The sequence below is a fragment of the Nicotiana tabacum genome, chromosome 13 (genome assembly GCF_000715075.1).
Source record: "Nicotiana tabacum cultivar K326 chromosome 13, ASM71507v2, whole genome shotgun sequence".
Classification (NCBI taxonomy): domain Eukaryota; kingdom Viridiplantae; phylum Streptophyta; class Magnoliopsida; order Solanales; family Solanaceae; genus Nicotiana; species Nicotiana tabacum.
In genome coordinates, this window is record NC_134092.1 from 113,661,408 (window position 1) to 113,733,496 (window position 72,089).

General features: G+C 37.9%; 2 protein-coding genes, 1 long non-coding RNA gene and 1 pseudogene across 12 annotated transcripts; all 4 read right to left on the reverse strand.

Annotated features, from left to right (window-relative positions):
- Positions 1-23,060: 23,060 nt before the first annotated feature.
- LOC107795894 (uncharacterized) lies at positions 23,061-37,732 on the reverse strand. Of its 10 annotated transcripts, none has more exons than XR_012698141.1 (7): positions 37,272-37,732; positions 37,103-37,196; positions 36,862-36,948; positions 35,132-35,253; positions 34,404-35,036; positions 31,005-31,274; positions 23,061-30,873 (listed from the first exon to the last, which is right to left on the reverse strand). It is a non-coding gene; the product is annotated as an uncharacterized LOC107795894 (long non-coding RNA). The 10 variants fall into 10 exon arrangements; XR_012698144.1 differs by having other exon boundaries at positions 23,061-23,312; positions 31,214-31,274; positions 37,272-37,731; XR_012698149.1 differs by having other exon boundaries at positions 23,061-23,312; positions 31,214-31,274; positions 34,906-35,036; positions 37,272-37,730.
- Positions 37,733-38,520: 788 nt separating this feature from the next.
- LOC107795896 (F-box/LRR-repeat protein At3g03360-like) lies at positions 38,521-41,514 on the reverse strand. The gene is made up of 2 exons (XM_016618602.2): positions 38,797-41,514; positions 38,521-38,713 (listed from the first exon to the last, which is right to left on the reverse strand). Exon 1 carries the CDS (start codon positions 40,406-40,408, stop codon positions 39,092-39,094), a length of 1,317 nt encoding a protein of 438 aa, XP_016474088.1. The 5' UTR covers positions 40,409-41,514; the 3' UTR covers positions 38,521-38,713; positions 38,797-39,091.
- Positions 41,515-41,665: 151 nt separating this feature from the next.
- LOC107795895 (small ribosomal subunit protein uS13z/uS13y/uS13x) lies at positions 41,666-44,411 on the reverse strand. The gene is made up of 4 exons (XM_016618601.2): positions 44,268-44,411; positions 43,991-44,151; positions 42,124-42,312; positions 41,666-42,016 (listed from the first exon to the last, which is right to left on the reverse strand). The coding sequence occupies exons 1-4, from the start codon at positions 44,382-44,384 to the stop codon at positions 41,911-41,913; spliced, it is 573 nt and encodes a 190-aa protein (XP_016474087.1). The 5' UTR covers positions 44,385-44,411; the 3' UTR covers positions 41,666-41,910.
- Positions 44,412-58,877: 14,466 nt separating this feature from the next.
- On the reverse strand, positions 58,878-59,019 carry LOC142168503 (U1 spliceosomal RNA; annotated as a pseudogene).
- Between the last annotated feature and the right edge of the window lie 13,070 nt (positions 59,020-72,089).

Below are 72,089 nucleotides of genomic sequence, written 5' to 3' on the forward strand. Positions count from 1 at the left end.
TTGTTGAGCGAATTGTATGTTGTGTGTTGAGTGTCTTTCTTCAACATCTGCTGCACATATATATAGCAGCAAAATGTTGAAGAAGACCAAACGTCCACCCTCCATGGTGGAGCAAGCATTACATGTTTGTGGAGCAAGCACTTCATATGGTCAATACACGAATTGGAAAATATCCGTTACAAATGCGGATAATCTTACGTTAATATTTTCTATTAACAAATAAATTTGGTCCAAATCCAAATCCAAATCCAAATCCGGAGCCGGAGCCGGAGCCGAGCGAGCGACGACGACGACGGCGCGAGGCTTGCTTTCTTCTTAACTCTTTAAGAGCTACAAGAAGAGCAATTATATATATACCCACCAAAAATGTCTTCCTCTTCAAATATGGGACAATGTCTTATTGTCAAGAGGGGGAAACTTAAAATTTTACTCAAAATTTCATTTTCCCTCCATTTCCCATTCACCCTCATTTTAAGAATATTTTATCTTAAAAATAAAACCTCAACAGCGTAAGCTCAATTCCTTGATGAAGGGCAGTTTTTGTATGAGCTGGAAAAGATCGGTATCATCAATTGTGGCCATCACAAATTCTACTCTTCGGAGATTTTGGCAAGTGCCAATGTTCAAAGAATACAGAAATACGTCAACACTATAAAAAGAAGGCCCTTCACATATTCGAAAGAAAGCAATTTTGGTGCATTAACAATATGAACTTCCTCAATTGGGCAGCATAAGATATTAAGAGACAAAAGGTTAGGAGGATTTGAAACACGAATGCAACTGAAGTACTGAACCCGGTACAGTATTGAAATGATATCATCTTGATATGAGGGCCACAACATGAAATTAGGCTATCAAGTGTTGATTCAGAAAGAGTAACATAATGCAAGCTTAGACTTTTTGTAATTATGGCCAATATTTTGGCTAATGGAGTCCATCACACATAAGCATAAGTATCTTTGCAAACTGTAGACTTTGTTGGCAATATTCTTTGAGACCCAAAAATATTGCATTGTGTGGTGGACATCATTTGCACAAGTTGTATCTCTTCTTTTATACCTAAGAGGCCAAGACTTTTTTGCCTATAAAAGGGAAGGCCATTAGTTCATTTTAGACACACCAACAAGACTTGAGTCTTCATTTCTTGTTTCTCCTTTATTAAGAGTATTTTGTATGAGAGTTAGTGTTGGGTTGAGAATAACTTGTGTGAACCAGAGTGTTTTGTATGAGAGTTAGTGTTAGGTTGAGAATAACTTGTGTGAACCCTTTCTTTGGAGTGATCTTGTGAGGTTATACTCTTAGGGTATTTGGGATTAATTAGAGTGTTTACTCTAATTTTGTACTACCTTTTGTACTCTTATTGTTATAATAAAATTGCTACTCTCCGCTTGTGGACGTCGCTTGTGGACGTAGGTCACACTGACCGAACCACGTTAAATTGGTGTCTTCTTTATCTGCTTTAATTGCCATTGTTATCAACTTCCATTGTCTTTGTTATTATCACTATACCGTTATTCGGTGAAATTTCGCACTATCCAGTTTCCGATCATAACACTTTTTAGGTTACGACACTTAATTTTACTATCTTCAAATATTATTGGTTTTAGTTTCTTAATTTGCAATGATTTAGCTCCAACTTCTGCAATGATTCCATAGCAAAAATGGTATAAGCTGACAAAGTATATCTTTCTGAAACTAATTGTGATCTGCTTTTCGCCAAAAGTGCAACCTGTGAAACCCCTTTCTCTGCAACTATGTCTAACCATTATTCTCAAGAACTTACGTTCAAAGTTTTGAAAGTAAGAATCATCAAAACTAAGATGGGGGTTCGTAGAACATGCTTTAAGCCATGGCTTTGACAACACACTGGTTCGAGCCGCAGTTTTTGTGGAGAGGCGAGAGAGTATATTGTGGAGAATTTGTGTTGGTAATTCTAAAGTTCTATCCATGGTACTAGGGTTTGTTTCCTCTATTTCATGTTGGAGATTCCACGTTAGTATTTAAAGAAGAGAATACATGAACCATTGGGAGTCTAGCCCATAATTATAGGTTCTCTTTAGTGCCCAATGACATGAGTTTTTGGAGTTTTGAGGAACTCTATTTATACCACAATTTGATCGAACAGATGAGTAGGCCTCTTGAATTAAAGCTTTTTATTTGCAAAAAATAAGACGAAAATTGAAGAATAGAAAGGATATTTACTGTCTAGCTTTTATCTTGTCTTTTTTCCCTTCCTTCTATTGCTATATTTTTTTTTAAATTAATTTCCCACTTAAACTGGGGATGTTTAATCTTGAAACGATGAAGGAGGATGGTCCTTACCTCCAAAGATTACAACACAAGGATAAGAATATCCTTCAATCTGAAGTTCTATCAATGATAATACTAGAGTTTGTTCGTTTTTTTTTTTTTTCTTGGTTAAAGCTATCCAGCTTCTTCATGAGCCTGGACAAACATATATAGATAAATATATAAATACATTGGAGGGGGACTTCACCTTACCTCTGTTACTATGTAGGTTGAGTATCCTCAAACCTTTACAAAATGATGGATACGTATATCCGTTATAGCTCACAAAATAGTGAATTGAGAGGGCTACTAATCCCTCTTCTATATTGCATAATTACAACCATATCAAAGAAGATTAAATTGATATCTTCTGCCCGGGCTCCTGTCTAGAGAAATGGTATTATTGGATTGTTTCATTCTAAATGAAGGGAATTGTAATATGTCCATTTTGTATTCTCCTCTAGCCTCCTTTGGTGGTTGTTGCAAATTGTGAAACCATGTCATATGTCTAACTTTCAAGCCATAATTGGATAGGATATCAGCAACTTTGTTTCCTTCTCTATAGCAATGTGTTATTATCCTATCTTCCATAAGTTCAAGTTTGTTTCTCAAATCCAGAATTATATCAGTTAACTTCCATGGAATTTTAGCTTTTCCAAACAGCCAGTTAACCAACAACAAAGAGTCAATCTCCACAATGATCTTCTTGTATCCTTTCTCCACACACCAATCTAATCCAGCCTTTAGAGCCAATGATTCTGCCATATTATTTGTGATAATACCAAAAGGGATTACATAAGCAGCTAATAGTTCACCATTATGATTTCGAATAATCCCTCCCCCCAGAGGCGCATCCAGGATTTTAAGAACATGGGTGCACCATTTATCGGCTTGGTGAGAAATCTATCCATTTTAATCTTATGGATCGTTCCTACAAAATTAAATATTCACACTTCTATTTAATATATCTTAATTCAAATAAATTGTTAAATTCAAATCAATCATATTAAAGCATGTCAGTCAACAGATGAAGAAGTTATAGCACAAAAATTAGGCATTTGTAGTCCTGTACATGTATGTTTGACACTTTAATTGTGTTTGAATTTGAGCAAGTTATTCAATAAAGCTGCAGTGAGAGAATTAAAATACAGAGCAAGGAGAGAATAGTTAGATACCTGAGGCTGAGAATTTTACAGGAACGTGGACGTGGAGAAGAAATGTCGCTTCTTGAAGAATCCATTCACAGAGGCTAGAGCCGATAGAGAGAGAGTTGAGAGGGAGACAGACTGTGAAGTTTGCTTTTAGGAATTAGGGATTTGATATATTAGTATATACCCAAATTCCTCCTAAAAATATGGGCCATGTTTTTAGCCAAAAGAAACTTTTAAAAAAAAAAAACTTAATACAAAAAAGGAGAGGGATACAGACTAGACTGTGAAGTTTGCTTTTAGGAATAGGGATTTGATATATTAGTATATACCCAAATTCTTCCTAAAAACGTAGGCCATGTTTTTAGCCAAAAAAAACTTTTAAAGGAAAAAAACTTAATATAGAAAAGGTGAAGGGATAGAGGATCGAACCCTTGACCTCGGGGTACACATGGGCACCAACTTACCAATGCACCAAGGTAGTCAATTGAGCTTGGGTGGTCACAAATATATCTATTTAGATAATTGTAAAATTAGTACTGTTTATACATAGCCTAGGGAGGAGAGCATGGGTACATATACCCCACTTCCCTCCACGTAAATCTGCCTCTACCTGGTCTTTCAGATGGCAGAAACTTGATGAAGAAGACGATGGCACTTGGCAGAAACTTGAAGCTTTCAACAGAATAATCCCTCCTCCTGTACTAAGGCCTGAGTTGCCTTTAGAGCAGCCAACAGAATTGATCTTGACAAATCCTAGGTTTGGGGGATTCCATTTAATATAGATAGAGGAGATAGAGAACTTAGCATTACTCACAATATCACAAAAGTTCGCCCAATTCAGATTATAAGAACTCACTTTAGGAAATCGTTTATAATGAACAAGCATACCAATTTGTTGTTGTATCTTCCAAATAATTATTCCAGTGGAAAGTCTCTCATTCTCAAATCTTCATTTGCATCTAGCTTTCCAAATCTACCATATAATGATTTCAGGAAAAGACTGGTGGATCAATTTCAGTAATGGTTTTGATGTTTTCATAAACCACCATTTAAGGACATGTTGTCTAATAGTAGTTGTGGTTTGACTCATCTGGACCACAAAAGTTTGATTAAAATGATGCCAAATAGGTCTGCACATATCACTCCCCGTAAAAATATGCTCTTCATCTTCGATACTTGAGTTGATACTACATGAACATTTGGATGGGAATTGGAGTCCAAATCTCTTCATATTATCATCCACATGGATCTTGTGTTTGAATAATTTCCATAGGAAAAAAGAAATTTTGAAGGGATCTTGTTATGCCACATCAAACCAAAGTAGTATTCATTCTGCTTCTTAGATGATTCCAAGCAGAGCTACAATTGAATTTTCCATCTTCTGATAAAGTCTATATTGGATAATCATGTAGCACTAGAGAATTAATTTTAACTCCCTGGATATGTTGTACAATCCCAGCAGGTAGTATTTGAGCTAGTTTGGCCATATTCCATTCTCTGTTGATCATGAATGAAGAGTCATGAATTTTATTTGATGTAGACACCTCTCCAAACTGTGCAAGTTGTCCCAAGCCTGTCCAGTTATCCCACCAGAAACTTGTATTTCCTTTATTTATTTGCCACAAAATCAAATGATCTACCCTCTTCTTTATCTCCATTAATCTTCTCCAGGTGTGTGAATGTAGGTAAGACTATTTCCTAGATATATGGTGTATCCTTATGGAGTATTTGGCTTTCATGAATTCAGCCCATAGTGAATCTCGCGATCTGAATTGCCACCAAAGCTTAGCAGCAAAAGTATCAACAATGTCTTGTAAAGACCTGAATCCAACTCCTCCTTCACTTGTTGGATAGCATAATGTACTCCAGGATGACCAATGGTATTTTTGCTTTCCTTCACTGCTTCCCCAGAAAAAATTGGCAAACACTCTTTCGATATGTTTTATTATTGTCTTTGGAGGCTGGCAGATTGACAAAAGATGCGCTAGCATAGCTGATAACACATGTTTAATCAGGATCATCTTCCCTCCAGCGGATAGTAAGTGACTATGCCAAGTTCCCACCTTTCGAACAATTTTAGTGGCGATATCAGTAAAATATGGACCCTTTTCCTTCCCGCATAAATTGGACATCCCAAATAAGTAATAGGAAACTCTTTACGTTGAATGTTCAAGCAGTTTTCTACTATGGATATCCTTCTATAAGATATGTTGTCTCCTACCATAAAACAACTTTTGTTCTTATTGATTAGTTGACCAGATGCCTTTTCGTATTCTTCCAGAGTCTCCATCACCAGATTCAAAGATGCAGTCTTTCCTGAAGAGAAAATAATAATATCATCAGCATAAGATAAATGATTAATTCTAGGTCCATTAGTATTCATAATGAAACCTTTGGACCTTGGATTATCAAATAAAGAATTTAAATTTCTAGAAAGTACTTCTGCAGCTAATATAAATAAAGAAAGGGATATAGGGTCTCTCTGTTTTACTCCTCTCTGAGATTTGAAGAAACCATATCTCTTCCCATTTATAATAATTGTATACCACCTGTTACATAAGAGATTCCAAATTATATGTATCCATTGTTCCCCAAATCCCATTTTCCCAGTTTTTTCAAATGCTTTCCTGATTTTAGACCACAAGAAGAAAACTCGATGGGCCGAAGGAGACTCCAAATTTGCTTCTGCTTCTGCTACTTAAACCTAAAAATACAAATTTGCTTCTACTGCTTAAACTATTTTTGGTATTTAAGTATCCACCTAAAAAGAATAATTGTGGTTGCTCCTGTTGTATTCCTCTGGTTCTCTATTCAAGTTAGTTTGCTTTTACATCAAAAAAAATTATTTTACTACATCAAAATGTGGAGGCTCATTTATGTTCAAACAACACCTTCAATTTTCAGAAGTAAATTGAAAGATCTTTGGAAGATGATTTCAAAGTTGTTCTTGGCATTACTCCCAATGATTTATAGGAGTAATTTAGACTGATCTAATTCGAGATAATGAAGGAAACATTACTTATAACGAGGTTAATTAAATAAACATATTTAAATTTATCGTTCTACCCATTTCATAAAGTTATCTTAAAAATCTAAAGGTTAATTAAATAACCTATTTTAATTTGAGCGTAAACTGCACTGCATATATATTTTCATATGGAGATACTGGACTCCCGAATTTGGTTTTGAAATAACGATTTTAAACATAATTCTAAAAAAGATTTATGTATTTAGTTCTCGTAAATTAATTTCGGATTAAATAATTCATTGGTTTTCAGTTTCTATTATAAATAAATTTCTAAAACCTCAGTTTTGGGAATAAAACAAATGAATTTGAATTAGAGAACTAGAAAAAGAGCTTCTAATCTCAAATTTGGTGGGAATACAACAGGAGCAAACTCAGTTATTAATTACCTCGCGGATATTTTTTAGATTAAAATAATACTTATTTAATAACTTGAAAATTGACCAAAAGATTTGTGTGTCTTGTTACTTCGATCCTTTTAACAAGTATTACTTAGTTATAAATTTAAAATTTGTTATTCTAATGTAGACCCATTCTTATTTGGTAGATTAAATGGATATAAGGGACATGGGATATATGAGTTTTATGATTAAAAAATATTTTTTTAATATGACATGGCATGCCAAATAAGTGTTCTTTACTTTATGAGTTGAAAAGCAATAGTTGAATGATTTTATTGTCCTAAATCAAATAAAAGTAACTTTAATAGGATATTTTCTTAAGTTGGGTGACCATCAAGGAAATTGACTCTTAGGCTAACTCATATTTTACCCATGAATACTCATATTTTTACGGGTTAAATATGGGTTGAAGCCCAAATTTTATCGAACCTTAAATTTCACTTATTCAACCCACTAAATTATGGGCAAATTGGGCGGGTTGACAAATTATGGGCTCATTTTGAATCTAATCCATTATTTGTGTATGACCCCTCAATTTGAAGTCTGTTTTGCATATTTTACCTCCTCTGTCCTTTGGCACTCCTTTTTATGGAAATGTCATTTGGAGAGTATATAGTATCATTTAAAGACGGCCTTTGTCAAGACTTACTAGTGTCCTTGAGTAATTTTTTAGTCGAAGTTGTATAAAATGGAATTTGAAGTTAATTTGAAGGAAAGAGTTTGTAAAATTAAACCTTGATTTTTATAATTTTTCTCTCATTACATTGACTACTAGTTCGCATTCTTAATGAAGTTTATGCAACTATCCATTGAGACCAGACATGGACTTACATACTCATAGGGTAGGGGGTCACCGACCCCCGGTAATTTCGAAAAACAAATATATGTATATATGTGTATATATCTTAATAACATGTACATATTTTGATTGACACCCTAAGATGGGGGGATTTTAATTTTTAAGATACTTCAAAACTTATATCAATTTTTAAGACAAAAGTGTTAAGAATTGGGTAGAAGAGACACTTTTGTGATTAGTGTTAATGACATAATTTTTAAAAACTCCAAAGTTTTCTTATTTACAAAAAAGTTTCCCTCCTCCTCCACCCCTATTCCTCCTCCCACTCCTCCCCTCCTCCTCCTCCTCCTCCTTCTCATCCTCTTCCCACTCCTCCCCTCCTCCTCCTCCTCCTCCTCCTCCCGCCACTCCTCATCTTCCCCTTGTTCCTCCATCTCGCAACGCTTCTCTCTATCCTCCCCTTGCTCCTCCATCTCGCAACGCTCCTCTCTATCCCCGCCACTCCTAATCCTCAAACATTTAGGAAGATTTTTCAAATATCTAGAGAAATATTTCAAGCATCTACTGAGATGTTTCAAAATATTTGCACAAATGTTTCAAATATCTGTGAAGATGTTTGAAATATCTGATGAAAAAAGATTAAACATCAAAAAGAAAAAAGCAGAAGAAATATCCTGAGGGATGTTTTAAATAATACTCATTTATGGGAATGTCTCAAAATATCTCGAGGGTATTTTGCAGAATACTCACTTTATAAAATTTCATATTTTTCTCTTTCTCTCGTATATTTTAAACCACTAGAAGAAAAGAAAAAAAAAAAAAAGAAGAATATGAAAATGAGATGAAGAGAGAAAGAAGAAAAAGACAAGGAAGAAAATGAAGAAGAAGAAGATGACATAGACGAACCACCAGCAGTAGCAGCAACGAAAGTTGAAGAGAAAGAAGAAAGTAAGGAAGAAGAATGAGAGAATTAGGAAGATAAAGAAGAAAGAAGGAGAAAAAGAAGTAAAGAGGAGAAAGAAGAGGAAAATAAAAATTTGAAATAATTTGAATGGGTATAGTTGAATATTTTAATATTTACCCACAACTTTTGTTATTTTTAATCTGACCTCGAACCCTTTTTAATTACACATTTTTTTGTTAACCAAAAAATGTGTCCTAAATTGTTACACAAGAATTCAAAAGTCTTTTTTTACCTCATTCTTCTCTCTAACTTCCCATCTTCTTTTACCAACTGTTGCCGTCGCCGAAGACCACAAGAAAAAAGCCATAACTACCTCGTGATCTTCAAGAAAAATCACTTTTGCATTTCTGCATGACAAACCATAGACAAAGAATGGAAGATATGAAAACTGAAATTGAAACTTCTATGTTCTCTACCTTCCTCCTCTATTTACATATTTCAGACCAAAATCAAACAAAGCAAATAAAAGCTAGTCCAACTTCATGAATTAAAAAACTTCACTGTCAATACAATAATATCTTCCATTGTATACATCTATAGAATACAAAATGGGTTTGTAATAAGACTCTCTTGGTGAAACCCATCAACATCTCTAGGTGATACACATTGTGTATTACTAATGGAGCTTGAAGATAAAATAAATAGAATTGGGGGATTGTATAATTTCAGTCATTTTCAAGATGTAGAAGAAAAAAACCGATTTATGTAAATGGATTTTAATGGTAGAAAAAAAAAGCAAAAATTTTTGGTATACACTCTTAGAGAAAATTTACAGCAAGTTGTGTAAATTTCATATGATGGATTTGGTAAATTAGTTTATTAGATGATAAGAAGATAAAAGGGAGGAGGGGCTTGGAAAAAACCAGAAAGGAAAATTGGGGATGGGAACGAGGAAGAAGAAGAGAAGAAAGGGGGGGGGGGGTTCTTAGGACTATTTACTTAAAGAATACAAAATTTTGACATTCGGTACTTAACAAAGGATTGGGAAAAAAAATTTAAATAGTTCACGCTCTTATCTTTTTGGCTACACACGTGCCTGCCACGTAGCAAAAGAGGTGTGTCTTAAGCACACTTTGGAAAAGTTAGGTGTGTAATAAATTACCCGTGCTCAGAAAGTGTGTCTGTCATGACCCAATTTGGGATCATGACCGGCGCTTAGGAGCAAGTGCTCCCAAGTAAGCCTCATCGGTAATTTACAGAAAATCGGACAGAGTTTTTCCTGTTTTACGACTATCTAAAAATAAACATGTCTCAGAAATCAACAACACAACCAACCTATATCGACCAAACACGTTATATCCCCATTCGTGAAATATTTCCAACACAATAATACTAACTTCATCTCCAAGTATATGAAACAATAGTCTAATACGAATCACAAGTCTATATCAATAAAAGGATATTTATGACTCATAAAAATGACTATGGGGCGACTCTAAGAGTTTTAAGAAAGAGACTATAACAAATAAATAATAATCTTTGCCCACGCGAATGAATGCGAGGCTCACCAGGAATTGCCAACTCGTGTACTCTAACTAACGAAATTCTCGCATGCGTCTACTGTTGTCTCTGTAAAAATAATAGCGGGGAGTGAGTCGCTAGCTCAATGAGTAATAATACTTAATCACAACTGTTTTTGATAGGGACAAGTCAGAAAAGATGTTTGTATAATAATCATAAAATATCATGAAATAAATGCCCTTTTCAGAATCGGTAACAACAATCTGTCTTGTTTGTATTCATGTAAGCATGAATCAATTAACAATTCAATAATAAAATCTGTAAATATTGTCATATCAAATCTTATGTTTGGGAGGTTTCCAAGAAAGGATCATGTAATCTGTATCACTGTGTGGACCCCTTCATAAAAGGAGTCAAATATAACTGTAGGTCCATACTCGAGGGAAAACTGTAATTGTATGCTAGTTCTACCTTCCCACTAGCATTCGGGATCATGACCGGCGCTTAGGAGCAAGTGCTCCCAAGTAAGCCTCATCGGTAATTTACAGAAAATCGGACAGAGTTTTTCCTGTTTTACGACTATCTAAAAATAAACATGTCTCAGAAATCAACAACACAACCAACCTATATCGACCAAACACGTTATATCCCCATTCGTGAAATATTTCCAACACAATAATACTAACTTCATCTCCAAGTATATGAAATAATAGTCTAATACGAATCACAAGTCTATATCAATAAAAGGATATTTATGACTCATAAAAATGACTATGGGGCGACTCTAAGAGTTTTAAGAAAGAGACTATAACAAATAAATAATAATCTTTGCCCACGCGAATGAATGCGAGGCTCACCAGGAATTGCCAACTCGTGTACTCTAACTAACGAAATTCTTGCCTGCGTCTACTGTTGTCTCTGTAAAAATAATAGCGGGGAGTGAGTCGCTAGCTCAATGAGTAATAATACTTAATCACAACTGTTTTTGATAGGGACAAGTCAGAAAAGATGTTTGTATAATTATCATAAAATATCATAAAATAAATGCCCTTTTCAGAATCGGTAACAACAATCTGTCTTGTTTGTATTCATGTAAGCATGAATCAATTAACAATTCAATAATAAAATCTGTAAATATTGTCATATCAAATCTTATGTTTGGGAGGTTTTCAAGAAAGGATCATGTAATCTGTATCACTGTGTGGACCCCTTCATAAAAGGAGTCAAATATAACTGTAGGTCCATACTCGAGGGAAAACTGTAATTGTATGCTAGTTCTACCTTCCCACTAGCGAGTGCTATAACTGTAATTGGTAATCTGTAAATACAAGGTGCACCAAATCTAACGAACCCGCCGTTAGCTACGGGATCCTTCAAAGTCTCCTCCCAGTTATACTTTTCTTTGTAAACAATAAATATTCACATAAAAGCATTTTCAAAATAGTACAGGGCATTTTAATTCTTATCAAATCATGTATTCCAATTTCGGTAACGGTAATCATATCTCAAGTAACAGTAAAATATGTCTAGTAACAGCAAGAACATTTTAAATAATTGTAAACCTCTCAAGTTAACAATTCAGTACCATATCAAATAAAGGACTTGTCCCATATGCAATTTCAAACATTCGGTATCACATTTTATTTTTAAAATAATATATAAACTATGCAGGTTATGAAAACACAAATTGCGGTAAGATTACTACTCACAGTACTCGTGCAGAAATATCGAACTTGTCACTGCGAGCACTTCGTTCGACTTCTTCAACTACCTATATTGTTACAAAATCAATCTATGTATTAACTCCACGAGCCCCAGTATAGGCGGTTAAATTTTGTTGAACTTAATTCTTTCCTTGTTTTCATTCCACGGGACATGAGTTATTTTCTACGGATCAACTAGTATACCCAACTCTCACGATATCTCGTTATTCTCAAATAACCAAAACTAGTCCAATATCTTCTTAAAAAATGTTCATATAGTTTATTTGCTATAATATTAAAGAAGAAGAAAAATTCTTTTCCTGGACATAGGAATCAGACGTAACTTAAAATATCATTACTGCCCATAATATTTCTTATTGATTATTAATTTTCTATATCTTGTGGAATCCTTCAAAAGGAAATGAAATTTAAAAAAATTACCAGAAGAAAAGAACTCATATAAGAAGTGGGAATATTACTCATAGAACCAGTACGTATTTAAAATTTTGAAAGTTTGGTTCGAGCCTCTTTCTTCTTCTTCTCCTCCTTTGTTCCTTTCTGCGTCCCCTTTTTCCCCACTTGTATAGCTTCTGTTTTAGACGCGGCAAGGTTACGTTCCCTTTTCCACAAAATCTTTCTTTTTTATTGTACTAAAATCCTATAAGTAAAAGGACTCAAAACTTCTTTCTAGTTTCGAGTTACGCTACTCCTCTTTTGGTGGGCTTTGACCCACCTAGTTTTTATTATTTAATTACCTGTTTATTTATCTTATTTTCCTCTTTTGTCTTTTTCAATTAAGTTCTAGCTAAAGGATAATTATGCCCTTATTTTATATACTGGGTATTACATTCTCTACACCTTATGAAATTCGGTCCCCGAATTTAGCTCAGGTACATACCTATAGTCTGAAATAAATGTGGATACTTGACTCGCATAGTATCTTTCATTTACCTTGTAGCTTTTTCAACTATATGGTTTCTCCATAAGACTTTCACGAACCCAATTTCTTTCGATTGTAGTTTTCTTACTTGTCTATCAACAATAGCCATCAGCTCTTCGTCACAAGTTAATTTCTCATCAAGTTGCGTAATTGGTGCTTCAAGCATATAAGATGAGTCCAATATACTTCTTTTTTTTGGAAGAGAAATATGGAAAACTAGAAAGAAAAGAAAGAAAAAAAAATAACCCCACCCCTTCGAGTATCTCTTATAATCTTACAAACCTTGGATTTATCTTTCCTGTTTTTCTAAATTGTATCACACCTTTCACAAGGGAGACTCGTATGGTCACTCGGTCTCTAGTTGTAAATTCTAAGTCTGATTTTTTTCTCTTATCTGCACAAGACTTTTATCTGCTTTGTGATATAAGTAATATCTGATTAACTGGGCCTTATCAATAGCTTCTTATACTACTAAGTCTGAACCCAATACATTAGCCTCATTGTTTTTAATCATCTAATAAGGGAGCGAATTCGTCACAATGTTTCATACGATGCCATGCTACCTAAAGCTATCATTATAGGTAAGTTCAACTAAAGGTTGGGAATCATCCCAACTATCTTCAAGAGCAAATATTCAAGCTCTCAACATGTCCTCCAAGATTTGTGTAGTACGCTTAGACTGCCCGTTTGACTACAGATGAAATGTAATACTAAGATCTAATCGTGTACGCGATACTTCTTGAAAAGATTTTCAAAAGTGTAAGGTGAATTGTAATCCTTGCTAGTGATGATGGACACGGGAATCTCATGTGAAGTTAGAAATTTCTTTCATGTATATTTACGCATATCTCGCCCCACTGTATGTAGTTTTGATCGATAAAAAGTATGCTAGTTTAGTAAGCCGATCTACAATTACCCACACAATTTCATGACCTATAAGCATTCAAGGTAGCCCCGTCACAAAATACACCCGTTTCTACTTTGGGATCTCTAGTTATTGTAGAAAGCCAGAGAGACATGGATGTTCAACCTTGTCTGCTGACAAGTTAAATAACAAAAAATAGAGTTAGTAATTTTTTTCCTTCCCACCAATATAATTGCTTCAGGTTATGGTGCATATTCGTATATCAAAAGTCTTGGGCTTCATCAAGAGTCTATAACCCATCTCAACCCGTCTACATATGCTACACATGATCTATTACCTAATCGAAAAGAAAAAAAAAAAGAACACCCTCATTGGCAGGAGTCATATCCTTGAGTTTACCCGCTAGGACGTCATCTTAGTATTTGCAGAATCGCTCACTCTCGTATTGACTAACCTTTATGCACACTATATCAGGCTTGACCAATATCCAATAATGCTTTTGAATTTTTTTTCCACATTGAATCTTATACGTGTACCTTTTAGTCATGCATATCTTTGTCCAGAACTATCTTTACAGGAGCTATATGTGCCAAATTACCCTTTTTTTTCAATGCATAAGCCAAAATATTTATCTTTCTCGAAAAATATCAAATAGTTTATTTATATCTTCAGTAGTTCCCTCCGTCGATATTGCTAAATATTTATCTCTCTGCTGGTTTTAAATATAATTCAAGCTCTTATGCTATGTATAAATCTTATAGGTTTCTTCGTATAAATAATGCTCTACCAGTGTGACCATCTCCGGATCATGAGTGGCATAATTTGACTTGAGCTTCTTTAATTTTCTTGAAGCATAAGTTATCATACAATCATTCTGCATGAAAAAATATCCTAATCCTACCCTCGAAGCATCATAGAACATTGTGATTCCTCTAGAACCTATTGAAATGAGGCTAACATTGGTGTGGTTGTCAAACATGCCTAGGCTTCTGGAATCTCATCGTTTATTCCTCCATCCACTGAAATTTAGCGATTTTCTATGTTAACTTGGTGAGTAGTGGTGCTATTCTAGAAAAATCCTACACAAATACCTGTAGTAGCCTGTGAAGCCAAAAAATTCAATCTCTGTAGGAGAAATGGGTCTCGGCCATATATGAACTAATTCTATCTTCTCAGAATCTACCATATTTTCATTCTTAGATACCATGTGTCCTAAAAATACCACCAGATCTAGCCAAGATTCACAATTGAAGAACTTATCATTAAGTCGATATTCATGCAGTGTTTGCAACATATTCCTCAGGTGAACCTCATGCACTTTCCAGCGACAAGAATATACCAGAACATCATCAATAAGCACAATAACAAATATAGGGATAATCGCCTTTAACAGCCTATTTATTAAGTCTATGAATGCAGCTGAATCATTAGTCAATCCAAAAGGTATTACAAGAAACTCATAGTGCTCGTACTAAATTTTGAAAGTCGTCTAAGGAATATTTTCGTCTCTAATTCTAACTGGTGATAACAAGACCGAGGATCAATTTTTGGGAAGTGGCAACTTCCTATGACTGATGAAATAGGCCATCTATATGAGAAAGATATTTTTTTTTTTGCGGATTGCCACCTTATTTAATTGCATGTAGTCGATGCACATTCTTAAAGATCTGCCTATCTTTTTTACAAATATATCAGTGCACCCCAAAGTGATATGTTCGGTCTGATAAAATCCTTGTCAATAGGTCATGTAACTTTTTATTTAATTCTCTTTGCATCACTAGTTCAATACAATATGAGGGTATTGATATAAGTTGTGTCTAGTGCCAAGTTAATAAAAATTTTATTTCTCATACTCGGGTTAATACTAGTAAATCCTTAGAAATACATCAAAGAATTCTCTCACTATTAATACTTTTATTTTTCAAAGTAAGTTTCCCATCTCTTGGATCCCTTTACGGAAGTTACGAGACCATAACCACTCTTATTCAATAATTATAGAGCCTTCTTAAATGATATAACATCGACTATCACTAAGATATAATTACTTCTGTTTATTTTTAAAAATAATTACAATTAGGTTTACTAGATATGTCAATCTAATTACCTTTGCATAGTAATAAAATATAATGTGGTAAGATGATAACCAATCATACATATAAGTACGTCAAAATCCACAAGGTCAAGTACAATTTGGCTAGATAGGATATCATCTCTCTCAACTTGAATCTGATAAGCTTAATACAAAGTTTCAACTATACGAGATTCTTCCATAAAAGTAGAAACTATTAAAGGATCTGATAATATCTCAAGATGTAATTTATCTAACTCTCCGTCCTGCATAAGGGAAAAAAATTCATATTGCGAGATTTCCTAATCTCTACCTTCTTAAATAAATTTTTAGTTGCATGTCAATCACATCCAGTTCTTTATTTATTTATTTATTTTGCGAGTTCAACTTTCACATAATAGGTCAGTCTTCATATGTGAGATTATTGCCTCGTTTAAACGGTTAACCAACCATTCGAAAATCTTCTAAACTCGCGTACCTAGCCAGCTGATAAAGTCTGGTGTCACATGTTAGTACATACATCGTCTTAATTAATTTCTTAAGTACATATCCGGTTTTCTCTATCGACTATCAGGAAGGCAGCGATTTACGAAAAAATTGTGAACTTATTACTAAGTTAGTTGTGTCGCTCGTATCCACATCCCTAACAGTATGGTTCGATTCCACATATCGTCATGTACTCTAATCTAAAAATTTCTAGCTCCACAGGCCTCTCACAAGAATATTATAGAGCTCATAATACTTTATGTATTTTTCCAAAAACCTCTAAGGATGATTTTTAACTGTCAGAAACAGTAAACTTTGTAGTTTCAATTTTAAGAACTCTAATTAAAAATACATCACTACTCCTAATGATCTTAGTAAGACCAGATGCCCAAAGCTTTTATATCTCTAATATATTACCCTTTTTTGTCCTATCTACCAATTATATCTATCAAGTTCTCAATTATTCTCTACATGGAGGTATGCACCTCAATGATATTAATCTCTTAGTTATGACGGTGGTCTAATGCTTAATTCAAGAGTGAACTTTATTACATATCTTAGCGGTAAGAAAGCCCCTTTATTGTGGCACAACGACCTTTTCATTGGCCTTGTTTACTACTTCTGTTGCTTTTTTTTTGCAGGGAGACAGTTGATGTTTAGTGGAAGCATCTTAATATCCTTGAACCTCTAGCTACACTTTATTATTGAATGACTCGTCTGTGCCATATAATGACAAGATAAAAGGTGACATCCAGTTATTTGGACCTAATCCCCATGCATGTATGGAGGAATAAGAAAGAAAGACAAGGAATATCCTATCACACCCTCGCAGAATCACGATTATGGAAATGGCCGGCTACATAATCATAATTGAGATTCTACTACCGACGTGTGCTCCATTAGTCCCAAGAATAACCTAGGCTCTGATACCAACTTTGTCACGACCCAATTTGGGATCATGACCGGCGCTTAGGAGCAAGTGCTCCCAAGCGAGCCTCATCGGTAATTTTGTCACGACCCAATTTTCCCTCCGTTGGGTATCGTGATGGCACCTAGTCTTAGGGACTAGGTAAGCCTAACAATAATTAAAACAACAACATTATTTAAATAGAATCTCTTAACATTTCCCAAAACCGGTAGAACAAGTCATAAGCTCTACAGAGTATTTACTCGAAAACTTCTAAATACAACTGTCCAGAAATAAGAATAAACAGTGCAAAACGAAAACTGGAAGGTGACTCCGAAGCCTGCGAACACAGCAGCAGGTTTACCTTGAGTCTCCACAGCAACAGTCCACACAGCTAGCTAACGAACAAGTACCTGGATCTGCACAAAAATGTGCAGAAGAGTAGCATGAGCACACCACAGCAGTGCCCAGTAAGTATCAAGACTAACCTCGGTAGAGTAGTGACGAGGAACAGTCAAGACACCCACTGGTCTAATAAACTGAACAAATATAAGTACATGAATAACAGAAGTATGATGTCTACATAAAGACTATGCAATATGGCTCACAATATAGTAATGGCATTAAAGCAAGAAAACAACAAGTATCAGCGGAATATCATAAAAATAACGTAGACAAAGTGAATGGAACACAACCTAAATTCGGAATCACGAACACAGCAAGGACAAGTAATAACTCAGTAATTATAACCTCTTTTACACCAAGTTTTATTCAACAACTCTACGAGGTACCGAACCTCAGACAAATCACAACTCACGGGTCTCAATACCTGAACTCTAACACTTAGCATCTTGTGCCCTCATAACATCTCATAACCGCACTGACGACTCACGTGCCAATAGAGTCATTCTCACATAGAAGGCAAGTAAACAAGGGTGAGCATCTATGCTCAACAATATCAAGAACACCTCTTATCCGATAAGAGTGCTTAACTACGTGTATGTTTGTGCAAGTGTCCTACCATAATCCATATCAACAAATAAGCATAAGGAAAAAGAATGGACAACACATAGAATATTTTCTCACAGCTTTCACAAGATAAAGCTCACATAGGTATGTATACCACTTCACAAATATCAACAACAAAAATGCCCCCAGGCCACAAATTATCACAAATCAATACCTGACACAGCCCACCTTGTCTCGCCACGTGTGCAATAGTAACATAAATGCCCGCCTTGTCTCGCCACACTTGCATAATAATGTTCACACCTTGTCTCACCATATGTGCAACCCACACATATATATATCCCACCTTATCATGCCGCATGTGCAAATATCAATAGTAATAATAGCATGGCAGAAACCTCGTGCATCACCACAACAAATACAACAACAAAGGCAATAATACAAAGTACGACAAGTAAATCAACTCAAGAACTTTTAAATCACAGGAAAATGTGGGAACAAATCACAAGGAATAACCACGGTCTGAAATGCTAGGCGTAAAGCGAATAACTCAACAAAGGGAAAACTAAGGTGTAGCAATGAATCCCACAATATACACTTCAACAACATGGAAGCTAACACGAATCCAATAATGCCAAATAAAACAAGTCGACTAAGATATAGGATATCTAAACTTCTTTTTAAGGTTGAGAAAATTACGAAGGATATTCAACAATTCAATTAAGGATAACAACGGAAAAATAATCATAACCTCAATTAAGACTAAACAAATTATAAGATGATATAATAATAATTTTAAATAAAGATAGGCAGTTATTAAAAGATAGCATGACAATAGAGGAGGTAAAACAAATCTTCAGTTAAGTCAAATAAGAGTCCAATAGGCAATAAAAGTGAATCCTGAAAGCAATTAATTCTAATTAAAGCATATAGAGGTAAAACTAGTAAATAGGAACTTAATCATATCAAGAACAACTTCATACTCAATGAATATAAGCACCTAAGAATCCTAAAAGGCCAACTTTTCACAAATAAGTTCGAGCACGCACTCGTCACCTCGCGTGCATGGTACTACAAATCAACATAGAAGACTCAAATCTTAAGGAAAAAATCCCCCACACAAGGTTAGGCCAGATACTTACCTCGAACCAAGCTCAAACAGTCCGTAAGAATGTCCTTTCCTCAATTATCCGACTCTGAATGGCCCAAATCTAGCCAAACACAATTGCATAACATGAATACAACAATAATAAACTTATCTAATCAATGAAATCAATATTTAATAAAAATTCCGAAATTCGCCCTAAAAGTCGACCTGGGCCCACGTCTCGGAATCGGGTAAAAGTCACAAAATACGAACACCCATTCACTCGCGAGTTCACTCGTACCAAAATTATCCAAATTCGATGTCTAAATCCAAATCAAATCTCAAAACTCTTAGTTGAAGAACTTCTTTCCATATTTCCTAAATTTTCAATCCAAACCCGAAACTAAATGGAGAAAATAACTATGGATTAATGAAAAATAACCAAAAACGAGTTAGGAATCATTACCCCAAATTTCCTCTGAAAAATCCTCGAAAAATCACCAAATTCCGAGCTCTCAAGTCCAAAAACGAAGAATGAAACCAAACCCTCGGATTTCTCTTTTCTGCCTAGGCGTGACCGCACCTGCGCATAAATAGCCGCATCTGCACGACCGCAAGTGCGCGTGTCCAACCGCACCTGCACTTCCTCTCGCTTCTACGCGCCAAAAATCCGCATCTGCGGAGCCGCTGATGGCACAATTTCTCCGCACCTGCGGAGACTGTCAAGTCCAGCTCTTCTCCCACCTGCGCCTCAATATTCGCATTTGCGGGCATCGCATATGCGGAATTTTCCTCGCACCTGCGGTCTCTTCTTCGCATGTGCGAAAATACCAGAAGCCTGAAGACTTAGCAGTAATACAAATCAAACTTTTAATCCGTTAAGCACCTGAAACTCACCCGAGGCCTCCGGGACCTCAACCAAACATACCAACCAATCCTAATACACCATACGAACTTAGTCGAGCCTTAAAGTCACATCAAACAACGTCGAAACCATGAATCGCACCATGAATCGAACTTATAAATTTCAAATCTTTCAACTTCTAAAACTCGTGCCGAAACCTATCAAATCAACCCGGAATGACGTCAAATTTTGCAGGCAAGTTTCAAATAACATAACGGAGCTGTTCCAACTCTCGGAATCGCATTCCGACCCCGATATCAAAAATTTCACTTCCGGTCCAAGTCTCCAAAAATTCGACTTTCGCCATTTCAAACCTAAATCGGCTACAGACCTCAGATTTACAGTCCGGACACGCTTCTAAGTCCAAAATCACCCAACGGAGCTAATGGAACTGACGGAACTTCATTCCGGAGTCATTTTCACATAGTTCCGACTACGGTCAAAATCCTAAGACTTAAGCTTCCGTTTTAGGGACTAAGTGTCCCAAATCACTCTGAATCATCCGGTAACTGAATTCAACCACACACGCAAGTCAATACACATAATATGAAGTTGCTCAGGGTCTTACGCCGCCGAACGAGACTTAAGTTCTCAAAACGACCGACCGGGTCGTTACAAATTTATAGAAAATCAGACAGAGTTTTCCCTGTTTTATGACTATCCAAAAATAAACATGTCTCGGAAATCAAAAACACAACCAACCTATATCAACCAAATAAGTTATATCCTCATTCGCGAAGTATTTCCAATAAAATAATACTAACTTCATCTCCAAGTATACGAAACAATAGTCTAATACGAATCACAAGTCTATATCAATAAAAGGATATTTATGAATCATAAAAATGACTATGGAGCGACTCTAAGAGTTTTAAGAAAGAGACTATAACAAATAAATAATAATCTTTGCCCACGCGAATGAATGCGGGGCTCACCAGAAATTGCCAACTCGTGTACTCTAACTAACGAAATTCTCGCATGCATCTACTGGTGTCTCTATAAAATTAATAGCGTGGAGTGAGTCGCTAGCTCAGTGAGTAATAATACTTAACCACAACCGTTTTTTATAGGGACAAGTCAGAAAATATACTTGTATAATAATCATAAAATATCATAAAATAAATGCCCTTCTCAGAATCGGTAATAACAATCCGTCTTGTTTGTATTCATATAAGCATGAATCAATTAACAATTCAGTAATAAACTCTGTAAATATTGTCATATCAAATCTTATGTTTGGGAGGTTTCCAAGAAAGGATCATGTATTCTGTATCACTGTGTCGACCCCTTCGTAAAAGGAGTCAAATATAACTGTAGGTCCCTACTCGAGGGAAAACTGTAACTGTATGCTAGTTCTACCTTCCCACTAGCGAGGGCTATAACTGTAATTGGTAATCTGTAAATACAAGGTGCACCAGATCTAACGAACCCGTTGTTAGCTACGGGATCCTTCAAAGTCTCCTCCCAGTTATACTTTTCTTTGTAAACAATAAATATTCACATAAAAGCATTTCCAAAATAGTACAGGGCATTTTAATTCTTATCAAATCATGTATTCCAATTTCGCTAACGATAATCATATCTCAAGTAACAGTAAAGCATGTCTAGTAACAGCAAGAACATTTTAAATAATTGTAAACCTCTCAAGTTAACTATTTAGCGCCATATCAAATAAAGGACTTGTCCCATATGCAATTTCAAACATTCGGTAACACATTTTATTTTTAAAATAATATATAAACCATGCAGGTCATGAAAACACAAATTGCGGTAAGATTACTACTCACAGTACTCGTGCAGAAATATCGAACTTGTCGCTGCGAGCACTTCGTTCGACTTCTTCAACTACATATATTGTTACAAAACCAATCTATGTATTAACTCCACGAGCACCACTATAGACGGTTAAATTTTGTTGAACTTAATTCTTTCCTTGTTTTCATTCCACAGGACATGAGTTATTTTCTACGGATCAACTAGCATACCCAACTCTCAGGATATCTCGTTATTCTCAAATAACCAAAACTAGTCTAGTATCTTCTTAAAAAATGTTCATATAGTTTATTTGCTATAATGTTAAAGAAGAAGAAAATTTATTTTCCTGGACATAGGAATCAGACGTAACTTAAAATATCATTGCTGCCCATAATATTTCTTATTGATTATTAATTTTCTATATCTTGTGGAATCCTTCAAAAGGAAATCAGATTTTAAAAAATTACCAGAAGAAAAGAACTCATATGAGAAGTGCGAGTATTACCCGTAAGAACCAGTACGTATTTAAAATTTTCAAAGTTTTGGTTCCAGCCTCTTTCTTCTTTTTCTTCTCCTTTGTTCCTCTTCTGCGTCCCCTTTTCCTCCACTTGTATAGCTTCTGTTTTAGACGCAGCAAGGTTGAATTCCTTTTTCCCCCAAATCTTTCTTTTTTATTGTACCAAAACTTCTTTCTAGTTTCCAGTTACGCTACTCCTCTTTTGGTGGGCTTTGACCCACCTAGTTTTTATTATTTAATTACTTGTTTATTTATCTTATTTTCCTCTTTTGTCTTTTTCAATTAAGTTCTAGCTAAAGGATAATTATACTCTTATTTTACATACCGGGTATTACAGTGTCATAGGGATTTGGTCCTAAGTTCCGAGGTAATATATGTAATTTGCCGCTTAAGATATAAGGGTTAAGCCTAACCCAAACTAGCATCCATGCTATACTACTAAATATTCATCGGTATTCCCATCAGTTATATTTTTGCTTTATCATCAGCATTCCTTTGTATTTTTGCATTGTCAATTAGTTAATCATCTACATTCAATTCAACTTCCTTTTTAGTTCAACCTGATTAGTTTTCTTTATTTGTTAAATAAGTTTGATCACTTATCATAAAATAAAAATATTAGTCATTCTTTGTCACGACCCGAAATTTCCCACCGACGGGACCGTGATAACGCCTAACATTTCACTTGCCGCGCAAGCCAACGTTAGAGAATCACTAAACCAATTCTTTATTTTCATTCAGTAAATAACAATATTTAACTAAAATGAAATATAATAAGTGCGGAATATCATAAAACTGTATTAATTACGACCACCCGGATGTGGAATCACAATTCACGAGCATTCTAAAATTTACTACAAGTAATAGTGTGAAAGAAATAAACTGTCTAAATGAAAGAAAACAGTAGGACATAAAAAGATAAACGGGGACTTCAAGGTCTGTGAACGCCGACAGATCTACCTTGAGTCTCCGGACAGCGGACCAATAGCAAATCTCGATCAACCTGAGCCGGTATAAAAATCTGCACAGAAAGTGCAGAGTGCAGCATCAGTACAACCGACCTCATGTACTGGTAAGTGTCGAGCTTAACCTCGACGAAGTAATGACGAGGCTAAGGAAAGGCACCTACAATCAACCTGTACAATTTAACAGCGTATACGCAAATGACAAGAATGAAGAACTAAACAGAAAATGTCGGGAAGGGAGACATACTAAGGAGAATACAGATAAAGAACTACAACAGAATGATCACCGGAGCAATCAATATACCATGAATCAACAGAAATAATGAATACAGTAAAGAAAAATGCATGGCATCAACCTTCGTGCTTTTACTCTCAATCTCACCATAAAATTAATAGAAACGGCACGGCATCACCCTTCGTGCATTAACACTCACAATATAGCACGGCATCACCCTTTGTGCATTAACACTCACAATATGGCATGGCATCACCCTTCGTGCATTAACACTCACAATATGGCACGGCATCACCCTTCGTGCATTAACACTCTCCCTTACCATAATGCAATGCATGAATAACAACAGGGAGATAGAATAACAAGTACAAACCTTACCTCAACATTTGGTTCCATAATATAAATCTCAACTTTGAAATAAAACTCAATTATTACCAGAAAATTCCGTAAACATGATAAGAACGATAATTTGAACAGCACCAGTATAACACGTAGCAATTTGGCATATGAATAAGACAATATAAGAAAAACAGAGAAACATGAAAAACAAGTAAATTGGCGGCGCATAAGTACTCGTCACCTCACATATAGGCCGCTTACATGAATTTCACTTAGCAAATAATCTAAGGTTCCTATTTTCATCAAGTTAGGGTTAGACACAACACTTACCTCGCTCCGAAGGCCACTTAATTCTCAATCACAACTTTTCCTTTGAAATTCACCTCCAAACCACTCGTATCTATTCAAAACTGACTCAATAATATCAAATATTGCTAAAGAAATCAATTATATTTCATAAATTAAATTTTTGAAATTTTTCTTCCAAAAAGTCGAAAAATTGACCCCGGACCCGCTTGGTAAAAACCCAAGGTTCGGACCAAAATTTTTTTACCCATTCACCCCCAAGCCCAATATGTAATTAGTTTTGGAATCCGACCTCAAATTGAGGTCTAAATCCCCAAATTCCCGAAATCCCTATTTTCTACCCTAACCCCTAATTCTACCATTAAACTCTAAATTTTAGGTTGAAAATTTAAGAAATGTAATGGATAACAGAAATAAAATAGTTTAGAATCACTTAACAACAATTTGAGAAAGGAATGACTCTTGAAAAATCTCCCCTCACCGTTTGATTATTGAGAAAAATGAGTTTTTTGGCAAAAATCCCGTTTTGGATTCTGTTAAGTGCTGGCAACAATGTTCATCGCGTTCGCGAGAGCACTGTCGCGTTCGCGAAGTGTATCTTCTGCCAAACCTTCGCATTCGCGAGGTAGTGCTCACATTCGTGTAGGCTACCCATCCCTAGTCTTCGCATTCGCGAGACATTGCTCGCGTTCGCGATGAAGAAAAAGGCTGACTCCTCCTCCCCAGTGCCTAACGCTACGCGTTCGCGATGGGCTTGTCGCATTCACGAAGGGTAACGCCCCCATCGCTTCGCGTTCGCGACTAAGCCTTCACGTTCGCGAAGAAGAAATCCTCAGCTGCCCAGTTTACTCTTCGCGTTCGCGAGAGTGCCTTCGCGAACGCGAAGAAGGACATGCCAGAACACACATTCTGCAGAAAAACCAGATTTTCAAAGTCCAAAACATCCCGTGGCCTATCCGAAACTCACCCGAGCCCTCAAAGCTCCAAAACAAAAATGCACACAAGTCTAAAAACATCATACGGACCTTCTCGCGCGATCAAATCGCCAAAATAACACCTAGAATTCTAAATTTTGCACCAATTCAAATGAAATTCTCAAGAACACTTTAAAATTTCTATTTTCTCAACTGGACGTCCGAATCACGTCAAATCAACTCCGTTTCTCACCAAATTTCACAGACATGTCTTAAATATCATAATGAGCCTCTACCAGGCTCCGGAACCAAAATACGGACCCGATACTAACAATGCCAAATATCAATCAATTCTTAAAAACAAATAATTTCCAAACTTTTAATTTTCATCAAAGATTCATAACTCAAGTTAGGGACCTCCAAATTCGATTCCGGGCATACGCCCAGATCCCATAATTTGATACAGACCTACCGGGACCGTCAAAGCACAGATCCGGGCCCTTTTACCAAAAATGTTGACCGAAGTCAACCAAAATCAACTTTTAAGGCAAAAATTCTAATTTTTATTAGTTTTCAACATAAAAGCTTTTCCGGAAACCTGCCCGGACTGCGCACGCAAATTGAGGAGGGTAAAAATGAGATTTTTAAGGCTTAAGAGTGCAGATTCGAGTTCTAAAAGATAAGATGACCTTTGGGTCATCACAATCTCCACCTCTAAAACAACCATTCGTCCTCAAACGGACATAGAAAAATACATGAGCTGGTGAAAAGGTGGGGATATCTTCTCCGCATATCGGACTCGGACTCCCAAGTAGTTGCCTCAATAGGCTGACCTCTCCACTGCACTCGATAGACGGTCTAGAATGGCCACCGGCTCAATAGCCTCAATAGCCGGTCTAGAATGGCCACCGGCTCCTCCTCGTAAGTCAAATATTTGTCCAACTGGACAGAGCTAAAATCTAACACATGGGATGGGTCACCATGATATTTTCGGAGCATAGACACATGAAATACCGGATGAACTGAGGATAACCCTGGAGGCAACGCAAGTCTATAAGCTACCTCCCCCACTCTCTCGAGGATCTCAAATGGCCCGGTATACCTAGGGCTCAACTTTCCGTTCTTCCCAAATCTCATAACGCCCTTCTTCGGCGATACCTAAAGCAATATTCTTTCTCCAACCATGAATGCAATATCACGAACTTTACGGTCAGCATAACTCTTTTGCCTGGACTGAGCTGTACGAAGTCGATCCTATATAATCTTGACCTTGTCCAAGGCCTCCTGAACTAAATTTGTACCCAATAACCGAGCCTCCCCCGGCTCGAACCACCCAACTGGCGACCTACACCGTCTACCATATAATGCCTCATAGGGAGCCATCTAAATGCTCAACTGGTAGCTGTTATTGTAGGCAAACTCCGCTAACGGCAAAAACTGATCCCAAGAACCTCCAAAGTCAATAACACAGGCGCGGAGCATATCCTCCAAGATCTGAATAGTATGCTCGAACTGCCCGTCCGTCTGAGGATAAAATGTTGTGCCCAACTCAATCCGCGTACCCAACTCACGTTTGAACTGCCCTCCAAAAGTGGGAGGTAAACTGCGTACCTCGATCAGAAATGATAGACACGGTCACACCGTGAAGACGGACGATCTCACGAATATAAATCTCTGCCAACCGCTCCGAGGAATAGGTAACTGCCACAGGAATGAAATGCGCTGACTTAGTCAGCCTGTCCACAATGACCCAAACTACATCGAACTTCCTCTGAGTCCGTGGGAGTCCAACAACAAAGTCCATAGTGATACGCTCCCACTTCCACTCAGGAATATCTAACCTCTGAAGTAAACCACCAGGTCTCTGATGCTCACACTTTACCTGCTGGCAATTTAGGCACCGAGCTACATAGGCAACTATGTCCTTCTTCATTGGCCTCCACCAATAATGCTACCTCAAGTCCTGATACATCTTGGCGGCGCCCGGATGAATAGAATATCGGGAACTGTGGGACTCCTCAAGGATCAACTCACGAAGTCCATTCACATTAGGCACACAGATACGACCCTGCATCCTCAAAATCCGTCATCTCCAACAGTAACCAGCTTGGCACCACCCTGCCGCACTGTGTCTCTAAGGATAAGTAAATGTGGATCGTCATCCTGCCGATCTCTGATGCGCTCAAACAAGGAAGACCGAGCGACTGTACAAGCTAAAACACGGCTGGGCTCAAAAATATCTAACCTCATGAACAGGTTGGCCAAGGCCTGAACAACCAATGCAAGCGGTCTCTCACCAACTGGAATATATGCAAGTCTACCCATACTGACTGACTTTCTACTCAAAGCATCGGCCACCACATTAGCCTTCCCGGGATGATACAATATGGTGATATCATAGTCTTTCAATAGCTCCAGCCACCTCCTCTGCCTCAAATTGAGTTCCTTCTACTTGAACAAATACTGCAAGCTCCGATGATCAGTGAATACCTCACAAGGCACGCCGTAAAGATAGTGCCTCAAATCTTCAGCGCGTGAACAATGGCTACCAGCTCTAGATCATGAACAGGGTAATTCTTCTCGTGAACCTTCAGCTTCCGTGAAGCATATGCAATAACCTTGACACCCTGCATCAATACCGCACCCAGACCAATACGAGATGCGTCACAATATACTGTATAAGATCCTGGACCTGTGGGTAACACCAATACCGGTGTCGTAGTCAAAGCTGTCTTGAGCTTCTGAAAGCTCGCTTCACACTCGTCTGACCACCTGAACGGGGCACCCTTCTGGGCTAATCTGGTCAACGGGGCTGCTATGGATGAAAACCCCTCCACAAATCGACGGTAATAGCCCGCCAAACCCAGGAAACTACGAATCTCTGTAGCTGATGTGGGTCTAGGCCAATTCTGGACTGCCTCAATCTTCTTAGGATCTACCTGAATACCCTCTGCTGATACAACGTGACCCAAGAAAGCAACTGAACTCAACCAAAACTCGCATTTTGAGAACTTAGCATATAATTGGCTGTCTTTCAGAGTCTGAAGAACGATCCGAAGGTGCTGCTCATGCTCCTCTCGACTGTGGGAGTAGATCAAGATATCATCAATAAACACAATCACAAAGGAATCCAGGTAGGGTTTGAACACCCGGTTCATCAAAATCATGAATGTTGCTGGGGCATTTGTCAGCCCAAATGACATCACTAGAAACTCATAATGCCCATACCGAGTCCGAAAAGTTGTCTTAGGAACATCGGATGCCCTAATCCTCAACTGATGGTAGCCAGATCTCAAATCAATCTTTGAAAATACCTTGGAACCCTGAAGCTGATCAAATAAATCATCAATCCTCGGTAATAGATATTTGTTCTTGATAGTGACTATGTTCAACTGCCGATAATCTATACACATCCTCATCAATCCATCTTTCTTCTTCACAAACAACACAGGTGCACCCCAGGGCGAAACACTAGGTCTAATGAAGCCATTATCCAACAAATCTTGCAACTGCTCCTTCAATTATTTCAACTCTGGCGGGGTCATGCGATATGGAGGAATGGAAATAGGCTGAGTGCCCGGAGCCAAATCAATGCAGAAATCAATATCCCTGTCGGGTGGCATCCCCGGCAGGTCTGCAGGAAATACCTCTAAAAACTCACAAACAACCGGCACAGAATCTATGGAAGGAACCTCTGCACTAAAATCGCAGACATAAGCCAAATAAGCTAGACACCCCTTCTCGACCATATGCCGAGCCTTCACATAAGAGATAACCATATTGGCAGAATGGCCAAGATTCCCCCTCCACTCTAATTGAGGAAACCCCTGCAAGGCTAAGGTCACCGTCTTGGCGTGACAATCTAATATAGCATGATAAGGTGACAGCCAATCCTACCCAGTATGACATCAAAATCAACCATGTCGAGAAACAGAAGATCTATACGAGTCTCAAGACTCCCAATGGTGACCACACACGAACGATAAATACGATCTACAACAATAGCATCTCCCACTGGTATGGACACATACACAGGAGCACTCAAAGAATCACGGGGCACAACAAAATAGGAAGCAAAATAGGATGACACATAGGAGTAAGTAGATCCCGGATCAAATAGAACTGAAGCATCTCTACTGCAAACTGAAACAGTACATGTGATAACAGCGTCAGATGACTCGGCCTCGGGCCTGGCTGGGAAAGTATAACACCGAGGCTGGGGCCCACCACCCTGAACTACATCCCTGGGATGGCCTCTAGCTAGCTAGTCTCCGCCTCTAACGGCCTAACCTCCACCTCTAACTGTCTGGGCCCTACCTCTAGTTGCCTGACCCCTGCCTCTAGCTGGCTGAGCAGGTGGTGCAGCAACTGGTGCCAGAACCATGACACGAGAACTCTGATGTTGTGAGTTGCCCGTTGCCCGAGGGCAAAATCTAGCAATGTGCCTCGGATCACCACAAGTATAACATAACCTCGACTGTTGTGACTGTTGACCTTGAAACTGACCATGTCGACCTGAATAACCACCCTGATAACTTTGGAGTGGAGGTGCACTAATAGGAGTTGGTGGTGCACTGTAGGCTAGCTGGTCGGAATAATGCATCTAAGGGCCACGACCACCTGAGGCACCGTGGGATGCCTGGAGCGCTGAATGAAATGGCTTGGGAGGATGGCCTCTACCAAAAGTACTCCTGCCTCTAGATGAGGCACTGCTGAACTCACCTGAATGACGAGGCCTCTTGTCAGACCCCTGACCTCCCTGAGTAAGAACCATCTCGACTCGTCTAGCGACATTAGCAGCTGCCTGAAAAGAAATCTCACTCCCAATCTCCTTAGCCATTTGCAATCTGATAGGCTGACCAAGTCCATCAATAAACCTCCCCCCCCCCCCCCCCCCCCCCCCCCTCTCTCTCTCTCTCTCTCTCTCTCTCTCTCTCTCTCTCTCTCTCTCTCGGTGAGAAGCAGAAGAATAGCATGACGAGCCAAATCCACAAAACGGGTCTCATTCTGAGTAACTGTCATACCGCCCTGCTGGAGATGCTCAAACTGACGGCGATGCTCTTCTCTCAATGTGATAGGCAGAAACTTCTCTATGAAGAGCTGAGAGAACTGGTCCCAAGTAAGAGCAGGCGACCCAACTGGCCTGGTCAACAAGTAATCTCTCCACCATTTCTTGGCGGAACCAGTCATCTGAAATGCAGTAAAATCGATCCCATTGGTCTCCACTATACCCATGTTCCGTAAAACCTCGTGACAACTGTCAAGATACTCCTGGAGGTCCTCTGAAGGACCACCACTAAAGTGAATAGGAAAGAGCTTGGTAAACCTGTCCAATCTCCATAAAGCCTCAGAAGACATAGCTGGCCCATCTCTGACTTATGCCGCAATAACCGACTGAACTAACCCGATTGGCTGAGCTGCTGGAGCCTGATACTAGGGAGCTATCTGCTCCGGAGCATAAGTGGTAGGAGTCTAGGCTCCTCCTCCAGACTGAGAGACTGCTGGTGCCATGGGAAATGCGCTAGCTTGGGCCACACTTTCCATAATGCCCACCAAACGGACCAAAGCATCCTAAAGTACTGGGGTAGCAATGAACCCCTCCGGAACCTGAGCTGGTCCGACAGGAACAGTCTGGGCTGGAACCTCCTCGTCAATCTCTATCTGAGGCTCCACTGCTGGGGCTGCTGCTCGGGCCCTAGGTTGAGCCCTGCCCCTGCCTCGGCCTCTGGAACGGCCTCGGCCTCGACCTCTGCCCCGCATAGGAGCTATCACTGGAGGTTCTGACTGCTGCTCCGCTGAGGAAGCGGTACGTGTTCTCACCATCTGCGAGAGAATAAGAGTAGAAGAGTTCAATCAGTATTGAGAAAGCAAAATCGCACGACAAGGAAGAATAGAAGTGAAACTTGTTCCTAAACTTCATAGCCTCTCGAAGATAAGCACAGACGTATCCGTACCGATCCTCCAGACTCTGCTAAGCTTGCTCGTGAATCGTGAGACCTATGTAACCTAGTACTTTGATACCAACTGTCACAAACCGAAATTTTTCACTGACGGGACCGTGATGGCACCTAACATTCCACTCGCCAGGCAAGCCAACGTTAGAGAATTATTAAACCAATAGCAGAACGGGGACTTCAAGGTCTGTGAACGCCAACAGATCTACCTTGAGTCTCCGGACAGCGGATCAATAGCAAATCTCGATCAACCTGAGCCGGTATCAAAATCTGCACAGAAAGTGTAGAGTGCAGCATCAGTACAACCAACCCCATGTACTGGTAAGTGTCGAGCCTAACCTCGATGAAGTAGTGACGAGGCTAAGGCAAGGCACCTACAATCAACCTGTACAATTTAACAGTGTATACGCAAATGACAAGAATGAAGAACTAAACAGGAAATGTCGGGAGGGAAGACATACTAAGGGGAATACAGATAAAGAACTACAACAGAATGATCACCGGAGTAGTCAATATACCATGAATCAACAGAAATAATGAATACAGTAAAGAAAAATGCACGGCATCACCCTTCGTGCTTTTACTCTCAATCTCACCATAAAATTAATAGAAACGGCACGGCATCACCCTTCGTGCTTTTACTCTCATATCATGGCACGGCATCACCCTTCGTGCATTAACACTCACAATATAGCACGGCATCACCCTTTGTGCATTAACACTCACAATATGGCACGGCATCACCCTTCGTGCATTAACACTCTCCCTTACCATAATGCAATGCATGAATAACAACAGAGAGATAAAATAACAAGTACAAACCTTACTTCAACATTTGGTTTCATAATATCAATCTCAACTTTGAAATAAAAACTAAATTATCACCATAAAATTCCGTAAACATGATAAGAACGATAATTTGAACAACACCAGTATAACACATAGCAATTTGGCATAGGAATAAGACAATATAAGAAAAATAGAGAAATATGGAAAACAAGTAAATTGGCGGCGCATAACTACTCGTCACCTCACATATACGCCGCTCACATGAATTTCACTTGGCAAATAATCTAAGGTTCCTAATTCCCTCAAGTCAGGATTAGACACAACACTTAACTCGCTCCGAAGGCCACTTAATTCTCAATCACAGCTTTTCCTTGGGAATTCACCTCCAAACCACTCGTATCTATTCAAAAATGACTCAATAATATCAAATATTGCTAACGGAATCAATTATATTTCATAAATTAAATTTTTCAATTTTTCCTCCAAAAAGTCGAAAAATTGACCTCGGGCCCGCTTGGTCAAAACCCGAGGTTCGGACCAAAATCTTTTTACCCATTCACCCCCGAGCCCGAATATGTAATTAGTTTTGGAATCCAACCTCAAATTGAGGTCTAAATCCCCAAATTCCCGAAATCTCTATTTTCTACCCTAACCCTTAATTCTTCCATGAAAACTCTAGATTTTAGGTTGAAAATTCAAGTAATGTAATGGGTAACTCAAAGAAAATGGTTTAGAATCACTTACCAATAATTTGGGGAAGGAATGACTCTTGAAAAATCGCCCCTCACCGTTTGGTTATTGAAAAAAATGAGTTTTTTGGCAAAAATCCCGTTTTGGATTCTGTTAAGTGATGGGCGACAGTGTTCATCGCGTTCGCAAGAGCACTGTCGCGTTCGCGAAGTGTATGGCCTGCCAAGCCTTCGCGTTCGCGAGGTAGTGCTCGCATTCGCGTAGGCTACCCTTCCCTGGTCTTCGCGTTCACGAGACATTGCTCGCGTTCGCGATGAAGAAAAGGCTAACTCCCCCTCCCCAATGCCTAATGCTACGCGTTCGCGATGGGCTTGTCGCGTTCGCGAAAGGTAACTCCCCCATCGCTTCGCAACGCGAAGGGTAACTCCCCCATCGCTTCGCGTTCGCGAAGAAGAAATCCTCAGCTACCCAGTTTACTCTTTGCATTCGCGAGAGTGCCTTCGCGAACGCGAAGAAGGACATGCCAGAACACAGATTCTACAGAAAAACCAGATTTCCAAAGTCCAAAACATCCCGTGGCCTATCCGAAACTCACCCAAGCCGTCGGGGCTCCAAACCAAACATGCACACAAGTCTAAAAACATCATACGGACCTGCTCGCGCGATCAAATCAAAAAAATAACACCTAGAACTCTAAATTTAGTACCAATTCAAATGAAATTCTCAAGAACACTTTAAAATTTCTATTTTCTCAACTGGATGTCCGAGTCACGTCAAATCAACTCCGTTTCTCACCAAATTTCACAGACATGTCTTAAATATCATAATGAACCTGTACCGGGCTCTGGAACCAAAATACGGATCCAATACTAACAATGCCAAATATCAATCAATTCTTAAAAACAAATAATTTTCAAACTTTTAATTTTCATCAAAGATTCATAACTCAAGCTAGGGACCTCCAAATTCGATTTCGGTCATACGCCCATGTCCCATAATTCGATACGGACCTACCGGGACCGTCAAAGCACGGATCCGGGCCCGTTTACCAAAAATGTTGACCGAAGTCAACCAAAATCAACTTTTAAGGCAAAAATTCTTACTTTCATTAGTTATCAACATAAAAACTTTTTCGGAAACCTGCCCGGACTGCGCACGCAAATCGAGGAGGATAAAAATGAGATTTTTAAGGCTTAAGAGCGCAGATTCGAGTTCTAAAATATAAGATAACCTTTTGGGTCATCATATTATTACATTACTAGTTGGCTTACATCTTCATATCTCCCAATTCTACTTGAATCATTTCTCAATCTCAACGTTAGCTAATAATAATACTACTACATGCTATTTGACAGATTTTCTCTAACTACTAATCTTTTCATGATTTATGATTATATTCTAGGCACTTCTCTATATAATTTTAAACAAATAGTGTCTAACCCTTCACTCAAGTAGGAAGAAGAGTCAAATTTGCTCCTGCACCATGCAAAATTGACCTAAAACAGGTGTAGCGTGCTATGATAACCTAAATAATCAAAAAAATACCTTTTCAAAAATCAGATCATGATTGATCCCGAGGAATATAGAAGATGTTGGCCTCATAATCCATACACTATTCGCTATCAACTAACCCTCCCGCAAGATTATCAAGTTTCACATGTGAGTTACTATGAAGGATGAACTCACTACTTCCAAACAATAATGAGCGTATTCATAAGATGCCAAAATTGTTCAATATGTATGAGATATACATACAAAAGACCCAAAACAAATTATAATAATAGAGAAAAATATATAAATGTTACGAGATCAAAATGTGATCTTATGTAGGAATGATTCAAGTAACAGAACCTATGGACAATAATAAGTCACTAGAACATAGAGAAGGAAAAGTTTATAGGATTTATCAATAGAGCTTACCTCTACGAAAGTGCATAGATGGGACGACTCGGCCGGTCGTATTGAGTATTACAGCCATGTTCTCCCATTTACTGCTCAATTTGTGCTTTACAGTTATTAGACTTAGCTGTGAAGCTCGTCAATACTTTCAGTTCTTTATTTAGTATTGTTACTTGCTGAGTTAGTTGTACTCATACTATACCCTGCACCTCGTATGGAGATCCAGGTACTTTCGAACACAGTGGTTGCTAGTTTCTCGGAGTTTTATCTGTTGGAAATTATCGAGATAGTTACTTGACATTTGAAGACCTTAACTCTCTTTCCTTTCAATTTTTGTACTGTTCTATATTTTTAAGCAACGTTTTTAGCAGTCAGACTTTGTTATCATTTAGATGCTCATGTACTCAGTGACACCGGATTTTGGGAGTATTTATGTCGGTATTTGTGAAATTTTTATATTGAATTTAAATATTATATTTTCAAACTTAAAAGAAATTTTGGTTTATTAAGGTTGTCAGCTTGCCTGGTATTAAGATAGGCGTCATCACGACAGGCGTAATTTTGGGTCGTGACATTGAAGGATCGGATCCTTGAACCTTGAGTCATCTTGTATCCCTTGGGGAGTTAAAACTGCTAGAAATCTGAAGATTGCCACTATTTAACAACAAAACAAATGCAACTGATTAGGTTCAAAGATCAGCTCAAAGTAGACAAAATCATCTATATTCATTTTTTTGTAGATTAATTACTTCAAGAAGATGAAAGTTATGCACCCGTTTCTCCTTTAATAGATGCATCAAATTTCCATCCAGATCTCGTACCCAACTATTTCAACTCTGTCAACTGAATACTCAAGTAGTTCATTTGAACGCTGCATACACATGAAATACATAAGCTGCTAACATTAACAACTGGAGTTATAATAATACTAAAAGTAGTTTAAAGAAAATTCTACATCAAAAGTTTTAAGGTTCTGCCAATCTAAACTTGTATGAGACTTAAAAAATAATGACAATCCCTGCTTTATCTTATTTTACTATATTTAGGATGATGAAAAACTGAACTATAAGTAACAAACAAAGATTGATGGTGTTATTATTTATCATCAATATTTCATTGAAGTATGAGCAATTTTCATCTTCTTTTGATTCAGATAAAGTTAAAACACTACAGTATATATGAATCACAAATAAATCATTTTACTGTAGCAATAAACAAAACCTTAGCCATTTTTGACCTTTTTTTACCCTTTTTCTTTTCATCCATTGTAGAGGGATCAATAAGTTATCCCATCTATCTATACATTTATCTAGACTCTTGATAATTTTACTCCTAGATCATTAACAAGATTCACTGACCAGGTAAAGAAATCCTCATAAATGAGTATGTACTTAAAAATTGAATGTGATAGACTAGCAACATGGTTGAAATTCTTCTATACATAGTGGTAAAACAACAATGAAACAGAAAAAAAGTCCATGGATAAACTAACCAGTTTAAATTGGCATTTTTTCTAAACAATAAGAAAGCAGGTACAAAAAGGAGTCCTAAATATACATTATAATCAATAATCAGAAAAGTTCTAGAAACTAAACTGTAATTGCCTGATTAATATGGAACATAGCAAGTCTTGAAGGAAAGAAGAAACATTAACCACCAAGCATTTCATAACGAAAAAGCTTAGAAAGATCCAATCTTGAAGTGTCATGTTGTAAAAATGGCTAACCAGCTTGTTCTCCCATTGAAAAGAAAAAGAACGCAGAAGACTAAAACTAAGATCAACTCTTTGCATTTCCTTTGTGTTTAATAAAGGGAGTAAAGTCTATGTTATAATGCCACCTTTAAATGCAAGAGTACATGAATAATCAAATTTCTTCAAGAGAAATATTCTTCTTACTTCATTGATTGAGTACGTGAATAATGAGCCTTTTGTGAATAATTAACTTTGAACAAATTCAATATTATAACTTGATAAAATACACAATAAAGCTTCTAATGAAGGTCGCAAATTGGTTTAAACAATTATACTGGAACATGCTTATTATTATATTCTAACCCATCGGATTCTTTAAACCGAGTTAGACAAGCATAGGACCTAATCAAATTGTCAAATATTTTAGCATATATACTCCCCAAAACACAGAAAAGGAACACTGTAATAACAATTCAAAGCATGCTTTTAACATATCCATAAAATATCATAGTCATTTCAAGCCCAAAATTCATTTGAATCATGCACACCATTGTCTTTAACCAAAGCTAAATACACCTTAATACCAGGAAATTAAGAAGCAAGAGCTATAAAGAATTTATATCAAAAGAACAGATCAGGCGGTAAGAAGTTGCTAATCTTAATTTTTCTCGGCCTCTATCCCTTGCAACTGATAAATAGTTATTTGATAACAACCCATTGAAATGGCTAGTTTTTTAATATTGAACAACAACACACTGGAAGTGAACATTAACAGTTACACTTTACCTCAATAGGCGAGTAAAGAAGCACACATATCAGATGAATAATCCTCAATCTACAATTACTTCCACCACCTAGAGAACAGGCACAAAACTGCAGACGTCGTCAACATTCAAATACGCATAAAAATAATATGTACTCATCATCTAACAAAATTGTCATATTCGCGGGTTTCTAAAGTGAAAAATACAAGATAAAAAATAAGATCTTGTATGTGTTAGTCGTATGAAAGAAAAAGAGTATTCACCTTTCAAGAATAATAACCTCCATCACGAAATAACAGAGCTTAACTTCAAACTTAGCAGTAGTCTTACCCAAGTTTTTGGAAGCGGCTGTAAGCCCTAAACAATGAAATCCCTAATTATTTCAACCCACTCTAAAGAGCAAATATCGTATGAAAGAAAAAGAGCATTCACCTTTCAAGAATAATAAACTTCCATCACAAAATAATAGAGCTTAATTTCAAAATTAGCAGTCATCTTATCCATATTTTGAGAAACGATATTAAACCCTAAACAATAAGATTCCATTTGAATCGGATGGCACACAATCGAGACAAAGTTTAGCACCTCCATAAGTGATTTACACAGAACCCAACATAATTATCTCAACTCACTCTAATTTACTTCAATCAATCTGCTAAAAGATACGAGAAGAGCCCTCAACTTTTGTGATAGAATTTTAAGGAAGAAAAAACGGAGATTTTCTTGTAAATATCAGAGACAGGTTTTAGCGAATATTTTAGGGCATAGTTTTTCACTAAAAGTTTTAGGGGGAAATTATAGCGGGAATTTGTAGAAAATATTTTACGGCGCGCTTATAAAGAGTTGCTTCTACAAATATTAACAATCACGCTCGCAAAGCATTGCATTACATATGAATAAGCGTTGCTATTTATGTTATGATTTGGTAATACTTAAAAAACGTAGTCTATACTATCAAAATAAACGCTTTATAAGTATTGACTAACAGTCGTAGCCAAAAGCTCTTAGCAAAGACCACCCCTTAGAAAGCGTTGTCACATACATATTTGGCCACTCTTTTTAGGCATTGTCTAAAATTGATGTGGTCTTAGACTAAATTTGTTGTAGTGTGTCATTTAGAGAGTGCATAGAAACGGCCTTTGTTGAGACTTAATAGTTTGCTTGAGTAATTTTTCAGTCAAAGTTGTATAAAAGGAAATTTGAAGTTAAGTTGAAGAAAAGAGTTTGTAAAATTAAACCTTGATTTTTATGATTCTTATCTCATTGCATTGACCACTAATTCACAATCTTACCGCGGTTTACGCAACGATCCATTGGCCATGTGACCCGACGCGGGCCTACCCTTAGGGTAAGGGGGTCACCGGCCTGCGATAATTTAAAAAAAATATATGTATATATCTTAAATACCATGTATATATTTTTGTTGGCATGCTAAGACTCAAAGCTTAACTAGCTATATTGGCCGATTTTTAGGGGGCACGACATAACTTTTAGTGCCTGGGCTTAATTCCCACTCTGACATTTGCTCAAATTTTATTCCATAGTGGTGACACCGCTACTTTCAAATTTTGGATTCGCCTCTAATTGATACCATTTGATAAGATGGCGAAGATAACAAACCTAATCAATTTTAGACCGTATCACCAGCATAACGTTCTAGATCCATTGGAGAAAAATGAAATAAGCTTAAATTAACATAAACCACGAGCCTCAATGCAAGTCTAGAACGAGAGGAAAGCTTAAATAAAACCACGTTATATTTTCTTTTTATTTTTTTCGTCGGGGGGGAGGGGGGGGGACAAAAATTGTTATAAAATCTAATCACAAACTATATTGTTCACTCCAATTGATGAGCCCTCCATCTAGGAATGCATCTGCACAAAATAACATATAGTAATTGTTAGGAATAGGAAAAGGGATGGCATGTATTCATACATTTTACATAACAAATAGCTACCTTGAAATAGACAATTCTTTGTTTTTCTCTTTTCCTTTAAGCCTGCTTGAAGCGAACTGTATGGATCTCTTCAATAATACCAGGGTTAGCTGCCAACATTTTCCTATCAAGAGTGACCCAACCATCTTCTATCTTTCTCTTGTATTCTATCTGAGCATTAATGAGATAATCTTTCCAAGTACATTTGCTAAGTCTCCACTGGTACTTCTTCAACAATTGTTGACGTAGAAACTTTTTAAATTCTTCGTCACATTGTACTGTTAAACTCTTGGGCCAACAAGTCAAGAAGATGGCATCAAAGTAAGTGGAATATGACAGTTAAATTTCTAGAAATAGATGTCAAGTTCTCAACTTGAGGTGTGGGATGATGATCGCTTATTCCACTTGCTCTCAAGCTTTTAGAGCTAAAGCTACTGAAAAGTATATTAGACGTTGTCAAGTCTACCCTATAATCATTCAACTCAACTAGAGATCTCCTCAAGTTAATGAAGCTCTCAGCATCCCATAGATAGTGATAATCTATGAAAATCCTGCATTGGCTTGAAACACATTCAAAAGATAGAGATGGCAGTCTATATTGACCTGAGATAGCTAAGGAGAGTAAGTTGGGCACATCAAAAATGGCTTGCAATAAGCATTCACAATTGCTTATGCTACAAACCTCAAGGGTTGAACTTGAGATTTTCATTATTTTCAAGTACTTACAGTAGCTTAAGCTCAATTCCTTAGTGAAGGGTAATTTTTGTATAAGTTGGAAGAGAATCGTATCATCCATTGTAGCCTTCACAAATTCTACCCTTCTGAGATTCTGGCAAGTATCAATATTGAACGAACGCAAGAATATGTCAACACCAGATGAATAATAAGCTGGCTCCAACTTATCTTTGTTCACACATTCGAAAGACAACAATTTTGGTGCATCAACAATATGAACTTCCTCAATTGGGCAGCATAATATATTAAGAGACAAAAGGTTAGGAAGATGTGAAGCAAGAATGCCACTAAACCCAAAACAGTAGTGCAACGATATCATCATGATCTGAGGGCTGCAACATGAAATTAGGCTATCAAGTGTTGATTCAGAAAGAGTAACATAATGCAAGCTTAGACTTTTTAGGTTACGACACTTAATTTTGCTATCTTCAAATAGTATTGGTTTTAGTTTCAGTACTTTGCAATGATTTAGCTCCAACTCCTGCAATGATTCCATAGCAAATATGGTATAAGCTGGCAAAGTATATCTTTCTGAAACCGATCTTGATCTGCTTTTCGCCAAAAGTGCAACCTGTGAAACCCCTTTCTCTACAACTATATCTAACCATTTATCCACCAGACCATCACAGTCAGTTTGATTAGAGAAAGAGATGCAAAGCTTAAAAGTTGAAATAGGTAGATTTTCATGACGATACCTTTCCAAAGTATTGTCTACAATTCTCAAGAACTTACCTTGAAAGTTTTGAAAGTAAGATTCATCAAAACTAAGATGGGGGTTCGTCGAACATGCTTTAAGCCATGGCTTTGACAACACGCTGGTTCGGGCCGCAGTTTTTGTGGAGAGACGAGAGAGTATTTGGTGGAGGATTTCTATTGGTAACTCTGGAGTTCTATCCATGGCACTGAGGTTTTGTTCATCTATGTCATGTTCAAGGTTCCAGTTAGTATCCAAAGAAGAGAATATCTGAACCAAATGGAGTCTAGTCCATAATTATAGGTTCTCTCTAGTGTCGAATGACGGAGTCTTTTGACGAATTCTATTTACGCCACAATTTAGCGGAACAGATGAGTACAACTCTTAAAAACAACATTTAACGAAATGGAAAACCAAAGACTTAATTAATATTTAAATAACTTTATTTGCTTGAAAAGGAAAGAACTGGTCTAATAAAATGAAAATTACAAAATAGAAAGTGGCCAGTTTCCTTAAGAGATCGAGTACCATTTACTTAATTGAATTGTGGGGAAAGAAATCTTGTGAAAAACTTTTTTTTTGGAAATTTTGGGAACACTTTCTAAAAATTTTACTGTATATACTTTATATATTAAATTTTCTTGACTTTTTCATGTGTTTAATTTTTATATTTTAACTCTATTTATTAAAAATCCTAGCTTGCCACAGCATATGATGACATTTGGAGCAAAGATGATCCAAATGCTGTTGGTCTTCTACATAACTGCATCGTGAAAAAGCAACTAAACTAGCAGTGGTGATCGAAAAATGTGCAGTCAGCCATATTTACCTTGAGAAACACCATTTCGTGTATCACAACGCATAAACTTTTATGTAAATGTCAATGATTCTGACTTGTCGATGCGACATTCAGACAATATTTTTAAGCAACAGAATCCGAAATGTACAACTTTCTATTACTGTTTTAAGTTGTTAGAGTTAAATATTTAATAAAAAATTTGCAAGTAAAAATAAAACCAAAATAAACCATGAACACCACCCTTACCAACTAGATCGGTTCAAAACAATGGAACATGTATAGAATATTTCAAAAATCAAAATAATCAGCTCAGACTGAAAATAGAGTTATTTCCGAAAACTCATGCCAACAGGCCCACAATGTATTCAGAACAAAAAGACAACCCAAACTCGATTTGGACAAGCACTAACAAAAATATTAGTCAAAAACTAATAATAGCAGGATTATTCAAAAACTTATTTCCCAACTTGTCTAAAACAAGTTTCCAAAACAAATCCAAAAGTTAAACAAGCTAAGCTATTTGTGCAAACAGTCGCCGTATTGCCCCAGTTCATCAAACAAATCAATGCGCCCAAAAGGCATGGGTTTAAGGATCAGAATGAGCCATTCCATGTCTCGAGCTACTTCTTACTTGATATTTATTTAGGAAAACGGGATGCATCTCAATAAAAAGTACTCAATTCAATGTATTAATTCAAGCGCAACTGGCATAACTTTGATCCCGCAGTAAACAAAATGCTTGCAACGCCATCAGAGGATTTATAGTAACTACTATAACCCTCGAGATGGCAAGACGAGAAAATTTCAGTGCAAACATTACAAAATACCTAATAAACTTCTTGCAAGTGTTCGAACTCCGCATACTACAGAGAAGCATAAAACATATAGGAACTGGCAAGTAGATAATTTATCTCTTCTTGGAGACACCAACAGTCTTCCCCCTGCGGCCAGTGGTCTTTGTGTGCTGACCACGTACACGAAGGCCCCAGTAGTGACGCAAACCACGGTGATTCCTGTGAGCAAGAGACATAATAAATACAAGACATATAAAACGCAACTCACAGAGCGACTACTTGTATAGCTAAGAAGTTAATAGCAAAAGCATGGCCTGATAAGGCACCTGATCTTCTTCAGCCGTTCCAGATCATCCCTGAGTTTCATGTCAAGTGCATTAGATGTAACTTGAGAAAACTTGCCATCCTTGTAATCCTTCTGCCTGTTCAAAAACCAATCTGGGATTTTGAATTGGCGAGGATTAGCCACAACCACCATCAAGCTGTCAAGCTCTGCAGAAGAGAGTTCTCCGGCCCTACAGGAGATAGAGCAGACAGAAATTCAGATAACCTTGCAACAAGCTATATATGGCTCGAAAAGATCATATGGAACACTAAGCTCTTAACACAACACCTACTGCTACATAATCACTTGGTGGCTTAAATTCTTTCTTGTCAGAACACTATAAACAGAGATGCTTTTAATGATGTAAGCCTGGAAATTTCCGGTACAGAGCAAGGCAATATCATGCACGGTACACCGCCATGAAGATTTCAGTACAGGGAAAAGAAAAAATTTATTTGATAGTAATTTTGGCAATCTGCGGATCCATTCATTGTAAATATAAACTGTTTGTTAGCAAGAAAGATGATAAAAGACTCCACAAAAATCTTCCAAGAAAGAACTAACGCTGTTTTTCCTCTTACTCACCACACAACAATGCATGGAAGATGTTGCTCAGCGAGACGTGTGTGAAAATCCAAGAACCAAGTATACGTTGAGACTTTACATAAAAGCACAATTAAAGTGGGCACCTATTGAGGAGAGATGGCACGAAGAAAAGGATCATACATGTAACGCAAGGAAAAACCAATGAACACAAATACCATTTATGTGAAACAAGAAACTGAAGAAACTATAATTAAGCAAAATAGAACAAGTAAAAACAGCAGACTATACCAGGTAAAATGATGTCAGTCAAGTTTAACGAACCACTTTAAATATTTCATTCAGATGTCATTATGTCATACTTTTATCCAGATTATATGAGTTTTCTTAAGCAAGGAGAGTGAAACCCCCAACCTGCATTACTTCAGATATGCAGTCGGTGGGTCCATTCCCCTGAAAATTGGAGAATATCACTACTTTAAGGATAGCTTTCTCTTCGAAAAGCTTAGCAGCGAGCAGCTTCCTGTAGCCAAGTATTCCTATGCAGAAGTGCACAAGACCCTCCCCAGAACAGTCTCCCTCCTAAACTCCAGCTTGAATATACAAAGACAATCACCCCCCATAGACCAAGCTCAGTCAGTCACAATTGTTTATATTTCCAAAGTATTTTCTTCAATCTATTTTTCATTTCAATTGATACTTAAACAAATAACAGTCTATATTAGCAAAAATAACAAACACCAAAGCTATATACTAACAACCATTGATCCTTCTACAATTTCCTTGTCTCTCCTACTAAGCCACAATCCTAAACTAGCTGGAGTTACCATTATAAATGAATTAAACACTTTTAGCTATATCAATTTTAATTGACTACCTCTTAATTAGCAATTTTAATTTTTTCCTTCAATGTGCTACCACTGCTTCCACGTCTTCCAGCTGAAAAAATTAAAACGCAACAAAGTTTGACAGCAAAAGCTACATCTAAGTAAAAAATATAGTATAATAAACTACAGAACAGCTACGTAATAAAAATGTGCAATAATGAAAACATCTATTCGGATCTAGATATCCTGATTGTTGTTGTGATACTAATATTGCATCCCTTTTTGTCCTTTTATCTTTTTGTTTTTGTTTTTTGAGCCGAGATTCTTTCGGAAACAGCGGCTCTACTACTTCGCGTAGGGGTAAGGTCTATTTACACACTAAACTAAACAGAACCCATTAGTGGTATTTTACTGGGTTGTTGTTGTTTTTTTTTATTCGGATCTAGATAATAATAATAATAACTATGATAAAGAAAAAGGGAAAATGGAAAAAATAACCTCTTGTTCATGTCGATATCGGCTTTTTTGCAAGCAATGTTAGCAAAACGGCGACCGATACCTTTGATAGAGGTCATAGCGAACATGATCTTCTGCTTTCCATCAACGTTCGTGTTTTGCACACGAAGAATGTGCTGAAACTCTTCGTTTGCAACCAGCGACTATTTTTGTTATTATTGAACCACCAAAACAAACAAAATTAAAACAGAATCAGTAAGCAAATAAATCAACAGTGCAATTCACTAGAGAGAGTAGGAATTGTTTTGTTAGATCATACCATGGCTAGGGTTTCACTGCTTTGGGCACAGTGCGGCTGCTTTAGTTTGAAAGAGATGCCAAGCTCCAAAGAAAACCCTAGATACGGAAGAAAAAAAATTGCTTTGATACGATACATATATATTTAAAGGATAAGGGTAATTTTGTAATTAGAAATTCTCCTGTTAATTAGAAACTCTCTTAATTAACACTAAAATGATGTCTAATACTTGGCCAAACTTCTCCCATGCCAAAAGACTTTTTAAAACATATTACATTATTTTTCAAAGTTAGAAATGTTTGACACGCTTTTATAAGAAAAAAAAGGTGATTTTGAGTAGGAGCAAAGCATTTTTGAAGAAACAGAAAAAAATTATTTTTTTCCAAAAATATTTTTGAAAAATACTTTTGAAAAATATACTTAGAAAAACTTTTTAAAAGGTTAGCCAGACAATAATTGTTGCTCATAAGTCTTTTCATACTGTCTCATGTTTGATCACCTCTACCTAAAATTTCTTTGGATTACTACGCCCTCTCCTTGAACTTGCGAGCCATAGTCAACCTCTCACACCTCGCACAAGCATTTGTGCTTCTCATTTTCACGTACCCGAATCATCTCAGTCTAGCTTTCCGCATCTTGTCCACCATACAAGTGTAACGACCCGCCGGTCGTTTTGAGTAGTATAACCTCGTTTTCCCATTTACTGCTCAATTTATGCTTTATAGTTATTTTATGACTTACCGGGTTAGTGGGTTCGGGTCCGGAAGAAATTCAGAGTGAAATGAGACACTTAGTCTTATAATTGAAAATTCAAATTAGAAAAGTGGACCGGATATGGACATATGTGTAAACGACCTCGAATTTGAATTTTGATAATTCCAATAGCTCTGTATGGTGATTTGGGGCTCAGGAGCGTTTCCGAAATATTATTTGGAGGTCCGTGGTGGAATTAAGCGTGAAATGCCAAAAGTTAAATTTTTGGGAAGTTTGACCGGGGGTTGACTTTTTGATAACGGAGTCGAAATCCGATTGTGAAAATTTGAGTACCTCCGTTATGTCATTTATGACTTGTGCGCAAAATTTGAGGTAAATCGGACGTGATTTGGTAGGTTCCGGAGTCGTTTGTATAAATTAGAAATTTTAAAGTTCATTGGAATTGAATTAGGGTGTAATTCATGGTTTTAGCGTTGTTTGAGGTGATTTGAGGGTTCGACTAAGTCCGTATGATGTTTTAGGACTTGTTGGTATATTTGGTTGAGGTCCCGAGGGGCTCGGGTAATTTTGGATGGTTAACGGATCATTTTTTGCCTTAGTGAGATTGCTGATATTTGCTGCTGCATTTTTATGATTTTCTCTTTCGCGTTCGCGAGTGGGCCTTCGCATTCGCGAAGAGTGTTTTCTAAGTGTGAAGTTTTGTTCTTCGCGTCCGCGAAGGGGAGGACGCGAACGCAAAGGTATGGTTTGTATGTGCATCGCGAACGTGTGAGAGGTGTCGCGTTCGCGAAGAGGAGTGAGGCTATTGGGGACCCCCGGGTCCTTATTCTACGCGTTCGCAAGGTGGCGGTCGCATTCGCGAAGGGTAAGATTTGCAAAGCTTCGCATTCGCGAAGGGTTAAATTTGTTGGCAGTCGAGTTGTGCTTCGCGAACGCGAGGGATATGTTGCGTTCGCGAAGAAGAGAGGTCTGGACAGAGAGTTTAAGTTCTGAAAATGGGAATGTTTTGACGGATTTGAGCTCGGGAAGAGACGATTTTCGAGAGTTTTTCAAGGAAAACAACGGAGTAAGTGTTCTTAACTCAATATTGGTTAAATTATCTGAATTCATGGTTGTTTTTATCATTTAATTGGCGAATTAAGTTGGAAAAGTTTGAAAACCCTCTTAGTTTAAATTGAAGATTTGAGGGTCGAGTTGGGTTGGATTTTGATAAAATTAGTATGGTTAGACTCGTGATTAAATGGGCTTTCGGATTTTGTAACTTTTGTCGAGTGCCGAGACATGGGCCCCACAGGCGATGTTTGAGCTAAAATTCTGATTTTTATGGAAAATTAGCATTTTCTTATGAAGTTAATTCCAATAAATTTTATTGACTGAAATGAATTATTTGTGACTAGATTCGAGGTATTCAGAGACCGATTTGCGAGGCAAAGGCATAGCAGAGTAAAGAATTTCACGCTATGAGGTAAGTAACAATTTTAAATCTGGTCATGAGGGTATGAAACCCCGGATTTTGGTATCATGTGATTATTATGGAGGTGACGCACATGCTAGGTGACGGGCGTGTGGGCGTACACCGAAGGGATTGTGACTTGGTCCGTCCGGAAAAACTGTAAAGTTGAATAATTTATTGTTAGTTATATGCTTTCTATGTGTTGATAAAATTTGACTGTAAATCATGTTACAAATCATGCTTAGGCTATATGATAGTACTGTTGGGACCCACAGAGGTTGCGTACTTGTTGAATTGTATGCTAAATGCTATATGTACTCAGTCTCAGTTTTTACTTGCACGTTTTATCTCAGTCTCTGTTATTATTAATATATCATATCATTGTTGTTTGGGCTAATTTCATGATTATTGAGAGCCCGAGAGACTGGAGAGATTTATGATTGAGTGAAGCCGAGCGCCTGATTGTGAGATATTGATACCATAGCACGTGAGTTGGTCGTGCAGATCCTTATATTATACTATAGCACGTGAGTTGGCCGCGTAACACGTGAGTTGGCCGTATGGATCCAAATATTTATATTATGGCACGTGAGTTATTCGTGCAGCACGTGAGTTGTCCGTGAAGATTATAGCGCTTGGGCTGTAGGAGCCCCTTCAGAGTCTGTACACCCCCAGTGAGCGCGAGTACCCATTGAGAGTGAGTGATAAGGGCTGGGAGCTCAGGGAGTGATGAGGGTTGGGAGCCTAGTGAGTGATTGTTGTCCTAGTGGGTTGTACTTGATTTTCATTTGTTGTTGCACTTAGTTGCTATCTGTCATTGTTGTGAAATCTCTGAAAGATTGTTGATATACGGATTACATTAACATGAACTGTATAAAAATTAATTTGACATTAAACTGCCAGATTTGATAGCATGTCTATTCTTTGCTGGAATTACTGGAAATGAACCACAATTGTGTAGCTCGTTACTTTCTTCAGCTCCTTATTTATTATTGTTACTTGTTGAGTTGGTTATACTCTAAACTATACCCTGCACTTCGTGTGCAGATCCAGGTATTTTCGGATATAGCGGGTATTGACCCTTTCGCACAGTTGATTTTCAGGAGATTTTGAGGTAGCTGCCGTGTTCCGCAGACCTTGTCTCTCCTTCTCTATCTCTTTGTTCACTGTATTTGGTCTCAGACTATTATAGACTATATTTTCCAGACTTGTATTCATATTAGATGCTCATTTACTCAGTTACACTTGATTTTGGGGAGTGTTTGTATTGTATTTAAATATTATATTTTAACCCTTAAAGAGAAGTTTCGGTTTATTGAGATTATCGGCTTGCCTAATATCGAGATAGGCGCCATCACGATAGGTTGGGATTTTAGGTCGTGACAAGTTGGTATCAGAGCTTAGATTACATAGGTCTCACGAGTCATGAGCAGGTTTAGTAATGTCTTATGGATCGGTACGGAGATGTCTGTACTTATATTCCAGAGGCTGTAGAACCCTTAGAAAAATTTCACTTTCTTGTATTATGTCGTGCGAATTTGTTGATTCTGGAAACTAAATTTTTGCTATTCTATTTTCTCATATATGGTGAGGACACGTACTACCAGATCGGATAGTCAGCCACCAGTGCCACCAGTTATGGCCGCGAGAGGCCGGGGCATTGGTAGAGGCCGGGTCGGGGTAGAGGTCGAGGTGTAGCTCGTACCACAGTTGGAATAGCACCTGTAGTACCACCAGTTGTTCCAGCTCAAGAGCAGATTTCAGATATAGTTGAGCCGACATGATCAGCTCAGGCACCAGCTGTGCCCATTGAGATTGCATGCATTCAGAAAACTTTGGCCCAGATATTAGCAGCCTGCACTGGTCTTGCTCAGGTGGTTTCGGCTCAGGCCGCACCCGCCACTTCTCAGGCTGGGGGAGGTACTCATACCCCCGTTGCCCATACTCCAGACCAGGTAGTACAGGGACTTCATATACCGGGGGCACTACTAGCCCAACCGGTTGTAGCTGCTCAAGCCCCGGTAGTTCCTGTTATGGCAGATGATGAGCAGAAGAGACTTGAGAGATTTGAGAGGCTTCGACCTCCACCATTTAGCGGTACTGAGTCAGAGTATGCTCAGGATTTTCTGGATAGGTGTCAACGGATGCTTCGAACAGCGGGTATTCTGGAGACCAGTGGGGTCTCATTCACTACTTTTCAGTTTTCTAGGTCTGCACTCAGATGATAGGAGACTTACGAGAGACATAGTCCTGTTGGCGCAGCACCCCTTACTTGGCATCAGTTCTCCATGGTCTTTTGGAGAAGTTCATACCCCAGTCCCGCGGAGAAGAGCTGCGCAGACAGTTTGAGCAGCTTCGCCAAGGTGATATATCTGTGACACGGTACGAGATGAGATTTTCTGAGTTGGCTCGTCATGCAGTCTGGTTGGTCCTTCATTGATAGGGAGAGGATTAGGAGGTTCATTAATGGCCTTGCATATCAGCTGCAGTTACTTATGACTAGGGAGATAATATCTGGTGCTACTTTTGATGAGGTAGTGGACATTGCTCGACAGATAGAGATGGTCCATAGCCAGGAACGTGGAGAGAGAGAGGCTAAGAGGCCTCGTGGTCAGGGTGATTACAGCGGTGTTCCTTTAGGGGGCCAGTTTCACCGTGGTAAGGGTCGTTCTTACAAACACGCTTAGACGGGTCGTCCAGCTCATCGTGGTGCATCAGCTAGCCATGGTTCTTATAGTGCTCACTCAGGCCAGTCTTCATTCAGTGCACTACCAGCGCAGAGTTCTCATCATGCCTCGTCTGCACAGGCTTTTGCAGGTCATTCCTCGGGTTATCAGGAGCAGCAGTTCCATCAGAGGAGGGGTTGTTTCGAGTGCGGAGAATTTGGTCATTTCAAGAAAGAGTGTCCTAGGTTGTTGAGTGGGGTTTCACAGCAGAGTTCTCGACTGACGGCATCAGCACCAACAGTTACACCACCAGCCCTGCCATCTCGGGGTGAGGGCCAGGCAGCTAGGGGTCGCCCAAGAGGGGGAGACCGATCAGGAGGCGGGCAGGCTCGATTCTATGCTTTTCCTGCCAGGCCAGATGTTGTTGCCTCAGATGCAGTGATCACATGTATTATTTTAGTGTGCCACATAGAGGCTTCTATATTATTTGACCCTGGTTCTACTTATTCATATGTATCATCATATTTTGCTCATTATCTAGATATGCCCTGTGAGTCCTTAGTTTTACCTGTTTGTGTATCTACACCAGCGGGCAATATTATTATTGTGGATCGTGTGTATCGTTCGTGTATGGTAACTATTGGGGAACCGGAGACTAGAGTTGATCTCTTATTACTCAGTATGGTTGATTTCGATTGGTTGTCTCCATGTCATGCTATTCTGGATTGTCACGTAAAAATCGTGACATTGACGATGTCGGAGTTGCCAAAGGTTGAATGGAGGGGTTCTCTAGATCTTGTTCCTAACAGGGTAATTTCTAATTTGAAAGCCCAACGTATGGTTGGAAAGGGATGCTTGTCATATTTGGCCTTTGTGAGAGATGTTGATGCATATGCTCCTATTATTGATTCAGTACCGGTCGTGCGAGACTTTTCGAATGTATTTCCTGCAGATCTGTTGGGTATGCCACCCGACATGGATATTGATTTCGATATTGACTTAGTCCAGGGCATTCAGCCCATTTCTATTACTCCGTATCATATTACACCAACTGAGTTAAAAGAATTGAAATAGCAACTTTAGGAACTCCTTGAAAAAGGGGTTTATTAGGCCTAGTATGTCACATTGGGGTGCAACGGTTCTATTTGTGAAAAAGAAAGATAGTACAATGCGGATGTGCATTGATTATAGGCAGTTGAACAAAGTTACAATCAAGAATAAATATCCATTGCCGCGTATTGATGATTTATTTAAGCAGTTTCAGGGAGCGAGGGTGTTCTCTAAAATTGATTTGAAGTCTGGGTATCACCAATTAAAAATTCGGGATTTTGATATTCTAAAGATGACCTTCAGGACTCGTTATGGCCACTATGAATTTCTTGTGATATCTTTTGGGCTAACTAATGCCCCAGCAACATTTATGCATTTGATAAATAGTGTATTCCAGTCATATCTTAATTTATTTATCGTGGTATTCATTGATGGTATTCTGGTGTACTCACGTAGCCAGGAGGAGCATGCACAACACCTGGGTATTGTATTACAAAGGCTGGGAGAGGAGAAACTTTATGCCAAATTCTCTAAGTGTGAGTTTTGGCTTAGTTCGGTGGCATTCTTGGGACATATAGTGTCCAGTGAAGGTATTAAGGTGGATCCGAATAAGATAGAGGCAGTTCAGAACTGGCCCGGACCATCCTCAGTTACTGAGATTCGAAGTTTTCTCGGCTTGGCCGATTATTATCGTCGTTTCATGGAGGGTTTCTCGTCTATTGCATTGCCTATGTCTAAATTGACCCAGAAAGGTGCTCCGTTCAGGTGGACGGATGAATGTGAAGAGAGCTTTCAAAAGCTCAAGACAGCTTTGACTACAACTCCAGTATTGGTGTTGCTTACAGGTTCAGAGTCTTTATACTGTGTATTGTGACGCATCGCGTATTGGTCTCGGCGCAGTGCTGATGCAAGACAGTAGGGTGATTGCCTATGCGTCCAAACAGCTAAAGGTACATGAGAAGAATTATCTAGTCCACGATCTTGAGTTAGCATCTATTGTTCATGCCTTGAAAATTTGGCGACATTACTTGTACAGTGTCCAGTGTGAGGTGTATACCGATCATCGGAGTCTACAACATTTGTTTAAACAGAAGGATCTTAACTTGCGGCAGTGAAGGTGGTTGGAGTTGCTTAAGGATTATGATATCACCATTCTCTATCATCCCGGAAAGGCCAATGTGGTGGCCGATGCCTTGAGTCATAAGGCAGAGAGTTTGGGCAGCTTAGCATACTTACCACTAGAAGAGAGGCCTTTAGCCTTGGAGGTTCAGGCCTTGGCTAATCAGTTTGTTAGATTGGATGTTTCCGAGCCGAATCGAGTTTTGGCCTGTGTGGTTTCTCAGTCTTCTTTATATGATTGCATCAGAGAGCGCCAGTATGATGATCCACATCTGCTTGTCCTTAAGGACACAGTTCAGCACAGTGATGCCAAGGAAGTCACTATAGGAGATGACGATGTATTACGGATGCAGGGCAGGCTTATGTGTACCTAATGTAGATGGTTTGCATGAGCTGATTCTCCAGAAAGCTCACAATTCGCGGTACTCTATTCATCCAGTCGCCGTGAAGATGTATAAGGATTTGAGATAACACTATTAGTGGAGGCAGATGAAGAAAGATATAGTTGGGTTTGTATCTCGGAGTTTAAATTGTCAACAGGTAAAGTACGAGCACCAGAGACCGGGCGGATTGCTACAGAGACTTGAAATTCCAGAGTGGAAGTGGGAGCGTATTACCATGGACTTTGTAGTTGGACTCCCACGGACTTTGAGAAAGTTTGATGTTGTTTGGGTGATAGTAGATCGGTTGACCAAATCTGCGCATTTTATTCCAGTCGGTACTAATTATTCTTCGGAGCGGTTGGCTGGGATTTATATTCGCGAGATTGTTCGCCTATACGGTGTGTCGGTGTCCATTATTTCAGACAGGGGTACGCAGTTTACCTCACAGTTTTGGAGGGCAATGCATCGAGAATTGGGCACACAGGTTCAGTTGAGTACATCATTTCACCCTCAGACGGACGGACAGTTTGAGCGCACTATTCAGATATTGGAGGATGTGCTACGCGCTTGTGTCATTGATTTTGGGGGTTCTTGGGATCAATTTCTGCCACTCGCAGAGTTTGCTTACAATAATAGCTACCAGTCAAGCATTCAGATGGCTCCGTATGAAGCTTTATATGGGAGACGGTGACGGTCTCCGGTGGGTTGGTTTGAGCCTGGTGAGATTAGACTATTGGGTACTGATTTGGTTCAGGATGCTTTAGAGAAGGTCAAAGTAATTCAGGAACGGCTTCGCACGGCACAGTCTAGACAGAAGAGTCATGCCGATAGGAAGGTTCGTGATGTTGTTCACATGGTTGGGGAGAAGGTTCTGCTCAAGATTTCACCCATGAAGGGTGTGTTGAGGTTTGAGAAAAAGGGCAAGTTTAGCCTTCGGTATATTGGGCCTTTTGAGATACTTAAGAAAATTTGGGAGGTGGCTTATGAACTTGCTTTGCCACCTAGTCTATCACGTGTTCATCTAGTGTTCCATGTATCCATGCTCCGAAAGTATGTCGGGGATCCGTCTCACATTCTGGATTTCAGTACAATACAGTTGGACGGTAATTTGACTTATGATGTGGAGCCGGTGGCTATTTTAGACCGGCAGGTTCGAAAGCTGAGGTCAAAGAACATAATATCAGAGAAAGTGCAGTGGAGAGGCGAGTCGGTGGGAGAAGCTACTTGGGAGATTGAGCAGGATATGCGGAGCAAATATCCACACTTATTTGAGACCCCAGGTATTGTTCTAAACCCGTTCGAGGACGAACGTTTGTTTAAGAGTGGGAGAATGTAATGACTCGGCCGGTCATTTTGAGTATTATAACCCCGTTCCCCCATTTACTACTCAATTTATGCTTTATAGTTATTTTATGACTTACCGAGTTAGTGGGTTCGGGTCCGGAAGGAATTCGGAGTGAAATGAGACACTTAGTCTTATAATTGAAAATTTAAGTTAGAAAAGTGGACCGGATATGGACCTATGTGTAAACGACCTCGGATTTGAATTTTGATAATTCCAATAGCTCCGTATGGTGATTTGGGGGCTTAGGAGCATTTCCGAAATATTATTTGGAGGTCCGTGGTGGAATTAGGCTTGAAATGCCGAAAGTTGAATTTTTGGGAAGTTTGACCGGGGGTTGACTTTTTGATAACGGGGTCGAAATCCGATTGTGAAAATTTGAGTACCTCTGTTATGTCATTTATGACTTGTGCGCAAAATTTGAGGTAAATCGGACGTGATTTGGTAGGTTCCGGAGTCGTTTGTATAAATTAGAAATTTCAAAGTTCATTAGGATTGAATTGGAGTGTAATTCATGGTTTTAGCGTTGTTTGAGGTGATTTGAGGGTTCGACTAAGTCCGTATGATATTTTAGGACTTGTTGGTATATTTAGTTGAGGTCCCGAGGGGCTCGGGTAAGTTTTGGATGGTTAATGGATTATTTTTGGCCTTGGTGAGATTGCTTATATCTGTTGCTGCATTTTTCTATTTTTCTCTTTCGCGTTCGCGAAGAGTGTTTTCTGTGTGACGTTTTGTTCTTCGCGTCCGTGAAGGTATGGTCTGTGTGTGCATCGCGAACACGTGAGAGGTGTCGCGTTCGCGAAGAGGAGTGAAGCTATTGGGGACCCCCGATCCTTGTTCTACGCGTTCGCGAGGTGGCGGTCGCGTTCGCGAAGGGTAAGATTTGCAAAGCTTCGCGTTCGTGAAGCAACGGTCGCGTTCGTGAAGGGTTAAATTTGTGGGCAGTCGAGTTGTGCTTTGCGAACATGAGGGACATGTCGCGTTCGCTAAGAAGAGAGGTCTGGACAACGAGTTTAAGTTCTGAAAATGGGACTTAGTCCCATTTTCAGTTTTTGACGGATTTGAGCTCGGGAAGAGGCGATTTTCGGGAGTTTTTCAAGAGAAAATAACGGGATAAGTGTTCTTAACTCAATATTGGTTAAATTACCCGAATCCAAGGTTGTTTTTATCATTTAATTGGCGAATTAAGTTGGAAAAGTTTGAAAACCCTCTTAGTTTAAATTGAAGATTTGAGGGTCGAGTTGGGGTCGGATTTTGATAAAATTGGTATGGTTAGACTCGTGGTTGAATGGACTTTCAGATTTTATAACTTTTGTCAAGTTCTGAGATATGGGCCCCACATGCAATTTTTGAGCTAAAATTCAGATTTTTATGGAAAATTAGCATTTTCTCATGAAGCTAATTCCAATAAATTTTATTGACTGAAACGAATTATTTGTGACTAGATTCGAGGCATTCGGAGGCCGATTTGCGAGGCAAAGGCATAGCAGAGTAATGAATTTTACGCTATGGGGTAAGTAACAATTTTAAATCTGGTCCTGAGGGTATGAAACCCCGGATTTTGGTATCATGTGATTATTTTGGAGGTGACGCACATGCTAGATGACGGGCGTGTGGGCGTGCACCGAAGGAATTGTGATTTGGTCCGTCCCGGAAAATTGTAAAGTTGAATAATTTATTGTTAGCTATATGCTCTCTGTGTGTTGATAAAACTTGATTGTAAATCATATTACAAATCATTCTTAGGCTATGTGATAGATTGTTGGGAGACCCACAGAGGTTGCGTACTTGTTAAATTGCCTGCTAAATGCTATATGTACTATATGTCAGTTTTTACTTGCACATTTTATCTCAGTCTCTATTATTTTTGATACATTATATCATTGTTGTTTGGGTTGATTTCATGATTATTGAGAGCCCGAGAGACTAGAGAGATTTATGACTGAGTGAGGCCGAGCGCCTGATTGTGAGATATTGATACCATAGCACGTGAGTTGGCCGTGCGGATCCTTATATTATACTATAGCACGTGAGTTGGCCGTGTGGATCCATATATTTATATTATGGTACGTGAGTTGTCCATGCAGTGCGTGAGTTGTCCGTGCAGATTATAGTGCTTGGGATGTAGGAGCCCCTCTGGAGTCTGTATACCCCCAGTGAGCGCGGGTACCCATTGAGAGTGAGTGATGAGGGATGGGAGCCCAGAAAGTGATGAGGGTTGGGAGTCCAGTGAGTGATTGTTGTCCTAAGAGGTTGTACTTGATTTCCATTTGTTGTTGTACTTAGTTTCTATCTGTCATTGTTGTGAAATCTCTGAAAGATTGTTGATATACGGATTACATGAACATGAACTGTATAAAAATTGATTTGACATTAAACTGCTAGATTTGATAGCATGTCTATTCTTTGCTGGAATTACTGAAAATGAACCATAGCTGTGTAGCTCGTTACTATCTTCAGTTCCTTATTTATTATTGTTACTTGATGAGTTGGTTGTACTCTAAACTATACCCTGCACTTTGTGTGCATATCCAGGTATTTTCGGATATAGCGGGTGTTGATCCTTTCGCGCAGTTGATTTTCAGGAGATTTTGAGGTAGCTGCCGTGTTCCGTAGACCTTGTCTCTCCTTCTCTATCTCTTTGTCACTGTATTTGGTCTCAGACTATTATAGACTATATTTTCCAGACTTGTATTCATATTAGATGCTCATATAGTTAGTGACACTCAATTTTGGGGAGTGTTTGTATTGTATTTAAATATTATATTTTCAACCTTAAAGTGAAGTTTTGGTTTATTAAGATTATCGGCTCGCCTAGTATGGAGATATGCGCCATCAAGACAGGTTGGAATTTTGGGTCGTGACAACAAGTTACTCCCACATTATCTTGAATATCTTCATTCCTAATCATATCCCTCCTAGTATGACCACACATTTATCTCAGCATCCTCATATCCGCAACTTTATCTTTTGAATATGAGAGGTCTTGATTGGCCAATGCTCTGCCACGTACAACATAGACGTCTAACCACTACTTTGTAAAACTTACCGTTAAGTCTTGGCGGTACATTATTGTTGCAAAAGAAGCCGGATACGAGCCTCCACATCCACCCGCTCTAATACGATGCGTGACATTCTCGTCAATCTCCCCATTTTCTTAGATTATAGACCCAATATACTTAAAACTTTCTCTTTTGGGTATGACTTGTGTGCCCAACCTCACTTTAATATTAGCCTCCCGAGTCACGTCACTAAACTTGCACTCCAAATATTATGTTTTAGTCTAGCTCAACTTGAAACATTCAGACTCATGGGTCTGCCTCAGTCTAGCGTTAACACAACTTCGTATCTCGTCAATCAGTATTATGTCATCTACAAATAACATGTACCAATGTATCTCCCCTTGAATGTGCAGTGTCAACTCATCCATCACCAAGGCAAAGAGGAACTGGCTAAGTGATGATCCCTGATGCAACCCCACCTCTACTAGAAAGTGCCCCGAGTTCCTTTCAATTGTTCTCACTCATTTTTTGGCTCCGTCGTACATGTACTTAATCACCCTAATGTATCCGACATGTACACTTCTAGCCTCCAAGTATCTCCAAAGAACCTCCCTAGGAACGCAAAAACCAATTAAAATATCAACAAATATCATATTTGACCTCATAATTTTAATAATACAATAGGTTCAATGCTGAAAATCTTAAAACTAAAAGCCATTAATTTTAAATCCTGAATACGCGTCCGATCGTATATAATTCCCAAACTTCTTTATCTTTCCCGTCGGCAATCGCCACAAAACAATAGCAACTAACAAACTAAATTGATACATTATTGAAGTGCAGAGCTTATTTCGCTAGTGTAGGAGTTGAATTTGAAAAATGCAATTAGCAGTAGACTTCATAGCTTTGGAGTTGTGGCTCTTCCCGTTTTATTTTTTAATTTTTTATTCTTGAACAATTTTAAACCTGGAATATTTTTGTAATTGCAAAATAGAAATTTACGGTCAATTAGCTTTAGGTATTAAAATCGCCCAGCTGTCGTAATTGAAGGCTAAATGTGCTAAGTCGAATAATGCATATAATAAAAGGTTTATAAATTTGGAAGATCGTTTAGACTGTCTCAAAAAATCTAAATTATGTTCACCCTGTAATGAAATACTAGACATGAAAATGTCTTTAACTGAGAATTGAATATTAAATACAGTAACACTGTATTACTATTATTTATAAAGACAAAAGATATACTATAAACTAAGGCGGTACTTAATACTGGTTGCAATCATTCAAAATACTTATTTGCCTTATTGACTTTGGCAGTAAACATTATGGCTTAGTTGTCAAAAAACTTCTTCTACCAAATTTACATTATAGTTTAGTCAAAAACCTTCTTCTAACGATACAAAAAGTTGTGACGACTTTTAAAAGTTTATTTTTTGTTATACATATAAAAGTAATTGAAAAATTGGTATAATATGGAAGTTTTCAAATAAACAGCTGAACCGAACACTCGGATTATAATCATTGGAACAATGAACTTCACCACCAATTCCGATTTCAAATATTGCAGTATATCTTAAAGTTATAAATTTATTTTCTTAAAAAAGAAATCTGCTGTAAAATATTTTTTTTTTATTTTTGAAAATAAACTACGATTGCTTTTACAGTTTTTTGAAGCTAAAGTTCGTCTAGAAAAAAAGAAAAAAAAAGGGTAGCAGTCATAACATATTTTTAGTATATGTGAAATTATTTAACCTAGCAACAAGACCATTGTGACTACGTAGTACTTTTCAATGAAGAAAGATTGCATATTATTAGTAGAATGAAAGCTAGAAAATAAAATGACATAACCGTAAGATTTTGAATCTTTTTTCAAACTCAGACATATTCACTGTGCTACTATATCACAAATTTATTCAACAAATACTATCAAAATGCAAGGCTGAATATGAGTAAGTTGAATTTTTACTAGGAAAGAAAACGTAATCAGGTAATATTTAAGAAAATTTTACAGAATTCCAGCAATAATTAACAAATATGGCAACTAATTAATTACATTCATAACAGAAAGTCATAAACCTATAATATTGGACCGAGAATCACGTTTTCAGTTCCTAACTTATCGCAAACAGTTCGATTTCTAATTAACTATATCTCATATTTCACTAATAAATTGGGATCTCAATGATTCCTTTCCATTCATAGGATAAAGCATGTATAAAGCAATCAACAGTTTAGAAAATAATATAATATTGAAATAATATATATTGAATATAATAGGTATATTGATATATACTACCACTAAAAATTGGAAAGTAAGAACAATAAGATAAAAAAATATTACCAAAAAATACTTTGAAATATACATTAATATCTTAAGTGTATCCAAGCCGTTGGAAATAAGATCAATATAACACCAACGAATTTGGAATTTAGCATGTATAATAACAATGGTATAATGTTTTAATATATATATATATATATATATATATATATATATATATATATATATATATATATATATATATATATATGTATGTATGTGTGTGTGTGTGGAATAATTCTGTTATATTACATATTTACTTATCCCTAATTAATTATATAATTGGCATAATAATGGTATAATTATTAAAAAAATATGTGGAATTGTACTTCAATGCATTTATATTTCAATTATTCTGAATTTGTCGCAAGAATATGATTTCCACGAGAATTGATTCTTAGTACATTGCATACATAATTAATATTTAACTATATAAAAGGTATAATAATGGATAATCTTATTAAATATTTATGAGATAATTCTAGCATGTTACATGTTTAATTATACAAATAAGAATTGTATAATGTATATTACGTCTGTGTTTATGCATTTATTTATGGTATATTTACATAGTAATTCTCGCACGGCCCCTCTGTCACAAATTATGACGCAGACTTTCCACTTGGGCCGACCTTAGGCTAGCACCCTTCCAAAGTGCAATGGAAGCCACATGCCTAGGCCATGAGCCTGATTGATCGCCCATTGATTCGGTCCAGGTAAATATGTTTCTTCTTCCTCCTTGGCCCATTTTTATATCCACTTAGTTCTTCATCTATCTCCGTCACTGACGATTTAGGACAAAATTGGTCGTCCATTATTATACTTTCCGTAAATATTTTAGAGGCTGCTCTCATTGGCCACATACTTATGATTTAATTGACTCTAAACTGTGAACTAAATAGAGTTATTTTTTACATTTCAGATTAAAACTACAAACAATGCATGATTTAATACTCCCTACACTTTAACATTTTCATATATAAGTGGTATATATAGAATAGTGGTAGTAGTTATTTTTAGGAGTGCTATTGTGTTATGGTTTATTGCAAGGTATGGGACTTGAGTCCCACATCGGTATTGCAATGTGCTGATGTGAGGTTTATATAGCTTTGGGCTCTCCCACCTTAATAGCTAGCTTTTGGGGTGTGGTTATCCCTAGGTTGTATAAATGGTATCAGAGCCGCCTACCGCCCTTCATGTCCACCGTGCCATGGATGGTGACGCCAATATTGCAGTGTTCGCCCGGGGCTAAAAAAGTCTAGCGCACGTCCGTCAGGGACGGCAGATGCAAAGCGTGGTGGTTTGTTATGGTCCATTGCAAGGTATGAGACTTGAGTCCACATCGTTATTGCAATGTGCTAATGTGAGGTTTATATAGTTTTGGGTTCTCCCACCTTAATAACTAGCTTTTGGGGTGTGATTCTCCCTAGGTTGTATCATATTATTTCCGAAAAATATTTATTACTTATAAAATCGTGATTAGACATGTATATGTTATAGTGATTATTTTTTTGGGCTGCAAAGAGTTCAAGAACATGATAAGAATAGCGACACCCGTGTTAAACTACATAGTGAAAATTATACGATTCTTAAATCAAAAAAGATGGTTTAAAAAGGGCATTGTTTTGTAGACTTCGCTGCTTAAATTTAAGAAAGAAACAAAGTTAACAAGTATTTACTCGTTATTGTGACGTGGTCTTTATAAAAGTTGGAATTTCAATGCTTGAAATGTTTTTAAAATAAAATCAATGAGTGGTTTGCTTTTTCTTTCTAATACTATTGCAGTACTTAAAATCTATCAACTTATAAAAAATGTCCAGATCAAGTAATGACGTTAACCTAGTTTTCCAAACAAAGACAACGGAACTAGCCATTCGCTTTATTATATTTGGACGACTTTAATAGATTCTTGATAGTTTTAAATTGTAAAATTTGGTGTCACACTTGTCCATTTCGTTTAAAATTAAATTAAAGTTATCGGAATCCATATTTAGTGGGCTTTTGGACATAAGAATTGTGAAATTCCGAATAAATAAATAAAAATCAAGTGAAAATGATATATTTAAAAAATAAAGTTGTGTTTAGACATGAATTTGGAGCAGTTTTTGAATTTTGTGAGGGATTTGAAGTGAAAATTTTGAAAAACAACTTTATGGAGTTTTTCAAAATTTTAAAAAATTTCTAATTCAACAACTAAGAAATTCAAATCAGCACTTGAAGAAATTTAAAAATTTCATGATCAAATACTAATTCCGAAAAAAAAGAGTAAAAATTTTCAGAAAAATAAAAAGTAATTTTTTTATGGCCAAACTAGGCCTTAGAAGTTTGGTGTGCTACTCCGTACGGAGCTACTAGACCTATGTGCTAATCCATTACATTTCTTCAAATCATGAATGCTTAGAAGATCAACACAGAATAAATAAACAACGTTTAATAGTGCATTGCTATGGTTATGGTAGTTTAACCATTTATTAAAGGACTTTTTCTTTCATATACAATATTTGAAATTTATTTATCAAAATTATCCTAGTTTTGTATATTACTCGCCCGAAATAAGAATTACTTACAAATCATATGCAATTCATTATTAATTCCTTAAATTAGGGGATTTAGTTACACATTTTTTCTTTTTTCTCTCCTCCCCTCTTTTCCTATTTTCTACTGCCTCTCTCCATCTATAATCCATTATTAGTGTCTTAAATTAGGAGATTCAATTAAAGCATTTTTTTTTACCTCCTCTCCTCTTTCTCATAGTGCCTTGACTTTAGTATTTATCTATATTTATATAATATTAAAAGCACGAAAGTCCTTAACGATGCCGTTCGTGTTTTTTACCCATTTAAAATAGAGTTCACACCGAACAAAATAATCATTTAATTATCTTCTAATATATAGTATTAATCATTTAATTTACTTTCCTTATATTTAGAAATACTCATTTAATTACTTTCCTATTTAGGATATACATTCCTAAAATACCTAATATAAATAAATGAGAAAAGTACATTTTAGAGGAGGAACTAAGATGTCTTCAATTCCATTGATTCCTTGTTTCTGAAGCTTCCATCGAAGTCTTTGAGCTGACTTTAACCACAGAATACTAAATATATAAAAACCTCCAAAACCAAGAACCAGTATACTTAACACCAATGAAGAAACAAAGCTCTTCAAAAAAGTAGAAGAAATTAGAAGAGGAGGAAGGAGGAGGAGGAGGGAGAGTAGTACAAAAGCTGCAGCCTTCATTTTTGGCTTTTCTTGCGCCTTTCTTTGGATACACACTCTATATATATAAATCAACCACAATCACATAGGTAATTTTTGGTCTCTCTCTTTGCCTTGCTTTTCGTTTTTGTCGAGTGTGTTTTTGTTTGCTGTTCTAATTTATTTGTATATTGTTTTCTTTTGTTTTGAATACCACGAAGCCACTTAGCGAAATATCGTTTATCTTTTTTATCTTTTTAAAACATAATCACATAAGACAAAATAGTTATTTAAAATTTTGATTATTAATTTTTTTTTATTTGAATTATTTTAAGATATCCTAATATATTTAGGACTTTTAAAGTTTACTATAATTATACAACTTTGACTTTTTCTACACCTTTTTACCCGAATACCGTATCTTAGACTAAACTACTGGTTAGGAATTTGTAGTCAATTTTAATTCCTTCAGAAGGAAAATATATCTAATTTGGTTATGAAAAACTTTTGTTAAAAATTTTGCTGCTTATCAAGCAGTAAAAGAAAAAAAGAGTATTTGAAAACTTTTTCTTCCTTTCTGATAGCCAAAACAACATTCTATTGTTAATTTGATTATTTGAAATCTGTTCATTAAACTTATTTCTTTTATGTCAAAGTATCAAATTATATTATTATTGTCACACCTCCGAAAGGGCCAAAGGAGTTTTTCTAATTTAATTGATATTATTTGAAAAGGGATTAATTTATTTTATTTTAACGAGTCGCCACTTGGAATAAATATTTACGGTGTTCCAAGTCACCATTTATTTTAAAATCCCAATTCAAGGAAATTGACTTTGTTTAAGTATGCGAAACACAGAAAATCGGGTAAAGGAGAAGGTGTGAGCCACTCTCGAGTTCCGTGGTTCTAGCACGGCCGCTTTAATAATTATACATGGCTTAATTAATTCTCGATATTTATGTTCTAGAAAAATTTATGCGCTTTTGCCTTAAACCCGTTTTTAATTGCTTGATTATTTATAATTATAGAATTATCTTGAAATGAATTACGTGTACGTGTGTTTGTTTTGTTTGGTGTGTCAAGTCATGTCATGCGTGCGTGTAAACAATTAATAACACTTTATTATTTTTAAGGTTGTTTCGCTCAAAGTTGCGAGAACGCATATCTTGATTTTAGATTTGAGAATCGTAATTATGTCACGCGAACGTATACATAATCATGATGATTCAATTAATTAAGAGTGCGCCTAAAGCATTCTAGCGCATTCAGGATTTGTTTATTTTCTAAGTTTGAGATTATTGTGAAGGCCATGATTTATTGATATAGAATTATGGAAGAAGTGGTATGATTCAATTATTCGAAAATATTCATTATAGAAATAAGAGAGAAACGTTTTAAACTTATGGACTCTATTTATTTTAGCGTAAATCCTTCTAAACTCAATATAATCCCAACGACCCAAATCAGTTCTAAATCCTCATAACCCCCCATTCGTTAAAATGGACGCATAGATGCGAGTAACAACTCGACCAAAAATCAGTTGTGACAATTGTAAGCAATTAATGCAAAAAATGAGTAAAAGTTTTAAAAGAGAGACATTTAACTAATCACATTTTTGACACCATTTCTTAACTTTAAAGTAGGATGCACCAAGCCAATTCAGCTCTCGAAGCTATTTCAAATAAAAAAAATATTAAATTATTTAAAGTTATTAGGAACTCATTTAAAGCACTAGAATAATTTTCTAGATATGGAGGACGTTAAACTTTCAGCAAAAAAAAAAAAAACAGAAATTCTCATCTAATACTAGATTACTGAAATTATAATGACGCGATCGATCGTTTTGACTATTGCAATCCCGTTCCCCCATTTACTGCTCAAATTGTAAATTACAATTGTTATTTGACTTGCCGGGTAATTGGTTTGGGTTCGGTGAGGCTTTGAAATGATTTAGAGCGCTTAGTTCCAAGGTTTAGAATTTAAGTTGGAAAGGTTGATCGGATGCTAACTTATGTGTAACGACCTCGGAGAAATTTCTCTAAGGAAATTAAGTTTTAGTGGTGCCGAGGTAGATCAATTAGTACAAAGATTATAGCCGCGGCTCAGACTTTTTGGGTTGAACAATGCACCGAAATATAAAGAAAATTTTTATCGAAAAATGGTCATTTATGCGACCACTATGCGGTCGCAGAATCACTCTGCGGACCGCATAATGGTCGCAAAGTGGAACAAGAGGAGGGCTAGATTTGAGGAAAATCTGCGGCGCACTATGCGACCTCAGACCTGTTTTGCGGTGCATTATGCGACCGCATAATGACCGCAGAACATGTCAGTAACGCCTAGCTTTGGAGGCCAAATTATGCGGCCGGTATGCGGACCGCATACCTGTTATGTGATCGCATATGCGACCGCATAATTGCGTCGCAGCTTCCATTCTTTCTAATTTTTGACCCGACCCAACTTTGATTTATAGCCCTTGAAGCTCATTTTTTAGCCAAAATCTGATATTTTAGAGAGAGGTAAGAGCATTTTAGAGAGAGAAAGTGAAGACTTGGTCATTTATCCATCAATTCTTGTTCAAGATTTGAAGATTTCACAAGGATCTTGCTAGGGCTTCAAAGAGGTAAGAATTTCTTTCCTCAATTCTTCAATTTCGGGCTTGGAGTAAAGATGGGTGATTAATAGTATGATTCTTGTGTATAAGAGTATTATGTATATATACCAATAAGGTTGTGGAAGGATTGTTAAGTTCAAATTAGTAAGGATTGGGTTAAAAATGGTAGGAATCTTCATTAACTTTAATTGAAGATTTGAGGGTCGAGTTGATGTCGGATTTTGATAAAATTTATATGGTTGGACTCGTGGTTGGATGTGCGTTCATATTCTGTAACTTTTGTCAGGTTCTGAGACATGGGCCCTACGGGCAATTTTTGAGTTAATTTCAGATTTTATTGGAAAAATAGTATTTCCTTATGGAATTAATTACAATAATTTGTATTGACTGATTTGAATTAATTGTGGCTAGATACAAGGTATTCGGAGACCAATTATCATAGCAAGGGCATAGCGGAATAAATAAGTACACGGGTTGAGGTAAGTAATAATTATAAATCTGGTCTTGAGGGTATGAAACCTCGGATTTTGTGTCATGTGATTATTTTGGAGGTGACGCACATGCTAGGTGACGGGCATGTGGGCGTGCACCGAAGGGATTGTGACTTGGTCCGTCTCGTGAACTGTAAAGTTGAATAACCTGTTGTTAGCTATAAGCTCTCTTTGTGTTGGAGAAATTTGACTGTAAATCATGTTAGAAATCATGCTTAGGCTATGTGATAGTACTGTTGGGACCCACAGAGGTAACATACTTGTTGAATTATTTGCTAATTGCTATTTTGTACTCAGTCATGATTTTACTAGCGTATCATAGCTCAGTCTTTCTTGATATTTGTTGATGCACTATGTTATCTTTGTTTGGGCTGATCTTTGTGATTTCTGAGAGTCCGAGATACTTGAGAGGTTGAGGACTTAGTAAGGCCGAGGGCCTGTCGGTGAGGTAAGGATATTATGGCACGTGAGTTGTCCATGCAGATTATGGTACTTGGGCTGTAGGAGCCCCTCCAGAGTCTCTACACACCCCCAGTGAGCGCGGGTACCCATTGAGTGTGAGTGCTGAGGGCTAAGAGTCGAGTGGTTGAGCTGTTGTGATGAGCCAAGTGACTGATGCCTCTGAGGCTGTACTTGCTTTGCATTTGTTGTTGCACTTGGTTGCTATCTGTCATTGTTGTAAAATATATGAAAGAATTTATGTCCGGATTACTTGAAATTGAACTGTATAAAATTGATTTGACTTAAACTGGCGGATTTGAAAGCATGTCTATTTTTTGCTGGAACTACTGAAAGTGAACTATGACTGTGTAGCTCGTCATTATCTTCAATTCCTTAGTTATTATTATTACTTGCTGAGTTGGTTGTACTCATACTACACCATGCACTTCGTGTGCAGATCCAGGTATTCCTGAACATAGCGAGTGTTGATCATTTCGCGAAGTTGATTTTTAGGAGATTTTGAGGTAGCTGCCATGTTCCGCAAACCTTGTCTCTCCTTCTCTATCTCCTTGTTTACTGTATTTGGTCTCAGACTATTATAGACCGTATTTTCCAGACTTGTACTCATAGTAGATGCTCATATACTCAGTGACACCAGGTTTTGAGAGTGTTGTATCGAAAATTGCTAGATTTTTGGTATTGTATTAAACATTACGTTTTTAAATTCAAAGGAAATCGTGGGTTATTGATGTTGTCGGCTTGTCTAGTACTGAGATAGGCGCCATCATGACAGGTTAGGATTTTTGGGTCGTGATAAGTTGGTATCAAAGCCTAGGTTACATAGGTCTCACGAGTCATGAGCAGGTTTAATAGAGTCTTGCGGATCGGTACGAAGACGTTTGTACTTATCTTCGAGAGGCTACACAACCCTTAGAAAAATTTCACTTTCTTGTATTCCGTCGTGAGAATCTATTGATTCTTGAAACTGAATTTCTACTATTCTATTCTCTCACAGATGGTGAGGACACGTACTACCAGATCAGACGGTCAACCACCAGTGCTACCAGTTAGGGCCGCGAGAGGCTGGGGCCGTGGTAGAGGCCGGGGTCGAGGTAGAGGTCGAGGTGTAGCTCGTACCACAGTTAGACCAGCATCTGTAGTACCACCAGTTGCTCCAGCTCAAGAGCAGATTCCAGATATAGCTAAGCCGACAGGATTAGCTTAGGCACCAGTTGTGCCCATTGAGATTCCAGATCTTCAGGAGACTTTGGCCCAGATGTTGGTAGCTTGCACTGGTCTAACTCAGGTGGTTTCGGCTCAGGCCGCACCTGGCGTTTCTCAGGCCGGGGGAGGTACTCATACCCCCATTTCCCGTACTCCAAACCAGGTAGTACAGGGACTTCAGATACCGGAGGCACTATCAGCCCAACCGGTTGCAGCTTCTCATGCCTCGGTAGTTCCTATTATGGCAGATGATGAGCAGAGGAGACTTGAGAGATTTGAGAGGCTTCGACCTCCATCTTTTAGCGGTGCTGAGTCAGAAAATGCCCAGGGTTTTTTGGATAAGTGTCAGCGGATGCTTCGGACAACTGGTATTCTGGAGACCAGTGGGGTCTCATTCACTACTTTTCAATTTTTCGGGGCTGCCTTCAGATGGTGGGAATCTTACGAGAGGTGTAGGCCGGTCGGTGCAACACCCATTACCTAGCAGCAGTTCTCCGGTCTATTCCTGGAGAAATTCGTACCTCAGTCCCGTAGAGAGGAGCTGCGCAAGCAGTTTGAGCAACTTCGTCAGGGTGATATGTCCGTGACGCAGTATGAGATGAGATTTTCAGAATTTGCCCGTCATGCTATCTGGTTGATTCCTACAGACAAGGAAAGGATCAGGAGATTCATAGATGGCCTCACTTTTCAGCTGCGATTACTCATGACTAGAGAGAGAGAGAGAGTCTGGTGCTACTTTTGACGAGGTTGTTGACATTGCTCGTCAGATTGAGACGGTTCGCATCCAGGAGCGGGTTGAAAGGGAGGCTAAAAGGCCTCGTGGTTCCGGTGATTTCAGTGGTGTTCCTTCAGGGGGTCAGTTTTACCGTGGTAGGGGACGTTCTTACAGACACGCTCAGGCGGGTCGTCCAGTTCATCATGGTGCATCAGCTAGCCACGGTTCTTACAGTGCTCACTCAGGCCAGTCTTCATTCAGTGCACTACCAGCGCAGAGTTCTCATCATGTCTCGTCTACTCTGGCTTCTACAGGTAATTCTTCGAGTTATCAGGAGCAGCAGTTCCGTGGTTCTAGCACGGCCGCTTTAATAATTATACATGGCTTAATTAATTCTCGATATTTATGTTCTAGAAAAATCTATGCGCTTTTGCCTTAAACCCGCTTTTAATTGCTTGATTATTTATAATTATAGAATTATCTTGAAATGAATTAGTGGTGCCGAGGTAGATCAATTAGTACAAAGATTATAGCCGCGGCTCAGACTTTTTGGGTATAACAATGCACCGAAATGTAAAGAAAAATTTGATCGGAAAATGGTCATTTATGCGACCACTATGCGGTCGCAGAATCACTCTACGGGCCGCATAATGGTCGCAAAGTGGAACAAGAGGAGGGCTAGATTTGAGGAAAATCTGCGGCGCACTATGCGACTTCAGACCTATTTTGCGGTGCATTATGCGACCGCATAATGACCGCAGAACATGTCAGTAAGGCCTAGCTTTGGAGGCCAAATTATGCGGCCGGTATGCGGACCGCATACCTGTTATGTGATCGCATATGTGACCGCATAATTGCGTCGCAGCTTTCATTCTTTCTAATTTTTGACCCGACCCAACTTTGATTTATAGCCCTTGAAGCTCATTTTTTAGCCAAAACCTGATATTTTAGAGAGAGGTAAAAGCATTTTAGAGAGAGAAAGTGAAGACTTGGTCATTTATCCATCAATTCTTGTTCAAGATTTGAAGATTTCACAAGGATCTTGCTAGGGCTTCAAAGAGGTAAGAATTTCTTTCCTCAATTCTTCAATTTCGGGCTTGGAGTAAAGACGGGTGATTAATAGTATGATTCTTGTATATAAGAGTATTATGTATACATACCAATAAGGTTGTGGAAGGATTGTTAAGTTCAAATTAGTAAGGATTGGGTTAAAAATGGTAGGAATCTTCATAAACTTTAATTGAAGATTTGAGAGTCGAGTTGGTGTCGGATTTTGGTAAAATTTATATGGTTGGACTCGTGGTTGGATGTGCGTTCATATTCTGTAACTTTTATCAGGTTCTGAGACATGGGATCTACGGGCGATTTTTGAGTTAATTTCAGATTTTATTGGAAAAATAGTATTTCCTTATGGAATTAATTACAATAATTTGTATTGACTGATTTGAATTAATTGTGGCTAGATACAAGGCTTTCGGAGACTAATTGTCGTAGCAAGGGCATAGCGGAATAAATAAGTACACGGGTTGAGGTAAGTAATATTTATAAATCTGGTCTTGAGGGTATGAAACCCCGGATTTTGTGTCATGTGATTATTTTGGAGGTGACGCACATGCTAGGTGACGGGCGTGTAGGCGTACACCGAAGGGATTGTGACTTGGTCCGTCCCATAAACTGTAAAGTTGAATAACCTGTTGTTAGCTATAAGCTCTCTTTGTGTTGGAGAAATTTGACTGTAAATCATGTTAGAAATCATGCTTAGACTATGTGATAGTACTGTTGGGACCCACAGAGGTAACGTACTTGTTGAATTATTTGCTAATTGCTATTTTGTACTCAGTCATGATTTTACTAGCGTATCATAGCTCAGTCTTTCTTGATATTTGTTGATGCACTATGTTATCTTTGTTTTGTTTGGGCTGATCTTTGTGATTTCTGAGAGCCCGAGATACTTGAGAGGTTGAGGACTTAGTAAGGCCGATGGCCTGTTGGTGAGGTAAGGATATTATGGCACGTGAGGTTTCCGTGCAGGATATTATAGCACGTGAGTTGTCCGTGCAGATTATGATGTTTGGGCTGTAGGAGCCCCTCCAGAGTCTGTACACACCCCCAGTGAGTGCGGGTACCCATTGAGTGTGAGTGCTGAGGGCTAAGAGTCGAGTGGTTGAGCTGTTGTGATGAGCTGAGTGACTGATGCCTCTGAGGCTGTACTTGCTTTGTATTTGTTGTTGCACTTGGTTGCTATCTGTCATTGTTGTGAAATATATGAAAGAATTTATGTCCGGATTACTTGAAATTGAACTATATAAAATTAATTTGACTTAAACTGGCGGATTTGAAAGCATGTCTATTCTTTGCTGGAACTACTGAAAGTGAACTATGACTGTGTAGCTCGTCATTATCTTCAATTCCTTAGTTATTATTGTTACTTGCTGAGTTGGTTGTACTCATACTACACCCTGCACTTCGTGTACAGATCAGGTGTTCCTGAACATAGCGAGTGTTGATCATTTTGCGAAGTTGATTTTTAGGAGATTTTGAGGTAGCTGCCGTGTTCCGCAAACCTTGTCTCTCCTTCTCTATCTCCTTGTTTACTGTATTTGGTCTCAGACTATTATAGACTGTATTTTCCAGACTTGTACTCATAGTAGATGCTCATATACTCAGTGACACCAGGTTTTGGGAGTGTTGTATCGAAAATTGCTAGATTTTTGGTATTGTATTAAACGTTACATTTTTAAATTCAAAGGAAATCGTGGGTTATTGATGTTGTCGGCTTGCCTAGTACTGAGATAGGCGCCATCATGACAGGTTAGGATTTTTGGGACGTGACAAGTTGGTATCAAAGCCTAGGTTACATAGGTCTTACGAGTCATGAGCAGGTTTAATAGAGTCTTGCGGATCGGTACGAAGACGTCTGTACTTATCTTCGAGAGGCTACACAACCCTTAGGAAAATTTCACTTTCTTGTATTCCGTCGTGAGAATCTATTAATTCTTGAAACTGAATTTTTACTATTCTATTCTCTCACAGATGATGAGGACACGTACTACCAGATCAGACGGTCAACCACCAGTGTCACCAGTTAGGGCCGCGAGAGGCCGGGGCCGTGGTAGAGGCCGGGGTCGAGGTAGAGGTCGAGGTGTAGCTCCTACCACAATTAGACCAGCACCTATAGTACCACCAGTTGCTCCAGCTCAAGAGCAGATTCCAGATATAGCTAAGCCGACAGGATTAGCTTAGGCACCAGTTGTGCCCATTGAGATTCCAGATCTTCAGGAGACTTTGGCCCAGATATTGGCAGCTTGCACTGGTCTAGCTCAGGTGGTTTCGGCTCAGGCCGCACCTAGCATTTCTCAGGCCGGGGGAGGTACTCATACCCCCATTGCCCGTACTCCAAACCAGGTAGTACAGGGACTTCAGATACCGGGGGCACTATCAGCCCAACCGGTTGCAGCTTCTCAGGCCTCGGTAGTTCCTATTATGGCAGATGATGAGCAGAGGAGATTTGAGAGGCTTCGACCTCCATCTTTTAGTGGTGCTGAGTCAGAGAATGCCCAGGGTTTTTTTGATAAGTGTCAGCGGATGCTTCGGACAACTGGTATTCTGGAGACCAGTGGGGTCTCATTCACTACTTTTTAGTTTTCCGGGGCTGCCTTCAGATGGTGGGAGTCTTACGAGAGGTGTAGGCTGGTCGGTGCAACACCCATTACTTGGCAGCAGTTCTCCGGTCTATTCCCGGAGAAGTTCGTACCTCAGTCCCACAGAGAGGAGTTGCGCAAGCAGTTTGAGCAGCTTCGTCAGGGTGATATGTCCGTGACGCAGTATGAGATGAGATTTTCAGAATTGGCCCGTCATGCTATCTGGTTGATTCCTACAGACAAGGAAAGGATCAGGAAGTTCATAGATGGCCTCACTTTTCAGCTGCGATTACTCATGACTAGAGAGAGAGTGTCTGGTGCTACTTTCGACGAGGTTGTTGACATTGTTCGTCAGATTGAGATGGTTCGCAGCCAGGAGCGGGTAGAAAGGGAGGTTAAAAGGCCTCGTGGTTCCGGTGATTTCAGTGGTGTTCCTTCAGGGGGTCAGGTTTACCGTGGTAGGGGCCATTCTTACAGACACGCTCAGGCAGGTCGTCCAGTTCATCGTGGTGCATTAGCTAGCCACGGTTCTTACAGTGCTCACTTAGGCCAATCTTCATTCAGTGCACTACCTAGATTATAAGAGTGTATGGGGTACATGCAGAATAAATTTGTTATTTTTGTATATATTTTTATTGACTAACACGATAGACGCGTGCGACGCACGTACACTAAAAACTAGTATATAAAATGAAAAAGGAGGAAAGTATTATTTAATCACTTCCTCTCTAAAGAAAATTTTGAAACATTGAATGGAAAGATTTTCACGACAATCCAATTCAAAATTGGATGGACTTACGTGTCCTTTACTTTACAACTATCCAATTTCAAATGGGATTAAGTATTTACTAATATTTTATATGCAACTATTATATATATAAATATTAATTGTGATTTGTGAGTGCTAAATTTAGAATTCCGAATAAAATTTAATTTTTTATTCCAAATAGAAAACTTTAATTTGTCCATAATATTAATTATATTCTCTATGATAGCAAATAATATAATAATATTTTATTTTGACTAATAATTTAATTTATTTGTCTAATTAAATTCTTTAATTTAATTATCAAAAGGAATTTCGAATGCCGGAATATTTAATTTTGATACACCTATAACAATATATAAACCAAAAAAAAAGATTTTATACTACTAATTATATAGTATACAACTTTTATATAACTTATCTACAACTTTCATACATTATTTTTACCCGGTTAAATACAACTACAACATCGTACAACTTAAATACAATTTTCATACAAATTTTATACAATATGTATTATATATATATTGTATATGATTTGTATATATTTTGTATGTGGTGTGTTCTTCTTCCTCTCGAAAATTTAAATCATAAATTCATTTCTTAATACAATTTTGATACGTATCGACAACTTTATGTAAAAAGATAATATTTATAACTTAAATACAAATTTCATACATTATACAACTAATTTTTAGCT

Bases quoted from the DNA above. Each gene is read 5' to 3' on its own strand.
- LOC107795896 (XM_016618602.2), bottom strand. From the start codon at position 40,408: ATGGATAGAACTCCAGAGTTACCAATAGAAATCCTCCACCAAATACTC.
- LOC107795895 (XM_016618601.2), bottom strand. From the start codon at position 44,384: ATGTATCGTATCAAAGCAATTTTTTTTCTTCCGTATCTAGGGTTTTCT. The intron at 44,152-44,267 runs GTATGATCTAAC...TAACAAAAATAG, and splicing joins GCAGTGAAACCCTAGCCATG to TCGCTGGTTGCAAACGAAGA. The intron at 42,313-43,990 runs GTTATTTTTTCC...TATCTCCTGTAG, and splicing joins GATATCGACATGAACAAGAG to GGCCGGAGAACTCTCTTCTG.